This window comes from Taurulus bubalis (assembly GCF_910589615.1).
Source record: "Taurulus bubalis genome assembly, chromosome: 1".
NCBI classification, from domain to species: Eukaryota; Metazoa; Chordata; class Actinopteri; order Perciformes; family Cottidae; genus Taurulus; species Taurulus bubalis.
In genome coordinates, this window is record NC_136589.1 from 22,134,658 (window position 1) to 22,206,746 (window position 72,089).

A 72,089-nucleotide genomic window follows, 5' to 3' on the forward strand; every position below is an offset into this window, starting at 1 on the left:
TATGAATGCCCCGGTGGGTTCCAAAATTGCATTTCAGCCGAAGCGTTCCACCCCTTTCGCTTTACACAAAAAGAGACTTCTTATTTTTCATGAGTTTTTCCGACAAAAAACACTAAAACGTTCAAATTTCACTCATTACAGGAATTCGGTAAAAAATGTACTTCCGTTTTTATAGGAAACTCAGTTTAGGCGACAAAACTACTTGGTTAGGTTTAGGAAAAGACAGTCGTTTATGTTAAGCTAAGCATGGAAGTGCCGTTACTGAAGTATGCATGTTACGGGGCAAAAACATCGACATTGACTTCTCATTTCACACGAGAACCAACAGTCATCTCCGGGCTCAAAGCTTGACTTTTGATGTTTTTCAGTTTCGGGCCCCCAGTGTTTCAGTCTGGACCGACCTGCTGACAGGTCCGTCTCCAGCACAGCTACACGGCTCACAAAGTGTTATTTTTGTTCTAACTATTTCGACAAGATCCGAACCGAGCCAACTGGAGGTAAAGAATACATATTTTTTGAAACTTCAAAGATGTTTGTTTTGCAATTACAGCTCAGCTGCTTTGCATAAATGGAAAGGCCAGGACACAAAGTGCACTGTGTCACAGGAGTAGTAAAGGTTTACATTATGTGTGCCGTTAATTAGAGCTGCTGTCACAAACCGCTTGGAAGTAAACAAAGGAGGAAAAGAGGCAGGTTTTGGAGTAATGACTGCACATCAATGCAGCGCTGACTTTATTCTCAAACACATTATTAGAATCTAAAAATAAGAAAATCTTCATGGTTGTTGTTGCCCAGAGTCCTTTCATCTGCCAAAAAAAACACATTAATACAAAGAGATACAGAGCAGAGAGAGAGAGAGATGTGTCCCTCATCATCATTAACACTAAAACAAAACTTTATTTGATTAAAAAAACAACATTAAAACACAGCCAACCCAGCAACAGTTATAGTTTCTTAAATAGCCTCTGTGCACAGAGAAATAGAGATGACAAAAGAGACCATGCAACCCAATCAACCACTCCGCCTTCTCGTTAACACTTCACACACACACGCGAGCACGCGCACGCATACACACACACACACACACACACACACACGCACAGTTTGGATCCGAATCGATATCATCAACGAACATATGCCAGGAGGAGGAGCTGTCATTGTACAAAGGAGTATTTTTGTTTCTTTTCTTTTTTTCTTCTTCTTTTTTTTCCCCCCAACAAAGAATTGTTTGACATTTCATTACTTCAAGGACTAAAATACATTGAATTTCTACCCTGCAGATGTGAGCGTCGCCGCTAGAGAACAATGAGAGTTCTTTAATCGTACACAATTACTCACAGCCGGCGCCTGGCTAAAGAGGCGGCGGCGGCGGCTTCAGGTGCCGGTCCACCTCTTCTCTTATTCACCGTGAGACGAGGAAAGCTATGCGAGTTCAGTGTCATTATCACTCCTCAGCACTGCGATGCGTGGCTCTGTGTGGGACTTCACAGGCCATATGCATCATATCAAAGGCTTGTATTCATATCATTAAAGAACAAGCGAGGTGGGCGGGGACACAGTTTGTGTAGTATTTGGTGATTGACCCATTGTTTGTGTTCTCTTGACTTTGGTCACAGAAGAAGACTATTCTGCAACTATTAGGTCAAAAAAAGAAAGAAAGAAGAGTCAATTGGCTTTAAAGTGACAGCTCAAACTATTATGTTACAGCAATTTACACTTGGCTCTTTTTGGAACTGACGGTAAACACCATCTTTACAAAATGAGGAACTAGATATGGGGTTGGTTTTTTTTTATTAATTTTTTTAAGGGCAGACAGGAAATTAGACAGATTATCCCTTGCTGAGGGAGGTTGGAGTATATACACCTATCATCATGGTTCACAGCACATCACCTCTCCTCGCTGGTATGCACAATTTAAATTCAGAGCATGACATGTCTTATGCTGTAAATGCTCAGTAAAAAAGAAAAACAGCCAATAACAAGCCGTGGGACATGCTCTCTTCATCCTGTTCTTCACACTGGCCCACCGTCCCTTAGAGGAGACGTGCTGGTTACACACAGGGATGTCCAATTATTCTGCTGCTGGGGCTTTCGTTTGAAGCGTGTAGGTGGTGGAGTCCTCGGTGGGTTACGGCTGGACTAAGCTGGACTAGGCTGGCCTGGGTTTTCGTGCGGAGGTGAGGCCGGAGGTGAGCTTCCTGCGGCGTGGCAGTCGAAGGGCTTGGTTGAAGTTTTGGCGTCACTGTGTCCTCAGACTAGCTCAGATAGAGAGGTTTGTCCCTCTGCAGGCCGCTGCTGGAGGAGAGGAGAAACGTAGTGAGGTTACAGGACCAATGAGCTAGGCTTCAGCTGTATGACTGCAGCGAGGTGTGGAGGAGGAGGTCAGCAAAAACAGGGTTTCACTCCTCAGACACCCTAATACCCTACCCATTGCCATGGTAATCGGTACCCCAGTCCAGAGAGGGGTGGTGGTTGGGCGCGTGTCGACCCATTTGATGGTAGTCCACTGCTGATGACATCACCGCTCCACCATTTAGCATACCTCCTCCTAATTGCTGGTAGTCAGACTGGAGGGAGGGGTGGTAGCCCTGGAAATAAAACAAGGAAATACCTTTTTAAATGACATCATACTTTTACATACAACATGTTTGTTTTGTTTTGGACCAACAGGGTCAGCAGGTAGAGCTCAATATACTCCTGTTCAGCGTTTTTAGAAAATGTTAAAAGGAGGAGGAGGAGGAGGAGGAGGAGGAGGAGGAGGAGGAGGAGGAGGAGCTGCTGGGAGGTTTCTTCCCTTTTTTTCTTTTTTCTTTCCTGATCCGAAGTGAGGTCCCGGGATAGAGGAGTCGTATGTGTACAGATTGTAAAGCTCTCTGAGGATAATTTGTAATTTGTGATTTTGGGCAATACAAAAAGAATTCAATTTAATTGAGCTCTCCTCCTCCCTCCTGAGCTTCAACAGCAGATCTGGGTCTGTCCACGTGGGGACTGGTCTCCGCTGGAGTCTGAGCTGAAGGCGGTTCTGATGAACCTGCTGGATTTCAAGTGATTTCACCAGAATCGATCAGATTAACTATGTAGACATAGACAACATTCTCGCTGAAGGACTTGTGCGGATGTTCTACAAACAAACTCTATTGATTTCAGCCCCTGGAGCCGACATGAAACTATTTTGGTTCAGTAACTCTGGGTCTGTCAGCGTGGATTGGAGGACGGAACACTGGATGACCGCTCACTGGACTATGATGAGGATTCTCTGCTAGCGCCTGATTGGTCAACAATTGCACTCATTCACATATTTTTTTGCTACAGCGTGACATCTTATCTCTAACATTTATCAGGAATAACCCGCTAAGACACTCCTTATAACTGCAGAACTTTCCTGAGAATCATCAAGTTTGGAACCTTTTTTAGCTGTAAAAGTAGTGCTCGTTGCCTGTATCAGTACGCTGCCAAGAGGAAGAGTTACAAGCTCATACTTTTATTTTTCCAAAATGTAAACACAGTGTCAGACTTTAAAAACCCGTTTTAGTTCATGACCCTCCTTTTAATGGACATTTTGTTGACTATATTTCCAACGTGAACGAAGTCTTCATTTTTGGCAAAAGCGGTTCAAAAGTGAAATCCTTTCCATTCATCGCAGGTTTGAATGTGAGATGCCATCACAGTAATAGAAGGTGTGCTTATGTCCTCCTTCAACCTGAAAGAATCCAGAGACGGCTGAGGGGGTTTATCAAACAACCTTTAGCTCCTGGCTAAATGCTTTCTGATTAAAGCAGATACTCTGAATGTAGCAGAAGTGAAAAGGAGTAAGATATCAGTCACGGGTTCATCATCAGTAATTACAGAGTTTTGCTGATTTTATCATCTGCTTGAGGGTGGAAGTAAGGAGGAGAAGAAAAGGTAAGAGGAGAGAAGCAAGCAGTGGAAAAGGAGGAGAGCACGTCTCTAACCATAAGATACTTGAGGGGGGAGAGGGAGATGGAAAGGGAGAAAAACGAGGGAGTGCAGTGACAAAGTGTGTGTGTCTCAAATACACACACACGGAGAGAGAGAGAGACACACACACATACACAGAGAGAGAGACACACACACACACAAACAGGGAGTGAGCGAGGCTGAAAGGGAAGTTAATCTGAGTGTTGTGAGTGAAAGAGGAGAAAGAGGAGGACAGCAGGTGGTTGGGTTCTCCCCCCTCTCCTCCTCTACCTCACCTATTCATCCATTGTCGAGCAAATTCTTCTCCTTCACTCCTTCACAAAGACCCCATCTGCCTCTTTTGTCTCTCTCTCTCTCTCTCTCTCACCCTCTCCCCCCTCTCTCCCGCTCTCTCTCCCTTCCCCCATCATTTCTTAGTCTTCACTCTTGGAAAAAAAAAAGTTTAGGGCCCTGTCACCGTGTCCTCTCCTTTTTTTCTCTCTTCACTTTTTTCACTTTTGTCAGCTCCCCCTTTTTATTGTGTAAAATATGCAAAAAAAAAAACAAGAGAGAGAGAGGGGGGGTGGGGGGGTGGAGATGATGGGAGTGTGGGATTTAAAAGTGCACTATAAAACCAGGGATAAATTGAGACTGAGCGGCAATCCATCACCCCATTTTTATCTATCTGGAAGAGACACGTCAGACTGAACACAAACTCTCCTTCCTCTTCCTCTTCCTCCTGTTTTGATGGAGTGAATATCAACAGGCCAACTCTCTCATTACATGACAGACAGGTAGTAGATAGAAATAGGTCCGGACATAAATTCACCCAAGAACGGATTTCTGTGATTAAATGATTTTATCCTACTGGATGTTATCCCACCTTTTGAGAAACAGAGGTCAGCTAATCCCGCAGCATAGTTGGAGACGACTGGATGATAATTAGGATTAATGGAGTTATGTTCAAGTCTGCTCGGCGCTGCAGTCGTCAAGGAAATGCTGATGCATCCTCTCCCTCTATAGCACCCATCTCATTTCCACTGTGTGTGTGTGTGTGTGTGTGTGTGTGTGTGTGTGTGTGTGTGTGTGTCTCCTTTGCTGATATATTCATATATCTTCATTCACCTCTCTGCAGCTTTTAAATCAGCCAGATGCTGTTACCTGGAGGAAATGGGAAGGCTGACTCGTGTGCGTGTGTGTGATGGTGTGATGGTCCACGGAGGAACGTACAGATGAAGACTACTTGGGAAACGATAGATGTGTCCTGATTCCAGGCTCAAGTCAAATGTAAAATGAGGTCTACTCAAAAGAACGGATGGCAGATTATTTGAGTGAGCTGTTGATGGACATCATGCAATGCAGAAAGGAAAAAGGTAATTCATAATATAAACATCCATAAAGATAGTCACTAATAATTGGTGGCAATAATAATCTTGTGAAACAGATGTCAATTGTAAAAAGTATGAAATCACTAGAAACCCATGTTGTTGTCTCTTTCACTGACACACAGCGAGTATAAAAACAGTATGAAGTATGTGGATTCCTCATAAAGATCAGATTATACTGCATATAATAAATATGTAGAATGGATTTTTACAGAGCAGATAACACAAATATATATGTATTGCTATCTTTCTAATTAAAAATTTCAGAAGAAAAACTAGAAATGGAGGGAAATCCAACACAGTATAAAGTGATGGTCTGCATTACACTTCCTGTCACTTCACTGGTGGAAATCTTAACGCCAGTATTTAAACACCAATGTTGGTGAGTATTCTACATGTTTCATGTTGTCAACAACATCCCATAAAATACTAAAAGCAAAAAGGAATTGTGTGTGTATCAAAGACTGATGTATCTTCTCCCTCTGTGTCGTAGAGCTCCATTGCTGTCCATTAAAAACTCATCATCTGTTGCCCTGGATGACGGGTTCCTATATTACCATGAACACATACACTCTTGTTTATTTTGACCAAATCACTCACACACACACACACACACACACACACACACACACACACACACACACACACACACACACACACACACACACCACACACCACACACACAGACAGACAGACAGACAGACACACACCGTCCTGCTGCCACAGATTCGCACTAGAGCACCAAATGTGGATTAATCCGCAGCAGAAAGTAGTCCCCAATAAATGCGCTGTTTCTTTCTGTTTGCGTGTCCAGCTGTTAAACTAAATGAGTCTGAAAGTATATAGAGGCGGACTAATACATCTTCATGTCCAACTTCCTGACTTCTATCGGTCAACAAACAATAAAGATGTACATCGATGTGTGACTGACCTGTGGGATGCCAGGCGAGTGCGTCATTCCCAGTGCGTGTCCACTGAGCTGCTGCTGGTGCTGGTGGTGCTGGTGGTGCTGGTGGTGTGGACTGTGCAGCCCCCCCAGGTGAGCCTGGCTGTGGAGGGGAGGGCTGACCTGGAGAGGAGGGGGGGACGCCGCCGCCATGCCGCCGAGGGACATGACTCCCTGGTGGGGGACACTGGGCCGTGGGACGGTCCCTCTTGAGGACAGAGCCTGGAGCTGGGGGTGGATCTGGGTGTGGGGAGGGGGCAGGTGTGGGCTGAGGCCGGGGCTCGAGGCGTGGGAAGGGTGCGACGGGTGACCGTACGGCATGTACATGCTCGGGTGCTGATGGGGATGATGAGGGAGAGAGTGAGGGTGGGAGGAATGGTGCTGGCCTGGGTGACCAGGGTAGACCGAGGGTTTGGTTGTATACATTGAGGTAGAGGAAGGAGGTGTGGAGGAAGAGTGGGGCGGCTTCATATCAGATGGATCATTGTAGCTCTGGAGAAGAAAATCAGAAGATCATAAAATCAGCTTGCAGGTTTCACATTGACCCATGTAGTGCTTTAAAGGGATATTTTGGATGGTTTAAGGTGTGGTTTTATGAAGTTCATCTCCAGTCAGTGTATTACTACAGTAGAGTCAAAAGCACCAGCAGAGGAGCAAAGCAATGTGCTGCTGTGGACGTATTTTAGACAACTAAAAATATCTATATAATTTTAAGTTTAGAATATTCTCCCCTCTTCACCTTGGTGTCAGAGAGACCTTTCTGACGGGGAACTGAAGCCGTTATCGGTGCTCTCTTCAAAGCCACCAGCCATTCACAAAAACAGAACTTTTACCTTTGCGGTCCGCCGCCGCCGCCTCGATCGGTTATTTTGTTTGTCCTATCATATGTCTTTGGTGGTCAGTTTGGATTCACCAAAGTCACACATTAACACTAACTAACCGATGGAAGAAGTGGTGGAACAGCAATTGCGGCTTTGAAGAGAGCTTAGATCACAACTTTATTTCCCCAACAGAAAGGGCCGTGTCCTTTTTTGTCTGAAATACATCCACATCAGTACTTTCTGTGCTGGTTCTCCGGTCTGTTTCTCCACACTCCATCTCCTGTGGACAATACAACCCCACTTCAAACAAATCCAAACTATCCCTTTAAGGCACCAGTTAAATGCCAAGAACTAGGATTATCAGTGTGTGTGTGTGTGTGTGTGTGTGTGTGTGTGTGTCAGCACCTGTGAGACCAGACTGGCTCTGTAGGCTGCAAGTTGTTTCAGATACTCCTTCTTGGCCGTCTCTGTCCTCTTCTTGTACAACTGAAACACAAACATGGACGTCACACCTCTGTCTCACTTATACAGCATTCATAAAATTATATTGCATTAAATCATTGTAATAACGTAGCATGCACTCAGGTACAGCCATCATGGGACCTACCTGTTTCTGCTCCTCTCCCAGCCCGTCCCACATGGAGGCCACGATCTTTGACACCTCCCCAAAGGTGGCGTTGGGGTTCTGGGCCTTGATGTTGGCTTGGGTGTCCCTGAAGAACAAGGCGTAGGCGGACACTGGCTTCACTGGCTCATTGGGGTCCTTTCGCTTCTTCTTCTTTGGTGTTTTGGGTTTCTTGGATATGTCCACTGATGCTGGCCTCTTCTCTGCTACGCTGACCTGCTGAGAAGAGAAGAGAAGAAGGACGTTGAGTGTGGCACAGGTAGGTATGGCGAGGGTGAAGACGTGGATGGACAGAGGGGGGGTTTAGTCCTGGAGCACAAAAACTCAAGTGGTGCTATGTGGTATGTGAAGTAACTTACTGATATCTATAACACATCATATTTCCTTCAGCAGTCATTTTCCCCTCTATCATCACTAACCTGACACGTTAACAATGACAGAGAGCGAACAGTTCCCAGCATGACGTTCGCCGGTGTAACAAAAAGTATCGTAGCAAGCAAAGGAGAGCACATTGTAGCAAGAGATGGTGGGCGACCTGTTCCCAGCATGCCGTTCACCGGTGTTACACTTAACATTGCAGCTAATAACGGAAAGCGAGTTGTACCCAGCATGCCGTTCAGCGGTGTAACAGTTAATACTGTAGTGAGCGACAAAGCGCGAGCTGTACCCAGCATGCTATTTACTGGTGTCACAGTAAATAGGGGCCCCCTACCAATAACTACGTCCAGTAGATCTCAAGAGTTCACGCTGCACTTCCTCGGGTCCTCGGTGATACACAAACCAAGCGTGAAATAGACCGGATGAACGTTTGTGAAGGAAACCAAAGGACAAACAAACGTAGACAGAGAGTCCTTCCATGTTCAGTGAGATCCGAACCTCCAGTCGTGTCTTTGGTGACTCTTACGTGACTGACGTGTGAACTCAACCGTCCTGGTTTGATGTCGAGCTGTGACACGACCACAGAGCTCAGAAAGGGGAAAGTCCTCGTCAGATCAAGCCTCAGATGAGTGTTTGCAAACCATCAAGACTCCACACATTCAGGGTCTACATCCTGTCCGTCATCCGCCGCCCGGAGATTCTTTCAGCCAGAGGACTGCTAAGAAATATTATAGGCGTGTGATTAGGCACTAATTACAGATAAAGTAGAGACAATGTTCAACCGCCGCACTTAATTAGCAATTAACAAATTCCAATAAATAAAGAACAATCTTTAAGTACACAGCAGTTCAGCTGACCAGGCAGCAATGAGATATACGCCCCCATACAAGCATACAATTCAATAAATATGAAGAATAATGTTTTATTTGTCTCTATTTCCCCTGAAATGAGTACCAATTGACACCATTCTTAACAGGAGTGATGGGAATTCGAAATAAAATAAAGAGTTGATTCAGCCTCCTTTGACTCACTACAACTAGATACCCATGACCTGGATGACTGCGACACGCATATTCTCCTGATTTTCACCTCTACATGTATTAGTCATGGGGATAGTGTGTCGACGATTCTTACCAGCGCACCGTTCTACATAGCCAGCGACAGCGGCTTAGTTTCCACCCACTCGTGCTTTGGAGCGATGCAATACTTTGTGAAGTACAGCTCAGCCTGCTATGGGAGCTTAAAAAGGTAGGGCAGCCAAATGGACATCCTAGTATGACAGGCATTCTGTATTTCTTGACTTGACTTTTTCTCCACGGCATGTAACATCCATCGGCCGACACTGTGAACCTGATCTGCTTCATCAGGACTGATTGGATGTGGAGCCATCAGACTGGACTGAGAGTAGCCCGGCTGGTAGCCTGTGCTCACATTTAGGTTGAAACAATGGTCAATTATGGTGAAATTATGGGACGTAACCTTTTTCCAACTGGCCCCTCCCACTTCAAAGCAACGAGAAGGCAAGTACAGAAACATGTTTGGTGAGGTCACCAAACATGTTCTAACTCTGGCTACATGCATATGTCCATGTGCCACTGATAGAGGTACACTGATGAAATGGGATTCAATGTGCACCTTTGGATGAGCCCTGTTTGAAAGATGCTACACACAAATATAGATTTTTGTCATGATTACTCAAATCCAGAGGCTAGTATATCAACATGAGTAATACTCTATGTTGTCCAACTTCACAGAAGCAGCCATTGTTTCTGTGTAGGAGTATTTTGTAAAGGCAAAAGCAGCAATGTCCATTTTATTTTCCCTGCCCGAAGCAAACACTACCGGGATACTTGCTTATGATGTTGCCCATACTCAAGTCCTTCCTCTTTATACAACCAATGAGAATGATGGTGGGCAGATATCATCCAGCAGAACAGTAATGGTTCCATTTCCCTGAATATGAACAGTCCCTTTGGTTTTAGTGTGAGGGAGCTGATCTCCATCTCGTTGATATGCAGGGAGAACGACTCTATTATGACACATAACATTATCATAACAGCTATGCACTGTCTACACACACACACACACACACACACACACACACACACACACACTCAGCAGAACACAAATGATTGCTACAGCCCAACCAGATATGACTCATAGAAACATGAGATACAATGTGTGTGTGTGTGTGTGTGTGTGTGTGTGTGTGTGTTTTTTACCCTGAGTCCGTCATCATTGTCGTCCTCATGTGCTGAACTGGAGGGAGATGGCGTGGCAGATTTACTTCCAGGGGGTGAGGGAGAGTGATGGGTAACAGAGTTCCCACTCAGGCCCAGCTGGGATTGGTTGATGGTGGACAACTGGCTCTGCTGGCTCATGCCCGATTGGCTCCGGGGTCCGAGAGCCGCCTCAATTGGCTGCTGGCTGCTGGTGAACCGAGAATCAGAGTTCACCATCTGCTGCATCTGTGCAGAGACGATAATGAGGGTTAGCATATGAAAGCAAAGTATCAGGTGTCATTTGGAGTTTGATGAGTATGTCTTTATCTCCTACAGTCTACGTGGTCCATCGGCTTTCCTTTGTTTCACCAGGCCTTTCATCGGCTCTTTGGTGCCATTATTTCTTGTAGATTATGATAAAATCGCGTACAGAAATTGTATTCAAAACAGGAAGAGATTCACAGTTACAGAAGAAATATCAACTGCAGCAATATGGGTTAACACTTCAAAATAAAACTGCCATTTAAAACCAAAGTCGACCTGTTTTTCTTCTTGGGTCCTTCTTGGTAACACCTTTAACATGCACCTTTATGTCGTGTGACAGCGAGTCCTTTCCCGTTGCTCAGGTTCCGAGTTGAACACATGAGGGGAGTCTGAGCCAACCCATGATCTTCTCCTCAGTAACCCAAACCATCAAACCACCCGGCCCAGGATAAGCGGGAGCCAATTAATGGATCCTCGTTCTCACAGCTGGTACAGCAGTAGCAGGTAAAGAGAGTGAAAACGTGAATGCTGACAGTCTGCTGGATGGTAACTATTTGACTACACTACCAGAACAACGTTATGAACGTAAACTAGCTGGTGGAACAGAGTGGTGTAATTAGCAGCTAAATGTCAGATATTTATCTTGGGAGTTGTTGGAGCAAAACTGCCCTTAGTTTCCATTAGACTTCACATAAAATATAGAATTTTCTGTCAAAACATGAACAAAAGACGGAGTTTGGTGACGTCATGAACTAGCATGGGATCATGGGAGTTGTTGTCGTAACCAATTTTGCCGTCATTGCAGTCTGGGGCTCTGGGGATTGGTGCTCAATAAGGTATCGATCAAAATAAGCCAGGACCAAGTAGCATGGAGACTTCAGTCAAACGATACATGCAGCTTAGTGGAGCCCAGCCGCCGCTACCGTTGGCTCAGTTTGTTTCTCTGATCAACTCAGATCCAGACGGTCGAGGACTACAATCATCCGGGTAAAACGTAGAGTTCAACACCACCAAGATTTTAAAAGTGTACCGTAAAAATGTGGCTCAAAAAAGTTCACAAAGTCAATTTATGACGGCTTCTGGCAGACAACCAGATCACTGACGTTTGTGCAAAGGGGATATGACGACCAAATGAAATGTTGCCTTGATTAAAATCAGGGATTTATAGGGTTCAAAATTGTTGCAACCCAACCCCAGATAGGCAGAAAATAATGTTGGATGGATGAAGGTTGTTGGACATATTTGGGATAATGTTTATAAAGGATAGGTCTGGTCCTTTTTAGACTTTTTAATAAGGAAAAGTGTCACGTCGTACTTTTAAATGTCTGTTTGCCAACACGTTGATACAACATTATGAGATGATGATATCTCCAGCGCTGCTTTAGGAGTCATACTCTGCCCCACATTCAGGCCGATGTCTTAGGTTCCACGTTAGACGGAACAGAAGGTGCTGAAACAGTATCCGAGCTGCATAACGTGTTTATGTAACAGACCCAGCTGGGCTCTGAAACAGTCTGCCTTTGCTTCACAGGTTTGCCACGGTGTGCAGCACCCCGGGATGCACTAATAATGAAATCTGATAGTAACCGTGGCAACAGGCGATACAGGTCAGGGAGAAGACGGGATCAGAAGTCATTTAACATCAATTCCAGCTCGCGTGTAAATACATCATTTGAGACACTAAACTCCATTTGCAGCAGTCTGCAGAAGTTGCTCCATCCTTTTATCTGAGGAGACATTGTGACCGAATAGATAGCAGCTTTATTTCCTCCTGCATCCTCAATAATCTGTCAGAAAGCTGATGTACTGCTGGATATAAAGTGACCGGACGGTTTTATGGTCACGCCTGTGTCATGAATGCACAATGCTTCGTTATGCATCGCCGTCTTTTCAAACAAATGTCTCCCGAGAGACAACGCGGGGAAACCGGGAGTAAAACCAATATGAAATAGAACTTAAAAGTACATGCCTGAATCGGTCTGTACACAATCAAATAAAAGGGAAGGAGGCGTTCCTTAATGTTAACATTTTAATGTTACATCAAAATGTTAATAGAAGCCACAAAGCAACACAGCAGCTGTTTTCTGTTTATATAGCTCAGCTCCGGTTGATATCAAATGTATAAGAAGAGTTTAGCAGTCTGGAGTCTTTTTGTTGATATACGAGCTGCAAGGTTTCAGTCCTGTGTGCATGGCTCCATTTTGTATTTATACAATGGAGATACTAGTGAGCTACTTCTCAATGTAATGTGAGGAGATATTGTCTATCATTTTTCTGATGTACCGTTTGATTTATACTTATATATTTACTTGTATTTTATTATGTGATCTTTTTCAGACGGATTTCGTCTTCATGAGCTTCTTCACAGCTTATTTATTTAAGTTTTTCTCGAGAAGACGAATGTCAAACTGAACTGCATATTCTCCACATGGATCCTGGGATGGCAGATTTACTTTGTTATGTCGATGTGCATTTCAAATTATTTTCAAAGCATTCTTGCTATAAGAAATGATGTAGATGTTTGCATGCTGATATTGTAGGACTTTGGTGCCATGATGTGATGTTTATGATTCTTGATTTATTGAGTGATGTCATTGTAATGAAGGCATGACGTGTAATGACACCCAGTTTGTACTACTGCAAGTATACAGTATAAACACTGCAATACTTTCATCAGTGGGCCCCATCACCTTTGTGTGTCTTCCTTCAGCTAGAGATAGAGACTTGATAGACATTTACTTCATGAGAATCTTTACGATTGCCACTTTAAAGTAGTGTTGAACAGATAGGAGAATGTTTTTTCATGGTGTATTCCTTTCCACTGTGTGGAGCACATCAGTCTGAAGGGGTGCGAGTAGTCTCGTAATGAGTCAGTCAGTCATCAGCCATATTGTGTCCATTTCTAAGGAAAACAAAAGCGACACAAAAGTGATTGGCAACAACCTTAGCATGGGAACTTTGACACCCACCGTCGCAAACACGGAGACGGGCCTCGGTCGATGACGCGTGTTTAGAGTTTCCTCTCAGTAAGCATCGAATAATAGCGGATGTGGTGGGGCTGTGCCCGTCTCGAGAACGCGCTACCTGAATCCGGTTAGCGGCAGCAGCCGGCTGTGGTATTTAGATGGAACACCGAGTGACGGTGGAAATGCTGAAAAATAATAGCTGTAGTATGTTGGGACTTTGATAAATGTCATATTAGTCAGTCCAAATATAATATATATATATAAATAAATTTGAATAATAAAAAGTGTTTACTTGGCAAAGTTAAAATGCGGAGTAAGACGTTTAAAGAATTGAGGTCACAAGGTCACTAAATAACACCTTAGTGCCTTGGGCATTAAGACTTTACAATAAGTCACCTCTTGCCAGATCCTCTGTTGACTGATTAATCACTGTACACGTTTACGTTTATCTACACTTCACACACTTCATATACTTACATACATACTTTGCATTTTTGTACTTCTATTGTTTAAGTTTAATTTAATTCCTAAATTAATACCCTCTGTTTGTTTTTGCTGGACATATCATTCATCCCAGCTATTTTTATTTTTATTATTATTGTATATATCTTTCATCCCTGTTGTTTTTATATTTCATTTTTTGTCTGTAAATTGCTGCTACTTCGACACCAAATTTCCCCTTGGGGATTAATAAAGTATATATTCATTCATTCTAATGGATATAAATATTAATAATCAGCTTTTCCTTTGTGTGTGTGTGTGTGTGTGTGTGTGTGTGTGGGGCATTTATGTCATTGGCCGAAGAGAATACCAAAGGGGAACCCCCTGATGTGATGACTGACTCATGTCACGAGAAGGAAAAAGCTTCTTACACATGGCACAGCTTCACATCGGTGTGGTTGATGACAGGATTTCAATATGAAAGGGACAGCGCTAAAATTCAGAATCTGTTCTTGATTTTAGTCTGGGAAAAACCGTGTCCATAAGATTTATGCTGATCATGACGATGATGCCAGTCGGGTTACTTGTGGTTACTCTCCCTCAGACTCGTTCAGTCAATTGTAATATATTTTTTTTGCCTAAAAATGTTTTACTCAGCTTTCGGTTGTAAAAGATCCTCTAAATAGTTGACTAGCCAAACTTAGTATCTCAATTAATATCACAGTTACGTGAACTGCGGGTCCACCTTGCTAACCAAGCTAGCACTAGCCTTACATTTTTAAATTAGTGATTGCTATGCTAACGGTACCTGGCAGCCCTTCAGACCTCGCTTCTCCACAGTGGCATCCTCTACTTCAAATATGGTCACTTCTGGCTCCAAATAAACCAAGATGGCGACGGCCAAAATGCCAAACTTGAGGGTTTGAAATGGTCGTCCACAAACCAATGGGTGACGCCACAGTGGCTACATTTATTTGCTACAACTAACAATTATTTTCATAATCGATTAATCTGCTGATAATTTTCTCAATTAATCATTTGGTCTGTTAAACATCAGAAAACACTGATAAATACTGGAAACAGTCCAAACACCAAAATGAGCTATTTACTGAAGAACTGACAATGATTCCTTTTGGGTAACATCTGTATCATGGAAGACCCACTCCAGTTAAACATTGACCACCATCATTATGACGTTGAACCAGGTAAGAACGCCATCAGAAAAGCACAAAATGAAGCTCTCGAAGCTCATCATTTCAGACATTAACCTTCATTCAGATGGCAGACAGGAAATAAAAAAGAGCAGTCTCGATATTAACTGCAACTGAGTGGTCTTGCCTCTTCCTGGAATAATACACACACACACACACACACACACACACACACACACACACACACACACACACACACACACACACACACACACACATTCACTTGAATCTTTCGAGCCCCCCCATCCACCCCGATTAGGCCGAGCCAGGCACGGTTGCTAGGCAACCATCATTCATGGACTGGCAGTAAATGAATGTTAGTATGAGAATATAAAAGCGAGGTAGAGAGAAGCAGAGAGAGGAAAAAAAGGTGGGACTGAGAGAGACTAAGATGGAGAATAATATCTTCCCTTCAGGCCATTAAAATCATTATCTCCACTGTTACACAGTTAACAGACAGGTTAGTCTCATTTAAAGACAGAAAAAGAGGATTTAATCCAAAGTTATTAAAAAGTGTCAATGTTGTTTTATGGTCCTTCTGATTCTGATTGGTTGAGAGCTTCATCAAGAGCTTCCAGACACTTCATATTACAGCAGGTAGATTCAATATGGAAAATGGAGACAACAGACAGAACGATTCAAAGATCAAGAGTGGGAGGTGAGAAGTTTCATTCATAATAACATGGGAGACATCTTTATTACAGATACTGACACACATATGCCTTTGTCACCCTACTGAACACTCTGTTTCTATGACAGTTAAAGGAACTACACGTCTGTGAAGGTGCTGTACGACACAGTCAGGCACATCTGAAAGTCACAGCTCAAAGCAGGATTTTCACTTTACTGTGAAATGAAGACTTAAAATATATGAGGAAAATGTCACATTGACTAGCAGCCGTGATTCAAATAACACTGTTGGGCAGTAGCCCACTTCACACGGTTACAAGTGGAAAAAACTACAGAGTAGAGTTAAAATATATCAGCTGGCTGTCAGTTCAAATCTTAAGACTCGCCGAGATCCGCAATTTTTAAGTCATAGTATCTGTGAACCAAATGATAGTCCACCCTGAAATAAACCCAATCCAAGGCCAGTAGTCCCTGTTAGGGAGCAGCAGCTGGTCGGCTCCAATTCAGTTTCTTTTCAATTCTTTCATTAGTGAATTAGGGGTTTCTACAGTATGTAAAGTATCTAAACCTGCATAGAACACAGAGCATAAGTATCCTCTGAAACAAACAGTTTTGATACCATCGTCCTTGAGCTGATCTTTGACCTCTGATGGTGGCGCTGCTGTACTGGGCAACATCCACTGAAAGGAAGGGTTAGTAATCTGGAGAAACTAGCGAGAGTAGGCAAGATTACAAACAATAATCCAAAAGAAACATTGCAAAAAAATTCTAAATCTAACAGGAAAGTCTCTAAATTGGCAAAACAGACTGCCCCGCCCCTTCAGGCCTCCCTCCCAAGCCACTCCCCCAAAATGACTATAGTGAACGTGAGCAAATGGCTGTTGTTAGTACTCACAGCTACTGAGATAGCAGCTTGTGGAAGACTCCGGTGATGAGTGGTGAGTGCATTGGCAGAACGTAGGAAGGCAGACAGGAAGGTCGTCTTATTACAGTCCTGAGACCGCAACAGAGGCCAGATGTCTTTGACTCATTGATTGCTGTCGGAATGTTACGAGATTTCAACAAAAATATAAAAAATGTTTTGAAGTTGTGAAATGTTCTGCCTTTAATGTGTGAACAAGGATGTGGATAGAAAAACAAGTAGCTTAGTTTCCAAGGGCAAATACATAAAACATGACAACCATAAATGACTAGAAGATCCATGAGGGATTTTAAATGACACCAGCCAAATATACTTCCCCTCTCCTGCTCTCCTGCTCTCCTGCTCTCGCGTGCCCTTGATTCATTTTAACCACGTTTATTTCCTTTCTTTAATTTGAGACAACTAATCTCTGCCCTCTAACTGTACTTCTTGTCTATTCTTTTTGTGGAATAGTATCTTGTTCCTATTTAAAGGAATTTTACTGTTCATTGTATTTTTAAATGGTTTCCCAAATGTGTTTCCTTACATTAAGTACTGTAAATCTTGTGAATTGCTTCTTTGAATTTGAAAGGTGACGTGCACATTAACTTCCTTTTCCCACTGACTCACTTCTACTGCTCCTCCTCAGCAAAACATTAATATCACAATGACTCTTCACCTGTCTCTCAACTAAACAAAGATATACTAATAATTAATAACTACTAATTTGTAATTTGTGATTATGGGCTATACAAAATAAACTGAATTGAATTGAATTACTATTTGATGATGGGAAAACATTTTTTGCAGGTATTTGTTTGTTTTGTACGGTGTAGAATGTAAAAGCTTCTACACCCCTATATATGTGTGGATCAACACATATATAGGGGTTTAATTTTTAATAATTCTTTTAATGCCAACCTTCACTCAAATGTTAGTTGTTTTTACTTACCTTCACGGAGCAGAACGCTGCATTGTGCAGAGTCTGCAACCCAACACACAAGTGTGGTGTAGAAACTTTGGTGTATGTATCGAATACACTGGCTCTATCGAGGCGTGCTCTACGTGGGATGTACTAAATGACTATACACGAAGAATCGAGTACAAATTGTACTGTTGTGTTTTTTAAGCCGCCGGCCTGAGACTCGCTTTCGCGTTTCGCTCCAGCCTCGTGTTGTTCTGCGGTTCCTGTTGATGCGAGGCATCGGGGTAAGAGTACGCACTGACTTAAAAATTGAAATAAAATCGACTTGAAATAAAATCGACCTTCCTGTGACCCAGAAAAGCAATTTTACCCTCATTGAATAAGTCAATCAGTCAGTGCCTCAATTATATGAACAAATAAATGAATTAATATACATCAATTAAAATGGTGTGAATAATTAGTCAAACTAACTAATATAGAATTAATCTCACAAGAATGCATGTCAATCTGACATTCAAACCACAGTACATCACCTCAGAGTGACACTGAGAAACTTTCTGATCAACAAAGGGTTACATAAAACAGCTACTTTAGAGAAAATATAAAAAAAATCAAGATATATATATTGTATATCACGGCAAATCTAAAAATATGAAGACATTATTTATAAGCTATATTGCCTCGCTCTACTCCAGTGCATATGCTGCACACTAACAGTCTTTATATACGGGAGCATTGCTCTTTATGTCTCTGGCTTTTATTCTAAAATAGATGAACAGAAGGAGTGGATCTGGTCTGCCTTTGTCCATGTTGAAACCAGAATTGGTTTGGACTACGGAGCCTCTATGTTGTTGTTAAAAAAAAAAGAAGCAAAAGTGCAACTTGTTCTCAACAACGTGATTGGTAAAAAAAAATTGACCTTGTTTCATCGCACAATCTGTGTGAAAACAACGCCCTCGGTGTGTAAAGGCCTTTGGAATGGACTTCTCGGTAAGGTAGGAGTCGGCACTTAAAGTTTGAAATGAACAATAATTGCATCTGCATATGTTCTGGGCCACGTAGCTCTCTTTATGCCATCCTAAAAACAGGGTCTAATCAAAGAGTACTATTGGAAACATCTGTGTGGGCGAGCAGGCCTTTGAACTTCAGGTGCTCTCACTTCTTTCGTGGTTGAGCAGACAGCAGGTCATGTTCCCTCATGTCATGTATATAAATCCATCTTAAGAATTTGACTGCATGCTGTACCACATCGCTTTCACTTCCCTCATTCATTCCCAAAGATAAATAATCATGAATACATGCGACCATTTCTAAGCACTCACCACGGACAGTGTGCTGGTCATTGGGCCGCCATCCGGACTGAAGGTGCGGCCATCTTGGTTCAACATAGAAGCCCCGTCCTGGTTGCCGGGCATGCCAGGCAGATCCATGCCCTGCAGCTGGTAGGGTTGGTGTGGAGCGGAGCTGGACGGGGCGTCCATGGGGTGGTACGGTCCAGAGCGGGAATCGTGTGGGAGGTGGGGGGGGCAGCATGTGGTCTGGCAGGGTGGGGGGGGTGATGGGCGGAATGTTGAAGTCCTCATCCCCCAAACCGCCCACTGAGTAGGACTGAAGAGAGACAGAGAGAGAGAGAGAGAGAGAGAGAGAGAGAGAGAGAGAGAGAGAGAGAGAGAGAGAGAGAGAGAGAGAGAGAGAGAGAGGCGATGCAATTAAAGGAAAAGTATACTTTTTAAAAGTCAACTTCACTGATTGGACAAAGTCAGAGCTCGGGTGGACCGGCGTGAATCAATATAAATGTGAATCAATAAAAATTACATACGGGACTAAAAGAGACCAAAGTGTCGTGAATCATCACTGTCAGAGATGATAGATGGAAGAGATGGAAACACTGCCCCCCCAATACGGAATAGTGTGTTGAGTCTTGATGTCATTCTTCCTCTGCCAAGAGCTCCTGTCACCGACTAATTATCACTAATGATACTCACAGCCGTAAAAGAAAGAAAATCATTCAGCAGCAGAATAACATAGTCGTTTATTTGTACAAGCCCCTTTTTGCCTGAGAGAATACACACACAATGTATAAAAAAAATATATCAACCCTAATCTGACACACAAAAAGAAAAACCAGCGGTACCGCCGTATATGATAATAAATAATTCTGAGAGCGAAGACAAATGCAAAGAGAAATGGAGTGAGAGAAGTACGCAGGAGGAGAAGAGTGAGAGGGTGAAAAGTAAGAGAGAGAGAGAGAGAGAGAGAGAGAGAGAGAGAGAGAGAGAGAGAGAGAGGCCGTGTTAGAGAAGCCCTCTCATACTAATCTGACAGAGGAGATCTTTTATGGAGACTGACAGCCTTTTCTGCTTGGCTAGCCACACCAGTCTCTCCCTTTCCTCTTCGGCTCTACATCTCTCGCCATCCCTCCTCCTTCCACCCCTCTTTTGCCCTCTCACTCTTCTCGGCTCATCCTCAATTTCTCTTTCATCTCTCTCTCTCTCTCTTTTCTCAAACCCAATATGCAGTGTTGGGTTATGAATTGCGTGACTTGTGAGCCGAGTGATGAGTTAGGAGCCGAGCATGTGATGTGAGAGCTCACTGTGTTAGTTTCGCCCTCTTTAATAGAAAATGTAGAAAACAAAAAATACAGGAAATTATCACCCCGACCCCCCCCCCCCCACAAATTGTTGATTCACAAGGATCTATTTCTAATCAGGCAATGTTTCCCCCAGTGCTTCTGTTAGAAGTGTCAGTACACCTGGAACGGTGGAATGCATCTGATGTGTCAGCAGTCTACACAACACATCGCCTCACTTTAGTGCTAATCCTTCAACCAGTACCTACATTTGCATTCACATGCTCTTAATCTGAAGGGCGAGCCTGGTGATGTTCTCTATGTTTCTTACGGGCCGTGGTTACACTTGTCTTTTCAATGTGACTTCTGTGATTGGATTTATTCGGTAATCAAAGGAGCTGCGGTAAAACACTGGAGGAACCATTCGACTGTATGTGAGAAGGTAGTCGGAGCCGTTTTAGAGCCTCGCCATCTTGGATGTTTACAACCAGTGAGCGGAAGTTAACATATTTGGACTACGGAGGAGTGTCGTAGAGTATACGGTTCTTGTAGCGATAGCGACCTGTCAATCACAGGAAGCCCGCCGTAAAGCATCCTCTGCTTTATGGTCTGTTTGACTCTAAATGGACCATAATTTCCTAAATGAACATCATGCTGTATCAAAGAAGACTTGAAACTAGAGATTGAGACCATAAGCTCATGTTTAAATGTTTCCTAATGGCATAAATCAAGAGACAAGTAGAGTTTTTTTCTCAGAGACTTCTATACAACCAGAGGAGTTTCCTGTTAATTCTTCGCAATAAAAGTCCACCTTTATTTTTGCAGCTTACTCTTCTTCCCTGCAGTTTTAGTGGACTTGTTTTTTATTGGAGAACAGCAGCAAATTTGGTTATGAACACGTTTCCCTGGAAATGCTTCACAATAGAAGTGTTAACTGGTCCTTTTGGTAACTTTACTGTCAGCTCACACATCATTTTTCATTTATTTGACAGATAACAGTGTAGAGATGGGAGACATGCAACAAAGGTCCCAAAGCTGGAATAGAACCTGCGATGTTGCGGTTATGTGGCATGTACTGTAGCCCCTCTGCTACCGAGGCGCGCTCACAGTGCAATCTTACATAAGAAGAGATGTTTGAGGTGGCACCAACATATTTGATGATACTGCTGCCGCGCATTTTGAAGACTGCAACTGCAATGATTTGGGGCAAGGTGGTGACATATAGATGTACGGAGAGATAGAACTTTATTAATCCCAAAGGGAAATTGCACTTTTGAGATTTCTTTCAGTGTAGGGGTGTTGGAGATGGCTTGAAGCCGGTATGTGATTTATGTCAATGTAGTCTAATCTTTGCCTGTATTCTGATCTGCAGCAGTTCATCCAGACACTGCAGTTCATTTGGCGCTGCTGTAAATACTAACTGCAGCACAGCATGTACAGTACATTCATCTGCGACTGAAAGTAGCCCCCAACAAATTTTCAGCAATTGTTGCTTGAGCAATATAGCAGCTGAACATATGAGCAATGTTCAGCTGTTTTTTTGTATTTAAAATAAAAAGCCATTTTTAAAAGATGTTTCTTCAGCAGGAACCAATGGGATTGCGGCAGAGTTTGTTAAAAATAAGAAAAATAAAGAACACCAGCCTGATCTTTTGCATATATATAATCCTACAATGAATCACAATCATAAATAAACGTAATAATATATTACAGGAATAGTTCAGCCATTTAGTATCACAAAAGTGACTCAGATATCACAGATAAGTGGATCAAGCTCGAAAAACATTGAATCCGACACTTCCCATAATGCAACTCAAAAGCGACTTTTGTACTCTCTGTGACTACTAAATAGACTTTGACATGTGGATCGGTGGTGTGATTGAAGGAATGTACAACAGACATCAGGATATGTGACTGTAGCTTCTATGTTTGCCTTTTCACAACTAGGACCAGGCTCCTGCAGTGTATGTGTAGCGCTACACATACTGTATGCACTAAGTACTGCTGAAGTTATAGCACTGAAATATGTTACTATAAAACTATCAATCTGAATGTATGTAGTCTGTATTCCTGTCTGCTCAATTCAAAGTACAACTTCAAGTGACCAATATTTAAAAAAGTTATTGCGATTGCTCTAATTCAATACGCAAAAAAACTTCTGTTTGCTCAAATTGGCTTTCTTCCGATTCCGATCCTAAAATTCAACATGCGCAATCTGGGATTTTCTGTCTAGGATAAGCACAATCGGTCGGTTGCGTATAGACCGTTCTCAACAGCATTGCTTTGCTAGGCAACAGTTTGGCTCCATGTTTACTTCCCGTCAGCTGATGTTGTTCACACTGCAGCAGGAAAAGGAACTGGGACACATTGGGGAACGCTTACATTTACAACTGTGAAGTGGTCGAGGTGATTCAAGTCTTTAGGGGCCATGATTTGCTTTACTAGCTGATCACTAAAGGCATATCACCATGTTACTGTTTCATATATCACGAAAGGTCAGGCGTTTATTTCTTTGCATTCTGGTCCGACCGAGTTCTTGAGTCCTGCTGTGTGTGTTGTTTCTGCCATGTCTATCCAACAGTATACGTACTCCACCGTGTTGATCCGGTCCTCACAAACCAACAAGTCCAACAGTTTCTCAGACACGGTGTCCTGTTGGAGCTCACAGCTCTGCATAAATTACACTGTTGTCTGTCTGCCTCTCTCTCTCTCTCTCTCTCTCTCTCTCTCTCTCTCTCTCCCCCCTTGTCTACTCTCTCCATCATTTCTTCAAGTTCCGAATAAATTACTCCTCTCTCTCTCTGCTCTTCCATTCATGTCAGTACAATAGCCTGTTCCCTGTGCTCTGGGAGCTTCTACAGAGACTAATGTAGTCAGGATTAAAGTCCTTTCACGCATGTTGTGTTCACATTACACACTTCTCACAACTCCATGTTCATGACTGTTTCATACAATATGAAAAAACACATTATGTCTGTTGGACACGAGGAACGTGTGACCATGGGTGAATGGTGATTTAATGTACCTAGCAGGGGCGGATATGTGAACACATCTAATAGTTGTTAAATTAGATTAATATTGTCTAAAATGTAAATGTATTTTGACTTATAAATATTTATGGACAAAATGTGCATCACTAAATATGAACTTGTTATGAGGATAGCTAGTATATTTTTGTGATATTGTGTTTCATAAGACTTGAATTTCCTCTTGAAGGGTAACGTCTGTAGACCTGAACAGCTGCAATGATTACTTCACTCTTCAACCTCTCTTTATCAATACGGTCCCCCTTCTGGGAAACAGACATTTGAACTTTGAGCCTTCATTCTGTGGTGATTCTGGCGGTCCCTGTGGACAAAAGTGGTAGTGTTTCTGAGCGTCAGAGTCCCTTTAGAAAATCTCTAATTTTAGTGAAGCGGGCGGATGACAGGTCAGTCGGGTCGCTGCTGGGAACCCCGCTGGAGTCTGAGCTGAAGCAGCTTTCCTATGAGCGTATTCAGAATAACTACATAGAAATATCCAATATTCTCGCTCATGATCTCGTTTAGGGCTGCAACAACGAATCGATGAAATCGCTAAAAATCGATTATCAAAAGTGTTGGCAATGAATTTCATTATCGATTCGTTGTGTCGCGCGATTATTACGGCAGTCAATAGGTCGCGGAGAAGAAAAAAAAGAGCGGAGCAGAGCAACTGGCCTGCCAGCATTTCTGAGATTGGAGTGGGACGAGGAGAAAAGTTGAGGTTGTGATCTTCGCAAAAATAGAACATCTTTGAGTCTTGGCCAATCAGCGTTAAGACGTTGACAGCGTCTTCATTTCCCTCAAACTTGTTTTTAATGGAAGCTAGTCAGCTTGCTATCACGTTAGCTAACGTGTTTGGGTTGTGTATTGTCGTTAAAGTTACTTTATGTTCCGTTACAGTTCAGTCTTGCTTGTAAAAAAACGTAATGTGATGAAACATGCCGTCACCCCCCGGTCTGGTTCAGTTCACGCTGTCACTCGTTAACGTTAAACCGGCTCACCGGCGGATCTGGCTGCAGGTTTGATTTTTAGTCAAAGTAGAATGTATCAAATCGCGTAGTTGGGCTTAGCCAACAACGTGATGTCGTGGTCATAGAAAGGGCTGACATTTGGCAGATGTAAAGCATACATGTGTATGTTTTTTGTGTCAGTCCATTTTTTAATTTTTTTTAATTAACAGCTCAGGGATGTTCAAGGAGCAACCTGTTTGACTTTCTGAAGATGTTTTGCACCGTCAGTTCTGTTTTTGAATAAAGGGTTGGAAATTAATGCTTTTTTGTTTTTTTATCCAATTCATCGATTAATCGAAAAAAATAATCAACCGATTAATCGCTTATTAAAATAATCGTTAGTTGCAGCCCTATCTCGCTTACTTATGGAGGTCATATACAGGCACCAGACTTACATTGAGACTATATCGTAACCAGTTAATGAGTCCCTCATAGTAAATGCTGATCAGCATTACACAGAAGGTACAGTACGAGTTAGATGAATGCCCGAGTGACAGCTTTCTCATTCCATTGTTATCTTCTTAATAAAATAATACTGTCTGTGTGTGTGTGTTTGAGAGACAAGAAAGTGCAGGAGAGACTTTCTTTTATTATTTGTTCGCTCAATTTTGTGAAAAGAATGTGTATGAAACGTGTGTGAGTGTATATAAAGTATGGGGGAGAGCGAAGAGGGTCCACGTACCCCCAATTATGCGTTATGACCACTACTCAAACATTTTAATTATAAAATAGCTATGACTTTGTGATTCTGTTTAGACCAGCAGAGAAGGCTTAGCAGGCCCTGACGGCCCGCCACTGGTGGAACGCGTCCTCTGAGTGAACCCTATGATCATAACTAATACTTGTCCGTGGTGTCCAAAGCTGACAGTGTTCGCCTCCGTTTGAGTAAAACCAAACCAGAAAGACTACACAACAGACTAGAGATACTGTTCAGTCATTATCAAACTAATTCTATAAATGTCAGCTTGCCCTACCGACCGAAAAGGAAGCACATACAGGGCCCTATATAAACTATCTACAGCGCGTGGTGTGAACCTAAGTACATTAAGGGCAGCCAACTCCACTTTTGCTCATTAGACGCATAAGTAAAAAAAGTAAGGCAAAGGGGTTTATTTAGTCTCTTTATTAATAATAGGTATGTTTTGGGCGAGTCATCTCCCATTCCCATATGGATTGAAGTAGAATATTGCGTTGGATAAAAACATGCTGTGAACTTTCCAGTAAATTCTGAGCTTTGGACTTTACAACGCATTGGAAATGTTTGGATTACACAAGTCGGTATAAATCCTACGCGACCACTACTGGGGTTAGTGTGGCTTGAGCTTCATCTGCAACTGTCCAGAAACTCACTGTCGTTAACTGTTTGCTCTCCTTTCTTACAAAGGGGAGCTCACACCTGTATTAACGGGACGGTCTAGCAGCAATCTAACTGCACCATGAATTACATTTATAAATTATTAGGGTGATGACATCAGCTTGTTTATATGTCCCTTACCTATGCAGCAGGTGGTGCAGGTCTAAACTGCTGCTACATATATGTCCCTTACCTGTGCAGCAGGTGGTGCAGGTCGATAAGAACTGCATGTCCCTTTTTGCTATTGAATGAAACTGGCTGAACCTGCTTTATGGCGCATTTAATCAACGTCCTTTTATTGTATTTTATTAACAACACCGTTGGTGTATTTGCCACAGGTGTTTGCCCATTGTTGCCTCAGTGGTTATGTATGAGTTTCAGTTTTATAAAATCATCTGAAAGATTAGAGTGTTGACCGGCCGGTTTTGTGCTTGTGTGTGCTTGAGTGTGTGTGTGTGTGTGTGTGTGTGTGTATGTGTGTGTGTGTGTAAGTGTGTGTGCATTTACCCAGGGCAGACGGTGTGAGTCGGCCATGTGTGTGTCCCTCCTCCAGTGCTGGGAGGGCTGGTTGGGTGGCGTCACCTTGCTGAGAGGGTGAGGGGGCTGTGGCACACGAAACTGTGGGAAGAATAACAAAGGCAAACAACGGTTCAAATGGACGCAGGGGCCAGGGAAGGGGTCAAAGGTCAAATTAAAAGGTCACTAGGCAGAGCAAGGACAAAGCGAGAGCGAGATTCTACACAAGCACACACACACACACACACAGGGTCAAAATTATATTTTATCTTTATGGGTAATACTGCTTTTACTTAAACACCAACTAACAGCAACAACTGAATCGAGTTGACTGAAAGAGAGAGAGAGAGAGAGAAAGAGAGAGAGAGAGAGAGAGAGAGAGAGAGAGAGAGAGAGAGAGAGGCATGGAGCTATTTAGAGAAGGAACGAGATAAGAGGAAGAGGCTGTAAATAAATTGCTTGTTCATTCCCTCCACAGCTAATCCCTGATAAGAAAAGGTTACATTGAGTGCTATACAGCTGCAATGAAGGAAGAAAGACAAACACAGAGAAACATCGGGAGCACACAACAGCACTGGCACAGACAGGAGTTAGTTCATATTGTACTTTAGTGCACACTTTTAGTAGTGATCACTGGACCTGCACATGTATCAACAGCCATACAGTCACACCTGGAAGCATCCCACTGTGACCACACCCACTGAGCAGCTCTGTATTGATTCACACAAACGTTCAATATTTGGGAAATATGTATAGATGAAGAGATCAACTCTCCTATATGCTCATTACACATGCATCTGAAGCCATTTGCTGGTTAGCTCAGCTTAAGTTAGTATAAAGACCGGCAACGCTCCAGGAAGTCACGGCAGCAGGCCGAGAAACGGTTCAGCTCATCACTCCGTATTCATTTCCAACTTAATATCTATCTTAGGGCAGGTGCTGTGCCGTGTGCAAATACTGATACTAAAAGGGGAAAAAATCTGTAAGGAGAACATCTAAGGGGCCGGTGCGCCTGTGGAGCGGGCCTGTGTGCGCAAGCGGGGAACATTGATGAGCTGTGCGACTTCGCGCCTTGCACTTAAAAGTTGAAAATATTTTAACTTTTATGCGCGCCAAAAAAACGCGAGAAAAACGAAGCACGGCATTTAAAAGACGCGCCGTACCATAGAAAAACAATGGTTTTGCTAGTGACGCGTTTTTGAGAGTCGTGTCTGGTGTGATCGGCCCCTAAGAGCGTTTTGTAAGCCATTTAGACCCGAACGCATCCAATATCAGTCAAGGTTTTTATAGTCTTAATGAGATCAAAGGCCCAATAGTGTCTCTAATCCAATCATTAGAATGACTGTCATCATAGAATCATCAAAATGAGATTTTATGATATTCATGTGCTTCTTATCATGCTCCTCACGGTTAAAACTTGCTTCCTTGTCGGACAAACAATTTGTGGACTTTGAAAACAAGATGTTTTTTTTTCTTATGTAACAGTGCTCTCATAAAATGTTTGTTACCTAAGAGAAGAGCACAACTAAGAAAACACTGGTGAGTCCAAGACATGAGTGGGTACTAACGAGATAAGAACAAGTTGTGGATACAATTTCAAAACAAGAGGGACTTGGTTCTCCTGCATGAGGCCCGGGACTTCTTTCTGGCTCCTCCTCCACTGCTTCAGCCACACTGCTGCTCCATTAACAATGTTTTTTAAACGACAAGAGTGAACGGGTCAGACTGGACTAAAATTGGCCACATTCATCACAACAAACTGACTTTATGGAAGCAACGGCACTTCAATACGACAGCCATGAATTCTTATTCCACACACCGCTCCCCTTCTTCTTATGGCACAGGGGTATGAATAAAACATAAAATCGTGGATGCCTATACCGCACAATATTCTCTACACTGTACTCTATGAATAATGCATTTCTGCTGGTCTTTCTTATTAATATGGGCTTTGCTGGGCGGTGAGGTAATTCTGTACCAACAAACATGTCTCTAGAGGCTCCACGAGGCCTCTGGGAACTCCTCAGTGAGAGCAGTTACACCCACAGCCATAAAAAAAAAAACTGTGTTTGCTGCATAGCGCTGTTCCGGGACTGTTGCTTAGGAATCTGAAAACAGCTGATCTTTAATACCTTGGCCATCGCGCCGAGGTGACGTAACGCGACAGCTGTACATACACCATAAACCTTGATCGCTCACTCAATGCAGTGGACGCAATGTTCCCTGGTGGAAATTTCCACCCGTGTGTCCATCCTCTGCACCTCCAGGGGCTGGAGCCTTAATCAGCACTCATTTGGGATGCTCCGAACAGTTTCATGGAAAGAAAACATTTATCATTCAGTACGAAATTGGAGCTACGATTGGAAATTATTTTAATTATAAATGAATTCATGAATCCTAAAATTACCTATTTAATTTAGAATATCTCTTTACATATATACCAGAAGTCATCTGTTCACCTTAGCAGCTTCAGTACATTTCCTATGAGTCTCACTGTGTAGATAATACGACTGCCCTATCCAGTACTCTGTGCGTGCGTGCGTGTGTGTGTTAGAGAGAGGGAGGGAGATACTGGTGGAGAGAGATATTGTGTTATTGGTTACTGTTAAGGCCACTTGTTATGGTTCTGTGCATTGATGCATAAAAATAGATTGTTTTTTTTTTACGACAAACATCAAGGGATGCAGGAATGAGTCAGCATTTTTTGCACTTCCTGTCTTGAAGTCGATGAGTTGTGAATGAGTTTTCGGTCTGTGGTGAACACAAACTGAAAAGACTTGAACGTTTTGTTCTACGATATATAACATACTGCGTTCCTCTCTGGTGAACTTTTAAGCTTTTCACGCTCGTTAAAAAAAGGTGGCCGCTAACAAGTGGCTTTATTTCTGCTTTATTCACGCTTCAAAAATCATAAAAGTGGTGTTTATTGTTGAAGATTATCTTGTATGAGTATAATATACCGCCACAGAGTTTATTTTACGCCATAATCTAAAGGAAAAATTCCACTGTCTTTTTGTAGATGGAACCAGTACGATGCTAACTTCCTTCGTCATCGCTGCTGCGCTCTATTGGTTAAGCTTCTGTGCATTGAAAGCTACTTTTTATCCTGGGTTAGAAATGTGACCATAAAGGTGTATATTTTTTTTTTATTTCAAAACAGTAAAAGTACAATTTGCATTTCTTTAAAATATGTCATGACCAAAAGCTTTTTTTTAGAGGGCCTTTTATTGGCTGCTGAAATGTCTGGCCCATCTTCATTTCCTGGTTTTAAAATCGGGCCCAACTTAATCTGTAAATTAAGAGCCCAGTTTTATGAGTTTGGGACCTAAACAGTGAAAGAGAAGTGTTTTTTTTTCTTTGAACTTTGCTGTCGTTTACATCCAGGAGACAGAATTAAAGCCGTAGTGTAACTTAAGCTGTCGTGAACATGAAGACTTGAGGAGCCAGACTGTGGACCAGAAGACTTTTCCTATGAGAGCCTCAGCGTCGTGGAGGAGAGACGGATGCATTTACACTTTTTCAACATCTGGCTGGAAAGCGTCTCGGATTTCAATCCGTCTTGAACACTTCTCGGTCGGTTCACTCTGAGCTTTGTTCAGAGACAGATACGCATTAGGATGAGTGTTCAGAACATAATCAAATACTAAATAATAATACAAAAACAGAAATAAAGTTGTTTATCAAATCCAGATGAAATAAAAATACATTTAAAAAATAGTTTTTCCTTATTTTTAATAGTTTGTCAAACCTTTATAAAAGGAAACGAAATTATATAATACGGGACTTGATTATTGCTATTTTTCAGGGCAAATAAAGCAAGATTTCATGGAAACATATTATCAGGTTTTAAGCTAACAAATTCTAATTCAAACATCCCGAATAAAAGAACTACTTTTAAATTAAAGGTTTAATCCACACAGTAAATATCCAGTATGTGTGTCAGAAAAGAGGAAGTGCAGAGATAGAAACTCACTGCAATGCATTGTGGGCCTCAGGTCGAGTGCAGTAAGTGATATTGCACCCGGTTGGAAGGAAAAGTTGGTTTGAAGCAACTTGAATTAACTGAGAAGACTAAAATAGCTAAAGGTGAACTCAAAGATCCGGTGATCATGAAGACAGCGTCCATAAACACCGTCTGTAAAATGAAATCATTAATGCACGACACTGGAAGTTACTCTCTCCTTTTCTCTCCTGCCCACTAATACTCTGCCGGTGGGGTTTCAAAGATGCTCTCTTAAAAAAAAAATTGGCAAAATGGCATCATTTATCATTCAGAAACTGTAAAAACAGAAATGATCGTCTTTTTTTTTTAACGGTCCTTGAACAAATCGTGAGACGAATTCTTCCCTCAGGAAGATTAACCAAATCTAATTTTAAAATAGTTATATTTCATCAAAATCACTGTACTGTCTCATTTAAATTTGTGCCAAAAAATAAAATGTTTGGTCTCACCAGACTGTAAAAAAGCATTACATTCTGTGCTCCTCAGCACTGGAAGCCGTGATTAACTTGGCTGAGAGCAACAGTCACGTGACCAAAACTGAAATCTCACTGCTGAACACAGAGCGGAGAGGAGAAGACGAGAGGTTGTAAAAATGTAAACGGTTCCATATGTATAGCACGTGGAGCCTCCATTTTGTTTCAGATATTGGTACAAATTTAGTATGTACCAGATTCTTCTTTTCTTTTATGATTTATGGTATTATAACTGTGATATATTGCACAAATGACTTCTCTCTACTTCCTATAGAAGTAAATACACTTCAGGGGAAAACTAGGGCATTAGTAAAATAGGACAGGAGCAAAGAAAAAAATGTGCTCTGAGTTCAGAGGGGTGTTTAAGAAGGACTCTCCACCAGAATTGGTGTTTGATTGGCACGCTCAACTGTCAAGTAGAATAAAGCCCATGATAGTAGAATGGTGAATGGAAGGAAGTTTATTGAGGACTCAGAGATGCCATAGCTAAATTAATAGCTAAATCATAACAGATATTGGGAAACCATTAACCCCCTATGGACTCACCCTGCAGGTACTAAACAGCAACACATCCATTCGCTCTCCCTTCAGACTTCTTTGAACCATATTAGCAAAGGGACAACATTAAAGCCATTTCCTGCTGAAATCATTGCAAGCGAGAAGAATCGATTTGACATGCATGTAACCATGTGACGATTGTTTGCAAATTAAATGAATATTCACTTAATTGCACACCTACCGCACACATGTTTACATTTGGAACTGATTGTTTCACTGAAACACGTCCGTCATTCTACTTATTGAAAAGTGTTTTATCCAGCGTCATACGACCCTCATACACATAAACACTAACCTGATTGGTTGAGGCATAGTCAAGGCCTTGCTCTGGCATACCCAGGAACATGGTGTCCCCGTCCAGCTGGAGAGAGCAAAACAAACACAAGAGCAACAATGTCAATAAACCATAATCAAACACAGCGAGCGGAGAACCAGCCAGCAGGAGACAATACGTGGAGATGGAGGTAACAGATTACGAACGAGAAGTCCACTGTCTGTATGCCATCTCCTTCAGACGTTGACAACCCTGTGTGTGGTGTTTTCCAGTGACAATCAGTCTTGTGCACAGATATATTGATGAAATACATACTCTATAGAAGCTCAGATGTCAGGATACACACTTGCTTACAGCCAGGTATTGGTGTGTGTCCCCCCTTGCCCCCCTCTTTCACACTTTTAAGTAGAACAAAGAGGATGACATCACTGACATGTTTATTGAAGGATATTGCGCGTCAAAATAATCAAGCCCCCTATCAAGAGTACTAAAATGATCAGTATGAATACTACAGCTTTGGTTTTGATTGTGCTGTTGGGAACATTCACTGCATGAAATCCGTCCGTGTACGTGTTACAAGATTTCCTGTCCAAAACAGGAAATTATATTGCTGTCTCGTAAACTACCAGAATAAACGGTATATTTTACATAGCATACAATGAATCCTATTAGCATGCAGCCTGGACTCTTATTTCCTCATTTCCCTCTCTTATCTGCCCTACTCTTCCTCCTGTGGGCTCCCTTATCTCCCTCTTCATCCACTAGCTTGCGTTTGTCCTCCACTACAGTCAGCAGTGCATGTCAGGAACCCATAGAACGCTACTGATATCACTACTTTAGGGGACTAACAGCAGTCAGTGTTGTGTCCTTCTGATATGATAAAGAATACTTTTTGTCCCCTGTTACATTGCCATCAACATCATTAAAGTTTGTATTTTTTTGCGATATACAGTTTCATTTTTAAGATGATGTATAACTACACAGTATCTTAATTTCACACAATATTAGTGGACAGAGATTACCTTGTTTGCTAACTTGCCCTGGCTGTAAAAATAATAAGAGCATTCGTCAAATCAAGTGGGAACGGGGCTGTTAGCAGGAGTAGAAGTCAAAAACGAACTACACAAGGGTCACATAACCATTACTAAGATAAAGGTGGACTAAAGTTCTAGTAATTATGTTTTGTAGTTTCACTTCACCACTTGTTAGCAACTGCCTTTTTTCAGACACTTAAAAGTTAGGAAATTTACCCAAAATACCTGTTTTATATCGCAGTACAAAACGTTAAAATCTCTTCAGCTTGTTTTAACCACAGACCTTATTTCAGACATCTGACCAAAAACCCATTGACTTCAAGACGAGGGAACCGGAAGTGCAAAAAGACAAAAAACGCAGACTCATTTTAGAGTTTTAGTACTTCCCTGCATGTGAGCTAAACAAAATAACAACCATATTCAAATAATTCATAGGTACATAATCATTGTCTTGGTTGACAGAAGAACGTTTGAACAGGTGGGTGGAAGCAAAACACACACACACACACACACACACTAAAACAAACACAGGTGGACAGACAGGTGTAACGCCCTATCCGTTTGCCAGCTGTTTGGTATTATGCAAATTAGGTATAGGTTTACAGAGTCAACAGAACGCTAAAACAGTGTTGTGACGGTCATAACACACGCACACACACACACACACGCACACACACAACGTGGCTTACCAGTTATTAATGCTTTGCATACACACATAAAACAATTAGAACAGGAACAGGAAGGGTGAGATTTACTCCTCTCTGTCTCGTCTATCGGCCTGAGCTTCATTCCTCTTATGGAGCGATCAAAGTTTGTCTGACCAATCAGAGGAGAGGAAGAGAACAGCAGACATGCTGACCTGACCTCACGGTCAAAGTGGATTTTTCCATTTACCTTTTAGACAAGACCTGTTATCCCACATGGAACACACACACACGCATGCACGCACGCACGCACACACACACACACACACACACACACACACACTTTATACATGCAGGCACAGGAAAACAGACGCACACAATGAGCTGAATGTAACGATGTCATGGAGCCTTTATACAAAGAATAGGACACATAATCTACAAAAATAATAATACAATACCCATCAAATATAAAAAAAGCCGATGTGTAAAATTTGTACTGACAGGTGTGTTTCTCAACATCATGCAATGGAGGCAGGACCTTTTAACATCTTTCTCATGGCTTCTTATTATAAATGTATTGAACCAGCTCTGCCAACTAATATTTTCAGTGAATCAAAGCCCGTCTTTGATGTTATTTATGGTCCATATTTTACATTCTGCACTGCTGCTTCACATTACGTTTTTCATTCAACAGGCGAACCTTTGACCTCCGCAGCAAGCTGACCGACATCACTACTGGCGCCGTGTGCGGCATGAAATCACACTGCCGTTGCTCATGGCGTGATGGAAAAATGCCAGGAGGAAAAAAATATAGCAAAAAAAAGACAGCAAAACAGCCAATCGTGCACCCCAAAATAAATATTTGGCGCATTAGTGATATTTAAACGCTTCACGATTGTTTGTGCATTGACTCACGTCCATGCAGGCCTCGGTTTTAGGGACAATGGTGAAGCAGATTCAGTTGTTTGACGGGTGAAACGGTCAACAGCACAGACGAATGTGCTTATGACAAAGAACGAGATGAACAAGTATCCTTATTACTCAAAATATAAGGCGACTAAAAATGGCCACCATATTTTCAGTTTCGGCAACCAAAAGCTGGTGCCACTATTAAAAGTGAGTGTTGATCCCTATAACAGACTGCTTGTAATACCTAACACACCTCACCGCGACCAATCAGCAAGTTCTAGCCCAGCTTCACGCCTGCTACACTACTTGCCACTGTTTGGAGATCAGCTGATAGATTTGGACATCATACCTGCCTGCTGCTATGTCACACCACCCCAGCACAACCTAATGCAGCACAGCCAGTGTGACCACCGTCCCCTACCCTTATATAGACCACCATGACCTGCTTCAGTCTACGGTCCATCGTTAGCCTGATGTTGATGCCCCAAGACTGCAGATGAGAGATCAAGTCCAGTTCTGAGGTTTTAATTCTCAACAACGAGCACAGGGTGACACACTAACCACTTTGGCATTGATACATATTGCCAAATACGCAGGGCTCCTGAAAAACTACATTGTCAATAATGTTTCGAGGGGAAAAATATTTTCGAACCATTTGTCAGTATAAGTCGGTGTATGGAGCAAACACAGGACTTTCACCCTTGAGACCGCTGTTTGTGTCCCGTGCAACACACAAACATATTTACCTGAGCAAAACGTACTTCACTTGCATCACACAGATTTTAAACCAAACAATTACCTTTTCCTAAACCTGAAAATTTGCAGTTTGGTTGTATGGGAACACAACTTTTAGTAGACGGGGGTTGATGCTGACTAATGTCACTGTAAACTGAATCAGGGACTAAATAGAGTCATTTTGTAGGTGGTAATGCTAAATGGCTAATGTGTTCCTGCTATCCCCGGGAAAAAATACAGCTCTCAAGCGACAGACAGACAGACAGACAGACAGACAGACAGACAGACAGACAGGCTCTATGGACGGGTCTCAGTGGCTGTTAATGGCAAAAGCTTTGTGTATTGCTGATTGTTCAAAACTCGACAGTCATGATGCAGTTGGGATGAAATGTTCCAGTTTCAACAAGTGATGCACCGATACTGGGATCAGGCCGATACTGACTCAAATAGCTGGATCGGGTATCTCTGACAACGAGGTTGAGCGATACAGTCTATATTTATATGCTTTATTATAGTCTGGAATTTAAATTCCTGATTAAGTTTTGACTAATTTGTTGTTCCATTAAAACGGGTTTACACATAAAAGAATGATCCCAGGTACTTCCACACAGTGAAGAATACAGCTTATTACCATCTGTTGTGTTGTTCATTTTGTACATGTGACATCTATTGTACTTCTGTCCATCCTGATAGAGGGATCCTCCTCTGTTGCTCTCCTGAAGGTTTCTTCCCTTTTTCTCCCCGTTAAAGATTTTTTTGTGGGGGAGTTCTTCTTGAACCGATGTGAGGGTCAAAGGTCAGATGATGTCGTATGTGTACAGATTGTAAAGCCCTCTGAGGCAAATTTTTAATTTGTGATTTTAATCCAATTCATACACTCACATATGTTGTTATGTTGTTAAATAGTAAAACAAGACCACCACAGCTATCTGTATGATACATACAGTATACTGCACACAAATAACCTCTAAACCATGAACATGTGTACTGCAGAGTTGGCTCCGGTGTGTTGTCTCTCGCCTGTTTTATGTCCTGTGATCTTCTTCGAGTGGCATTTGATGACGTAGTTTGTGTAAAAAAGTGTCTAAAAAAGTGTCTTTGTAATATTTACTATTTTACAACCTTGTAAATTTGCAAACAAAAATGTTTTGTCATAATGTCCATCATAGAGTTATAAGATCGTTTAAGTCCCAGATGGTGCTTTGGCAATGTGTCCACTTAAGTTCATTTTACCCTTTAAAAATAAATCGGGGTTCAGTAGGTCACAGCTGTGGTAGCACCTCAGTCTGAGGTCATCATTATGTTGGGGCTCTTCCTTGAAAAGGTGTTGATTTGGCTGTTTTTTTCTTTCCCTTCAAATAAAAGTTCTAAAACATTTATCTCGGTTTTTAAAGATACAACTATTAGAGCTGCAACAAGTCAATTAATCCAGTGTTTTTCAACCTTTTTTGAGCCACGGCACATTTTCTCTGATAAAAAAATCCTGCGGCACACCAACAACCAAAAAAGTTACAAAATGTCACATTGTAGCATAATACAGCATATATGGTAGGCAATTATTGCGCTACCTACTGACATGGAAGAGTATTTAATTACTAAACCAGCCACTATATTGCAGGCTCAGATGCTCAATAATGGGAAATTATTTGCGGCAACTAAATAATATATCATTAATTTTTTTTAAGTGAAATTGGGCATTTTCCCATGGCACACCTGACGATTTCTCACGGCAAATCACTGGCAATAGGTCGATGAATGAATCGACGAAAAACAATATATCTACCTACCTACCTACCTACCTACCTATCTATCTATCAATCAGTAATTTTTCAAGCGAAACTGACAAACATTCAGCTTATTCAAAATATTCTTTTCAACATTTCATTGACTCAGTAGTAAAAAATTGATTACTTCAAGGAAATAAGAAGCAGATGTATCAACGATGGAAATTATCGTTAGTTCCAGAAAAAATCAAATCCAGAGTACTGTTGCCTCTAGGTAGCTAGGTTTGTAGTCAAACTAAATTACCCCTCTCCCTCTCTCTCCCCTTCATGCCTCTGTCTCTCACATCTCTGCTGCCTGTGTGTGTGTGTGTGTGTGTGTGTGTGTGTGTGTGTGTGTGTGTGTGTGTGTGTGTGTGTGTGTGTGTGTGTGTGTGTTTGTGTGGGTAAAGCTATGGTTTGAATAACAAGCAGCCAGCTAAGTGGGTCAGGGTCGGAGGAAGGGGGGAGGAAGGGGGGGAGAGAGAGACTATTAGGATGACAGACAAGGACAAAGGAAAAGGGAGAAATACAGTGTATGGGGGGAAAAGGAGCAGCGTGAGGAGGAGAAAGAAGGAGAGGTTGGGAGAAATGAAATGTAATGGATAAGATAAGGAGATGGAGAAAGTGGTAAAGAGAGACGCAGGGGGTAAGATGTAAAATGGATGAGTGTGATTCTACACACTTTCATTCAGACCTCAAATTCAGCTAATATCCTGTTTAAGCTAATCGTAGGTATTCATTCAGGCTTTTAAAAGTAATCATACACAAAGTAAAGTAAATCAGTCCTCAATCGGTGCACTGGTCAGCTTTGAGATTTTGGTCTAGTTTGCATCCAAAACATGTCTTCTAGTGTCAAGAAAACATCCAAAATACACAATCAGGTACTTATTTTATTGCTTTTTCTATTCATGTCTGTAAATTTCTCCTAAAGTTACCAAAGGTTACAATTAGATAACGCATAAATTGCATATTTAAACTTAACGAAACGTTCATGGAGATATTATCTCCATTTATGTTTCCTCCTATTGACACGGGCTGAGAACTTATCTGACCTCACTGTTGAAGAAAATAGATTTTAAAGCGCTAAATAATGAATCTGATTCAACTTCACCTTCAGACAGAATAAAGCGTTCTTTACAGATGCTTGTCGGACAGTTAGAAATCGGCTTGCAATGCTATCTGTGTGTACATGTGTCAAAAAGAGCCTTTTTAATCACTCTTGGGTTTGGGCGGCGTGTGAAACTATCTGGCTGGACGAGACTGAATGGATTTCAGTTGACTCTAAACTCCATCAGGGGACATAAATCAAGTCTACAGTGAGAGATGGATGGAGAACGAGGAAGGGAGACTAATGGGTGACTGTGTGTGCATGTGTGTGTGTGTGTGTGTGTGTGTGTGTGTGTGTGTGTGTGTGTGTGTGTTTGTGAGAGAGAGACAGAGATTCACACAGCTGTGGTAGTTCAGCTCAGCAATTGTTTATCTGTCTTATCTCTGTCACCATGACAGCATGTGCAACACAAAAGATGTCGCTCTGATGTCTTTCGAGGACAAAAATAAAACTGACATAAAGTTATATATTAAAATTACTTTCCACTTTCACAGAGTTACGATTTTAACCCGTTGAATGTTTGTTTACTTAATGCCACTGTTGCTTTTTGTGGAAGGAAAACGCAATAAAATGCAAACTAATAGGGTAGAACAATCTAGGATATCTCAATGAAAAGCAAACCACAGATTTTGCTGCATTTGTGGTGTCCGATTTAAAAAGAAACTGAAATACTGTACTACATATTAAGGTTTTTTTGCTGTTGTATCAATCCTGAACATAACTACTAAATATTCTTTCTTTTTTAGAATTTTAACCATTTAAATAAATGTATTTTCTGTATATTAAATAGTTTTTTTCCCCACAGTCTGAGATATATAAATGTTGAGGAAAAATGTAGATTTTGATGCATTGGATCAAACACATAATACAGCAGCCATGCCTCTAGTGGAAACCAGTAAAACTGCATTTATTTGTGGTTTTAATGGGTTTCAATGGGGACATGTTTGTCCTTCAGGGTCTGAGTGTCTGCATTTTGGCCACACAGTTTATTATGCGTATTAGAGGAGCTGAGGTTCATCTTCCAAAATTCCCAAAACACGTCACAACCATGGCAAAATGTATTCCATATGCATCAACACAATCAATATGATAAAATAAAAGGCTAATAATGGCCCAAGTGAAGGATAATGGTTAAATACTTCCTGAATAAATGATATAACTAAATGGATATTTTTGTACAAAACTGTCTTCGGAGTCAGTGGAATATTCTTTTTTTCCTAATCAAAAAAGTTTCTATTTTTCTGGAGAATAAATCTGTCTGTCGGAATAACTGGTAATTATGGGGATAAATGCACATTTTCAGAGAGTCCCTGCTGGAAAACATTAATAGTGCGCCCAATTGTGACATCTGAAGGTGTGAGGGTTCACAAAGTTAAAGACTGGACTACGCTGCAATTAAAGCAAGATGTTTTTTAACTTGTAACTAGGGCTGTGCGGTATGGGCAAAAATTCATATCATGGTATTTTGTAAGATTCTGGCAGCTTCACAGTTTGTTTTAAACAAGTAAACACATTGATTCCATTAACAGCAACAGTCAACTAGACAGCAGTATTGTCAGCAAGCCGTCCATAGCCGCAACAACAGCAGGCAGCAACACTGACTTTTTACAGTTTAATACTGGGAGCGCAGTGGAGCTACTTAGCTGTCAGTGTAACTGGGCTCAGTCATGGTTCACACTTGTTATAAAATTACAGCGCCGAATTGCATGCTGGGTAGAGTTTGCGCACAAAAAATACAGGAAGAGACAGACCAGAAGATACGCCACACAAACAGCTGTTTGCGCCCAACTTCGCATCATTCAATTTGGCCGTTTAATTTTGAACCATAAGTGAACCAAGTTACCCTGACAGCTAAGTAGCTCCACTGCGCTCCCAGTATTAACTTGTAAAAAATAAATGTTTCTGCCTGCTGTTCTTGCGGCTATGCACGGCTTGTTGACAGCGCTGGTTGCTGACGGCACCGCTATCTAGTTGACCGCCGTAGCGCAACAACAGTTGTTATGTGTAATCACCGGTATGACGGTATATGAAAAATTCATACCATCTGAAATCGGTATACGGTTTGAACCGGTATACCGCACAGCCCTACTTGTAACTTCATGACGCATCATTTTGTCTTTGTTTCTCTCACATTAGCTTGTGCAAAGTTTTTCTTATTACTCTTGAGTAAAAACTGAAACTTGCTACAGAGAAAAAAACATGTAGGATTCATGCTAATGCTCAAATATCACAAAAGGGCTTCTCCTCGTGATCAGGTGATTCATCCAGTTAAGACGAGCAATTTACGGGGAAAGGTTGAAGATAGGAATACCAAAGTGTTCTTACATGAGGTCAATTGTCTTTCTAAGCAAAGTTAACAACTCTTACTGTATGCACTGAAGAGAAGCAGCAGACACATCACATATTAGCAGAAAGCTTTGATTGGCATCAAGTTCACGAAAGTACAGGGACACGGGGTCAGAACAGACATGGGTTTACACATTTCAAATGTGACTTCCTCATTTCGATCTATCCACCATAATTAGCACTACACCGCCACAGTTATAGTTGTATGATCGGGAACAAAAGATGAAGAAAAATCCTCAGGAACTGATCCAATCTCTTCCACCATAACTTAATTCATCCAAGTTATTGTCACTAATACAGCGCACGCACACACACACACACACACACACACACACACACACACACACACACACAATTGAGAACAATGCAGCAATGATTGCAGTATGTGATTTGATTGCAATATGTTTGTTTTGGAAACTAAATCCTGATAATTAGTCTCTTCTGGCAGTGCTCTATCTCCGCCCATCTGTTCCATTTGGCATCCCTCCACCAACCAGGAGTCCCTCATCGCTCCGTCCCCATGATCTGACCAACTGAGACGCTTTCAGACACACCAAAAACACAAGCAACAGGGCTGAAAGTCACCCAATCATCAGCGGGCTCAGGGGGGAGGGGGTCTGGCGAGGCATTCAGTAGCGGGAGTGACGGCCAACGGGGACAGACGGACAGACAGATTGACTGGTTGTGTTCCGATAGATAATTAGATGAGATGCCGACACTGTGGTTAGTTAGAAAGCTGTAGGAGGGGAAAATGGGAGTATGTGATACAGAAAAGAATACCAGGAAGGGGCCATAAGATAAGGTACAGTGTGATAAGGTACGATACGATATGGTATGATACAATAAGGTACGATAAAGTATGGTACGATAAGGTACAATAAAGTAAGGTACGATATGATCAATACGATATGGTACGATACGGTACGATAAGGAACTATACAATGTGATAAAATAGGATCTGATTTGGGTTGCAAAGGGGTGGAACATTTCCTTTATATATTTCTAAGAAAAGTTGAGTTAAACAAATGGAAGAATCTTCACAATTTAAACATACAAAATCTCCCTTTATAGTATTTGAATTGTAGCATGCTGTGCATTCAGCAGAACATTCTTCCATCATGTCCAGATAATCTGCCAGCATCCCATTAAACAGGAATTCAGTTAAATTACAACCCTCTGCATGCACGTGCATTCTCCCATCACGTGTACAGCCAACACTGTCTGAGCCAAAGCACTGCATGCTTTCATGTACATTTAGATCATATTAGTGGAGTGGATATATTTGACATTTTTTATAATATTTTAGTCAACCAGCAGTTAGTAGCCTAAAGCAAAGTGCACGGTTCATAAAACACCATCTGCTGGTTTTTGTTAGATGGATGTTACCATGTGGGATGTACCTTAACTGAGCTGAGGAGTTTTAATTTGAACCATTTCCATTCAGTCTGTATTGTAAAACATTTATTTTATAAATCAGCTGTCAAATAACCCCTATATTTCCATTTTATCTGTTATTGCCTGTTTACTTCCGCCTTGAATATTCCTGGAATTTTGGAACCGCCTTGCTGAAATATCACAAGCAGCGTTCAAGCAGAAAAGCTGATTGTGTCCCTGTTGATATATGAAAGACCATTTTAAAATGACTGGCAAATCCATCCTAATTAATCTTTGTAATCCTGACTGACAAAAATTGTTCTTTAAAAACGGCGGTATTGCCATGAGGGGTTTGTTGTTTGTGGAGTGGATGATCCTGTTTATGCCACGGCTACTTGCCAGTGATCATAATGTACATTAAGTGGAGTCAGCCAACTGGCAGTGTGGAACAAATGTATTATTATATGAACACTGAGTGTACCCCGCAGGTGAAACTAAGCCCCGAGTGAGATGGCAATATATTGTCACCCAAAGGTGACTTAGAATCAGAGCCTACGGGTGCTGGACGCTGGGATGGAGGAGGCGGGGTTTATGAAATGTTATATGAGCAGCAGTACAGAGGGCAAAGGAATGAATGGGCAGAGGCTTCAATAGAACGTCTTCTTGTGAAGGACGTTTTTGCTACTAGCTGCATGTGCAGTGAGTGAACAACATTAGGACTCGGAAACTGAAGCAGCTCAATAATTCAGCCACCATTTTATTATTTACACCTGTGATTTTCCGACCATGTCTAAATGTCTTCCGTGACAAGGGCGTACAGCAATCTCCTAGCAACGTAGACCAGACTTCCTGTCCCACCAACACCTTTCCAGTTTTTGGCAAATAACTATGGAGCTTGCAGGTGAATACCCAACTTTCAAGGTGAAACAGCAGCACCCCATGCCCCAACCCTAGAAAATGACCTTTAAGACTACAGAGCATTGTTTAAAACAATGATGATGACACTACACTGCAGAGCCATGAATGTACATCTGAGTGCAGTTCAAACGCCACACCTGCCGAACAAGTTCAACCATTTGCACAATTTGAAGACAATGCATGACTTGAGATGTGTGACCTCATAGGGTACATCCAGTATTACAGCTCTTATTGCTCTTGATGACTCTCTCACTCTGTCTTCTGTTTCATAAGATCACGATGCATTTCTATCCCTTCTGTGCTTCTCTGCATTATTGTTGCAACGCTCTCCTTCGGTCTATATTCTCCTGTTCTTTACTGAGGCCTTCTTTGTTCCTCCCTGTTCTCTCTTCCTCTCTATTTGCTTTAGAAATACCTCACCCAGCTTTCACAATCATCATGTTTACATTAGTCTCTCTCTCTCTCTCTCTCTCTCTCTCTCTCTCTCTCTCTCTCTACCCCTTCCTCTACGACACATCCAGTGTCTCCTCTTCTCGCCTTCTTTCACTAGTTTTAATAGTTACTTAAAGTCTTGCCACGACGAAAACACTTGTGTAGTTTCACAGACGCTATCGCTATCGCCATTGCAACATTTTCGATTAATTAACCCCTGTAGACTCCTGTTCACATCCGACTCATTGTGAGTTCCGTCGTCCAATCAGAGGGTGGCTACACTGTGCGACACCGAGGCGGGCGTTTTTGTTTAATGATTTCAAGATTGCATACTGAGCGATTCACGAGGCCAAAAGAAAAATGTTTATAGAAATGAATACATACCATGAATGTTTTGGATAACCAACCGCTTCTATTGAACAACTGTGATAATAAAATGTAGGTGCACGCAGCTATTTTATATAAACTCCCTCTGACGTCAATAAAGTTTCAGAAATTGTGATGCCTTCTTCTGTCCAACAGTCTATATTTAATGGCATGTAATATAAGATTGGTACAAGTGGTATAGGATGCTTCTGAGGTAAGAGAGGAAACTATACTCATGTTTTCAGGCCATCTCTGGTTATAATGGTTGTTATGATGCATTTGATCGTCACCCACCATCTTTCTCTTAAACCTCAATACAATCATAGCACCCATTTCACTGAGGCAAAGAACAGCTTTACTTCTTTTGTAAATGTACAGAGAAAGGATGAATAAAGTATCTCCCTTCTCTTAAAGGCTCCTCAAGATGCGGTGAAATACCAGAGAGCTTAAGTATAATGCAGTACAGCAATGACATATTGAGAGTGTGGAGGAACGCTGCCTTCTCTGGTTTTGGAAATTGACACTAATTTCTGATTCAAAACCTCCTGAGAAACTAATGTATGTATCTACATTGGCCAACTTACCATAGTTCCTAATGAAGGGCACACACCATGTTGTAAAATACTGTATAGCCTTTTCAGTCGGGGTGGACGGGGGATCGATTCTTGGACGCATCGCGATTCACTCTTGACAGGTTATGTCTCGGTGCAGAAAGGTCATAAATCGTAGCGTAGCTCATCTGTAGCCTAGCAGAGCGAGTACGTGACTAGAGAGAGCCATTGGAGAAGAGGGGACTTTTAGTTAAGAGGAAGATATCAAGAGACCGTAGAATGGAGTTTGCAGTTTGTGCGCAAATAACTGTTCCTGCGCTTTCTTGCAATCGGACCAATCCGGATGGTGAAGCGTAACGGACGTGAAACACGTGTGTTGTGTTCACGTTCGAAGCTCGGCTAATTCATCCGCTTATCTCAAATTATGGATCATTACAAATATGCTGCGTTCAAAACAGACAGTAATTTTTTAAAATAAAAAAACGTGTGTAGAAATCCAAAATGTTGATGCCACACACGTCGTTAACCTCAGCTTAGACCTCCACTTCTCAGAGGTAATCGTGAAGAGACTTTGCTCCATGTAATTAAAATGGAAAACATATAGACCACCCTGAGTATTACGTCTTTACATGAACACGTCTGTAGGTGGCGCCTCTACTTTCTCTCTCCTACACACACACACACACACACACACACACAGTCTCTCCGTTCCTTTTCACTACAACCTCTCTCTGCTTGGTTCCTTCTTGGCTCATTTTATTTCTTCTTTGCTTCCTTCTTTCCTCTCCGACTTCCTGTCTCTCTCCCTCTTTCCTCTGCTGTGCCTTTCTCTCTCTCTCTCTCTCTCTCTCTCTCTTTCTCTCTTTCTCTCTCACTCTTTTTATATACTCTCTGTCTCTGTTCCCCCCCACACACACACAGTAATATGATCTCTTCTATCAGGCCGACACAGCCGTGAATCAAAAGAGAGAAATATAGTACAAACCTTAGTGGCCCCACCCCCACTACTCTCTCTCTCTCTCTCTCTCTCTTTCTCTCTCTCTCTCTCTCTCTCTCTCTCATCTACAACATCCCTACCCCCAACAACCCTCTCCTCTCTCCTTCTCTCTTCAGTCCCTACCCCCAACCACACCACACAGTTCTCTCTCCACATCCCTCTTTCTGAAGCAAATATACTCACTGACGAAGAAAAAAGAAAAAGAAAAAAAGGCCACAATGCGATGCTGCATGAGTCTGTGTGCAAAACACTTCTACACAATGATGTTGGATTCAGAGATTAAAGCAGCAGATTGGCTTCCAGCATAACAAGTGTAGTCATTAAATACTGAGGGTGAAATGAAACCTGGTATATTTAGAACTACAATCTCATAAAGACATAGACGGGATATTCCATTCATGCCCGAGCTGCAGGTCAGAGGTCACAGGCGGCTACAAAACTGGTAGAGAATCAGATGTGGTGCTCTAATTCCAAACTACATAATGAATGTGTAAAGTATCTACTATGTAATAACAGTCATGTTGTACTATTTTGGTGTACAACATAAAGCCTACAAGATAAACATTTGTACTCTGTTGGACATCACCGGCAATTACACATCACAACTAGACAGCAAAATGTTTTTCTTTCGTTTCCCCGAGATCTTTTTCTTGTGTTTACCACAGCTGTCGGTAGTGTCTCTTTTTTTTTAGTGCGTCGCATTGTGGAACTTTTTCTTTATTCTGCATTCCTGCAGTGACCACTCAAGGAGGTATATAGGGTTAGTTGCACGTGTAGAGAAGCAATAGTGAACTTTAACACCCCCCCCGAAACACACCACCGACCCAAAACCTGCTTCAAATTAGTACTCGAGGCGAGACACCCCGAGCAAAAACGTTGGAGATTTTGCTTCTGTAACGTGTCTTATTTTTGGACTAAATACACGTTCAGAAGGTCTGGAGGTTTTCAGCAAAAGTTACCGTTAAGTAATGCCTCATTTGCATATTAAAACTGAAGATTTAAAAAAAAAAAACAATATGTTGTCAATATGTCTTTATGTATGTATATATGTATTTGCCTGTAGTGTCTTCAAAATGTTTTTCATTTAACAAAAAACATCTCTCTAAAGGTCGTTTGACTGATCCAGAAATCTCCACTTCGGCAGCTCTTACATCCACCAAACACTCCACTTTCATTCCTCTCTATATTCTGAAGGTTTTTACAGAGGCGTTTGTTCAGATATCATTCAGAGCCTAATTTATACACATGTTATTACTAAAAACATGGAGAAATTTTTTTATGGCTGTTGACAATTCTAATTTATGGAGTGATACAAAAAGATATCTAAAATTGCCTCTGTAAAAAAGCTTCGACTCTGATATCTGATAAACCATACATTTTTAACCTGGCTTCATCCAATGTTCTTAAAATGTATGCAAATTGGAAAATATTTAATCAGATAATGCCTGTTTGCATATTTTAACATGAACATAAAACTTGTTGTACAAAAAAAACCATTGTCTCTATACCAGTAATAAATTGGGGAAGTTTCACGTTGTCTATTTGTTAACATTTGTACCCTATTGAGCTTCACATGGAGTCAAGAGTGGTGGCACTTCTAGGCGGGTGGCCCGCTAGCAGAGAGTTGGAACCCAGTGTTTCTGTTCAAAGCTATTGTAAGTACAAGTCGACACCACGCTGCTGTTGCTGAGGGCCGAGCAGTAGGAGACGCAGCCTCTCAGAGATGCTGCGGGGGAGCAGTTAATAAATGTCTGCAGGGAGGGCAGGATCAGACAACCGGCCTGTGAATAATCCCATCAATCATTAAACAGTACAGCAGCCACTCAGGGATGACAGCAGACTCTGACATCACGCAGTCCACTGTGCTCCATGGCATAGGTAGATCAGAAGTTTTTTTCTTAAAGCACTAGTCGAGTCAGTTTGGGTCCCACGGTGCTAAAATGATGATAAAGTACGAGCGTGAGTTGTATACAGCAAAGCTTTTTTACTCGGATACCACATGATGCCGTTTCGGTTTACCTCCCTGCTGCTTCTCAGCGTGTGACACACGTATTCAGATCAGTTTGCTAATTGAAATATATTTAGAAATTGAATAGAGACAGAGGACTCCATACAGTAGGTGAATATGATTATCAAATAAAGGGGGGGAAAGTATATTTCAGAATATAAGTACACAATAGTGTTGTGTACATGTGATATATAATGTATTTATTCATCTTAATGCTACGAAACCAAACAACAAAGTGAATGTGTTTAAAAAATGTGTGTGCAAAGATTTAAGAGTGGTTACTAATCTGTCACTTGCTCTAATAGCTGCGCTCATCAGCTGCAACTAGTTAAATAATTAAGCAATTAATCACTGTCAAAGTGCACAGTCCCACTGCCTCTAGTGTCTGTTCCAAAGTACCCAGACACCTTACTCTGAGAGAAACATCCCTTTGCACATATAGATAGATAGATAGATAGATAGATAGATAGATAGATAGATGAAAAGACAGGTCTATACTGATCAAATACAATTATATATAATCATCCTGTTTAAGAGGGGTCTCTCACGGTGGCAACACACTGGATCCCTACAAGCTCCACGTCTCTGTCGAGAATCTGACCCTGACCTTTGACCTTGCTCTGGAGGGAGAAAGACAACAGAGCTTCCCTGGACACCAATTAACTCCAGCATCATCAAACTGAAATGATTGAACTTCAGTTTGAACTATTTAAAGCATATACCCCAGACAAAAAAAAGGTAACAATACGTGTTTCCCTCCCTGATCCATGTCATTTAATTCTCACCACAATTCCTCTGTTTGTACTTGTGATTCGGTGCATATCTAAACTTAATTAGCTTTCAATTACAGCTGCTGAGGTTTTAATTAAGGGTGTCATTACATCATTGGCAACAAACTGAACTGAGAGGATGTGCTCAGAAGAAATGGGTAACACTGGTGTAGTTACCTTCGATGGCTGTTTAAAGTGTAAATGGAGCCTAATAAAGCAATTAATTACCGCTTAATTGGCGGGGCGAGAGAGATGAATACACGGTAGCTGAGGTAATCAAAGTCAATAGGACACGACAAATGTGTCTTTTATCTCTCAGACAATGGGAAGCAGAAGGGGTCTACTGAGGGTCCCTCGCTCCTTGCTTACCTTGTTGGTCCCGAAGGCCGGGTCAGGATAGGAGTGTTGGCCCAGCCTGGTGTGGTCTGAGGCGGACAGAGGCTGAGGAGGAGGCGGGTAAACTGTTACATCCATGGCTGCAGATACATCCACTTCTCCGCCCGTCCTTCCTTTCGCTGTTCTTCCCTCTCGTATATCTGTGAATCTCTGGAAACCTGGATGTTTTTACAAAGTTGGAGGCTTCTCGGCGATTGCGCGAGTGGCCAAAAAGAGAAACAACCCGGGCCCGATAAAACGAGCTTTTAATGGAAAATAAACGCAGATTTCAAGCAGATACGTGGGCAAAATTAACCTGGACTGAGCGCATGGAGTCGGTGAAGTTTAGACAGATGCTCTCCTCCCCGCACCGGTTTTCATGTTCCAGTCACCGCTGCCGTGGGTAGAAAAACTTCCCGGTAAACCCACTTCTTCAATACCTGGCGTTTAAAAAACAAACAGCTATGGTGCACTTTGAAAAGGCGTCGTTTTCCCTGCTTTGTACCGTTGTAGGCTCTGCATCCACGTTCGGACAGGTTGTAGGACCCGGTCTGTCCCTGGTTGGGACTGTGTGTCAATGTCCTCCGCCGCTGCTGCTGCTGCTGCTGCCGCGCGTGTGCTCGGTGCCGAGGTGCCTCGCGGACCAGTCATACAAAGAGCTCCGGCATCAAGCTGGCAAGAGTAAGCCGTAACAAACCCGGATGTGATATTGTTCACAAAATAAAAGCGCAGATTTTATTTTCCCCCGTGGACAACAACAAAATAACAGGATTTGAATGGACAAAGAATACTTATTTTTCAACTAACTTATTCAAACTGTCCTCGACTTACTACACTAACTACAATACAAATCTCAGCCGCGTGTTGTTTACAAAATGCTGTTGCAGGACCCTGAGATTTTATTTTGAGAGTAGTCGACATCCGTTTGCGTACACCTTGATAAACATGATCTGAAGAAGCTGAGCTGCAGAATGTGCTCCATCTAGAGGGGAAGAGTGAGTCTCAAGGTCCAGCCAGGCGTTTCTTTGGGCTAAATAAACGTACTTAAGTGACTGAACTGTTTTAAAATGATAGGGATGCGTGGTTCTTTATTAGTGAACAGTCAAAATTCAACAGCAGGCAAACAATTCAAAGATTGTAGAAAAACAAGTATGTTGATTACTGATGTGTCTGCTGTCCATGGTGCTAACACTACACGGAGCCCACTCCTTAAAACCCAGGTCCACTGTGCGCCGATCGGCCCTTGGTAATTTGGTTACATTATCACAGTGTCCACACAACCAGAGCACATGTATCAGCACATCACATGTAGTTTCAAGGTTGTAGTTTGAGTTGGCATGGTGCTTGCATTCTGCAATAACTAAAATAAAGTTTTGTTCTACGATATGGCCGCTGTAGCTCACGGGGATGAGTGGTCGCAACCACAAGGTAGCCGGTTTGATCCCTAGTTCCCCCATAGCTCACATGTCGAAGTGTCTCTGAGCAAGACACCCAACCCCGGGCGCTTCACAGGGCTGCCCACTGCTCCCTATCCAGGGATGGGTCAAATGCAGAGAAGAATTTCCCCAAGGGGATTAATAAAGGATACTTTCTTCTTCTTCTAAACAATGACTACAGTGAACCCAAAGAGTGCAGAGACTGCTTTGCTCGCCTTATTTGAGATGAATCTTTGGAAGTAACAGGCCACATACACCTTACACAACTGGTTGTGGTGGAACTAACAAGTTAACCCAGCTGGGACACATACTATCCTGTTTCTTGTACGTGGTTCGGATTTGAATTCCACCAGCAGTCTTGTTGTGTCACTGGTGGTGGTGGTGGTGGAGTGTGGTGCCCATTCTCTTCAGTCCTCCACCATTAAGGTGCATTTTAATGCCACACTGGGTTGCAACAGCTGCTGCTCCATCAAAAAGTGCCTGCTCTGGGAGTGCCGGCACTAAAGAGATAAGGATGCTTTTTTTGTCACCATGTCTCCTCACAAGGAAAAGCTGTAGGTTCCTTTCTTGTGATGTGGGATATTTTTAAGATGATTAAACAATGCAGGGTCTTGCATTCACTCGTGTAGAGGTGCTCACAAACTGTCTCCTGTTTCTTCACCTCCTCCATTATCTGATAGGTGGACCGTCTCCCTTAAAGGGATTACCGGCTAAAGCGGAGTCCCCTCTGCGCCAGCGGTGGACACTCTTGTTCAGTACTTCATGGTTCAGGCCGTCAACGCGTTGGCTGTTCTGCCCTTAAACTGCCTGTTTGCTTCATCAGGACTTGAGTAGCTGCTTTTTTCGTCTCCTCAACGCCTTTCCCATGTGGGATTATGGGTCGAATCTCTGTCCCACTTTACGGTGTGATTGGCCCTCCTTCTCTCTCTCTCTCTCTCTCTCTCTCTCTCTCTCTCGATATACAGAATATTTAAATTATATATATATATATATATATATATATACTATACTGCATCTAGAGTCCGTTTAAAGCAACACTTTCGCCTTTCAAAGAGGCATGTGGTACGAACTACAGTGTAAACTGCTCATAGCGACCACAGGTCACGTGGAGAAAATCATTCCTACAAATGCTGTTTGAATCATTCGCCATGTGTCATTTTGAGTCTTTTCACACGCGACAACATTGGGAAACATTTTCAAACATCGCTTACATTTTTGTCTTCTACCTACTACCTGTCTTCTACTCCCTTAATACCTGATATTGGTGGGGCGTGCAGCTTAAAAATCATGACGGGAAAACGAAAGTGGCTTTTTGTTCTCACTGAGAAATTAATGTGGACTGATTCTGTTCGTTAATGCCCACAAAGTAAAGTCAGACTCATGCTCACACCCAGCTCGTCCAATCCGGATGCCTGGTCCGTGGCCCTGCTCTTTAACTGCGACGCACTCGGTTCCCCCTCTGGCGTCAGTTATTACTGGACGTGTAACGTGCACATTTCTTTTAAAAATTAATCACTTGGTTAGGTCTGGAAAAAAAGGTTGGTTGACTAACGAGTCACCACTTACACTGATCAATGACCTGACTGACGTGATCACTACAAGCGATTTCTACTGTACTTGCTGTCAATAATGCCTGAGAAAGGAACTCCACACACATCGTTTTTTTGTGCTCTGCAAAAACAGCTCCCCCTCCCCCTCCAGATGAAACAGTGAAACAGATTGTGTGTGTTTGACAAACAGACACTGTTCAATACTCAACAAACAAAGATTTGCAATGACAGAACAACACATTTCCATTACCCGGAAGTAAATACTTACACACAGATGCACATAAACAAAGAGATTCTGTCCCCCCCACACACACACACACACACACACACACACACACACACACACACACACACACACACGCACAGATGCACATCTCACTGATTCACACACATTCAGTACACTTCAACAGATGCTCACACATGCATATTAAATGTAGAAATCCACTCACACACATGAAGTACCTGCAGACACACATATAATTATACTTTATATAGTAGCAAAACACACCCACACATATACACACCTACACATTATGTATATGATCCAAACACACACACACACACACACACACTTTCGTTTTGGAAACATAACCTTGGACACACAAGTACATAAAAAAATGCACATACACACTGAGTTTATACGTACACAAATAGGCGGCGTAAAATGTATGTTCTCTTTCATTCTCTCCCTAACACACACACACACACACACACACACACACACACACACACACACACACGCACATGCCAGAAGCCAGCCAACACACACTTTGTGAACATACATACAGTGGGTGTTCTGCCCATCCCCCACATACATATATGCACCCCTCCCCACTGAAAAAGACATAATTCACTTGCACATTCTCCTCCCCCACACACAGTTTCTCTCTATAAAACTCCACACACACACACACACACACACACACACACACAGTGTACACATGCTGAACCACATGCGCACACACACACACTCTCACACACACACACACACACACGCACACACAGATATAAAACCAGATGCAAGCACACAACGGCAACATAAAAACATCATGCCAGTGCTGCACCATATGCATGTCAACATATATATATATATATATATATATATATATATATATATATATATATATAAACCACATACACACACATGCACATAAAGACAAAGACACACATACACGTCTCAAACAATTTTCATATTTCCATGCATGAGCTTTCCCACATATCTGATGGGTTGAAACATTAATGTACTGTAGCATTTGAATGATGTGTGTCTCATCATGTCGGGGGATTACATTATAGATTCATAGCGCGGCAATCCACTCCGGGCTAAAAACCGCCAGCCCTTTAGGTACAGCTCTCCAGTATGAGAGAGGAGGAGGTGCAAAATGCCAAGGGAGAAAAACACGAAATATTAGTAGATATTGTGAGAATGTTTTTGTTGTCATGTTTCCTTTCCGTGACAAAAAGCAACACGTCATATCAAAAAGGGTTTCTGAGATGTTCTATCTCTATGCAAGCAGGAATACAACGGGTATTCTAAATGTGGACGTTTTGTCACCGTTTATGCACACGCCTCCAACATCAACCTGAGACAAGTGGCTCTGTTTCACCTCTGGGATCTCCAGTTCTTATAAAGTGAACAACAGTTGAACAGAGTTTGGATGCATGGCGCTGTAATGACAGTGGAGTGGAACAGAACAGAGCTTTTATGCCTCATCCAGAGCAAAAAAACACCGTTGGCATGACTTTTTAGTTGTGACTAGTGTGTGAAGTTTGAGTTATGACCATCAGAAGTTATCATAACATTAAGATGCAGGATCCTGAATCCAATCCACACCGCAGAGCTAGATCACAGGTTCTCAACCTTTCCTCAACCGAATTGTTAACGAATGGCTCACCGTCCAAATAATTGGAAAAAGGGCATTGTGAGAAGAAAAAAGGAGATCCAATAGACTGGGTTGTAAATGTAAAATGCACAGCCGATGTTTCCATGTGCGGAACTGTTCAACTATCGAAAGAACTATATGAATGAAAGTTGCTGCAACTTTATTCATTCTTCTTATGACTATGTTTTGTAGCGGTAGAGAGAGGACAAGGAATGAGGGGAGAGAGTGAGGGGGAATGTGGGGGAGGTTTAAGAGTCAAAGGGCATCTGGTGGACAGGTAGAGGATGGTGATGAGGGGGCCTGAGGAAGAGGGGTTGGGGCTGGAGAGAGTCAGAATTTGACAGGTGTTTTTTTCTTCTTCTCTAAACTGCCCGATACACCTACAGTCTGATCTGCTACAATGAGCAGCTCCACTGGAGCGGTTGGAGTTAAGGGCCTTGCTCAAGGGCACCTCACTGGTGGTAATGAGGGAGGCCCCCGCTCACCCAGATTTATCCTGCCGGTCACAAGCTCCCCTCTCTCACCTTTAGGCCACCACTGCCTTAATAGTTGAATATCTTTCATGAAAGAGAAACAAGTCAAATGGTCGATTTCTGCTGAAAAGCTCAAATATTCGATCTCCCTATACGTCCATGAATCGCTCTGAACCCACTTTCTCTTGACGCTCCACTGCAACTCTTGCTTTTGCTGACAGTCAGAAACCTAAAGAGAAGAGAGTTGAACTACAGGGTGTGAATGAGCTCATGTTTCAGGTTGGTTCCAGTGATCCTTTTTAATGAGCGTCAATTAACGTTGACGTGTACCCACTGCTGCCACTCGTCCTGTATCTGTCATGGCCGCCCTCCCCCACCACTGGAGGTCTATCAAAAAAGCTGAGAGACCTCCTGGTCCATACGTTTAATATTTGAGGCTTTTTGTTTAGACCGTCAGCTTGGAGACCAGAGGAAATGAGGTGCTGTCGGGAGCTGCCAGGCTCAGATCAGCATGTCAGCTGGGGCCGAGGCCCCTGCGGACTCATCTACGGCTCTGCTCTGATGTAAACACCATGGAGCATGACCTTCTGCACCGTACTGCAGTTAAGCTCTCCTTTTAGCCTCCTGACCACAAGAGGCCACGAATAAGACCTCCTTGCTAAAGTCATACTGAATGTGTGGGGAGGCGGGGTTTATTGTTTAAGTTCCAGAGTCCCAAACATACGAGATGAAACCAATAAATAATAAATATAAAAGAAAAACACCAAAACTCATATTCTCAAACTGGTGCCTCGGCACTATCAGATGATCTCAAGGGTGTTTCCAGTTTGGCCTGGTTTCATTTTGTCATGATTTGATTATGAAATGATCAACATCTCAGAAACATAAAATGTGTGTGTGTGTGTGTGTGTGTGTGTGTGTGTGTGTGTGTGTGTGTGTGTGTGTGTGTGTGTGTGTGTTAAGTGTGTGTGTTTGTGCATGTGTGCATGTGTGTGTTTGTGTGTGTGTGTGTGTGTGTGTGTGTGTGTGTGTGTGTGTGTGTGTGTGTGTGTGTGTGTGTGAGTGTGTGTGTGTGTGTGTGTGTGTTTCTTAGCTAATCTTGCACATGTTCTACATGGTCAAGCTTTATCCTATGACTTAATGAGAATAATAGGTAACAGCAGGTCACAATGTATTTTAGCATTTAGCATGTATGAATAGCAAACATTTAGTAAATGGTTTAGGAAACGCTGTAATGGGTTGTTATGCAACTTTTTATATTTGTTTTAGGGCTTTTATTGCTTTTATCAGTGCAGCTGGAGAATGACATGAAGGCTGGAGGGCGAGAGATGACATGCAGCAAAGGGCGGCAGGTCGGAATTGAACCCGCGCCTCTGCCCGGGCCTCAGCCCACACGGGCCGCATGAGCTACAGGTGTTCTTCACTGTGGTGATCCTGTGTGGTCCACTATACTGTCCTCCAGTATCTGTTGACCCAACAGCCTCTACTTATGGGCGTCCATAAAAGGAGTTATAGTCGTAAACCTCTCTCTGCTTACAACTACACTGTAGTGGGTTATAAGCCAGTTACTAAGTGTTTATGTACTGCTTATGAATGCTTAATAGGTAAATATGTTCCTGGATGCAGTTGCTTGAGTGCTTAGATATTCTACTTGATACTGTGTTCAGATTTATAATTAATCACAAGGATTGTTTGACTTTAACCCTAACCCTGAATAGATCAGCACCTATATCTGTTCTCTGCACTTCAAGGAGCATTCTGCTTTAGTGAAACTTGGGTTTCATTTCTGTAGATTTGGCCATCCTCTCTATCCATTTTATCAACACTGTACTCATTAAGAAGATCTGGAAATATGGTGACATCGCTACATTCATTTTTGACACGGCAAGCAGCGCCAGCTGTCGGAACTAAGAAATTAAGTAATTAAATCAGATATTAAATAAAATAAAAGAATATACATTATAATATACTATAATACGGGTAGATGAAATCAAGCATTCTGATTGGTTGAGAGTGAGTCACGGGGTGTACTGTATTGAGCCATAATGTACGCCTGTTTACATTTACCAGAGCGTTCCATATCAGTGCGCACTCAAAATAGATAATAGGTAGATTTTGCGCGACCGTTAGTTGTCATTTCAAACAAACATGTTTCGTGTAAACTTTGATATTTTGGGGGGAATGACTTTTGATGAGAATGGCAGCGGTGAATAATGGGGGCAAGGGAGAGAAGAGCAGATAATGCTCTGAGCGAGCAGACTAATTAGCAGGGAGCGAGTGCGTAAAACCGGAAACTAAGATGAGGAATGAAAATGGTTTGATCACAAAATTGTGATGATTTCCAGTGAGAGATAATTACCGTCAGTAATTTCCTGACATGAGGCAAGTTCTCTAAACATCATGGGGGAGAAAAATGACGGAGAAAAGACGGACAGAGAAGCAGCAAGAGCACTTCTTTACATCGGTGGCTGAGTGGCGGTGGAGCATGAATGCCACTCAGCCATTCTTCCCACAGCAATGTGAATGAATGAGATGGTGTGAAATCTACCTAGGGTGCTAGGCTAAACATGCTAAACATGATGTTCCCAATGCCGTTTGTATGTTGCATAGCAACAGCCACACATATGGGGTCTATTTTTTATTTTCTCTATCGCTGAAATGCGATACACAAAGGTTTGGTGGCTACAACTATTTTGTGCTGAAAGGCAACCGTATTATAAAATCAATAAGGTACACAAGGTAGTACTGTATCTACAATAATGTACTGTTCAAGAGTTTGCCAGCCCTCCGCTAACATTCGAAACTGGACTTGTGTTTTTACACACCTCACGTCCAGTTCCGACAGTACTCGTGTATTTGACTGCTGATATCGTGATCTACATCTACAGTCAGCAATTCAATTTCAGAAAGGAAAGGAAAGGACAACAGGTAGAAGGCTTTGAACAGGAAGAGAAAAAGGAGAAGTCCTATTGAAACAACAGCTAGACAAACATATTTAATATTAACTTTTATGACCCTTGTACAAACCAATATATTATTTCTGTCTCTCAACTCTGCTTGTTTAAAATCTAACACACACACACACACACACACACACACACACACACACACACACACACACACACACACACACACATACACAAACACACACACACATACACAGATCTTCTGATCTGACAGTCTCATATTCGATGAATGTCAAGTCCGCTGAATTCATTTGCACATTTTTAGCAGCAGGTTGATGCATCATTCAGGCCTATTTTTCCATGCTGTCACTGTTTTACACCCAATCTCATCATTATTTCATACTGGGCTATTTATTTATTATGCTGCTGTACACACACACACACACACACACACACACACACACACACACACACACACACACACACACACACACGCGCACACACACATACAAAATAAATCGATGCACATAGAGTATTCACAACATAGAAATTGTAGTCGTTTTTGCTCTCACTGGGTGAAAAATACTTAATTTGCTCTCCGACTATTTACACTTACAGTGTAAGTATTGCATGCACCGATACATTATTCTTCCTATTCTTGGTTAAATCTTCTGTATATTGCTCCATTCATACGTACACAAATACATGAGTCGAAATTGACCCGTAACACCATAGATGTTGCTATAGTTAATAATATTAAAATGAAAAAAAATAAATCAAACAAATTTATTTAACCTCTTAATGTTCTGCCTTCCCATGTCCTTTACTGTATTCTATTGTACACTGTGCATCTATTTATAGTTCTATTTATAGTTCGGCACGAGTGCCATATGTTTCTGGAAACCTACGATTCTCGTGATTCCAGCTGTGCACTCCGTTTAAAGATCAGACCACCACAGCAGCTACACATAAGACTTTTGTCAGACAACAGCAAACAAAGAAACGATAGCAAAAGCCAGGCAACAACGGCGTTGTTATGTCGTAAAGGTCCAATAAAAAAAACACGTGATTACATCCATAAATATCCACAAACTGGCGTTGCATCATTTCATATCAGCTGGAAGATATGAAACAATAACTTTTTGTTTTTAGAAGAAAAGCAAGTTTGCATGAGAACACAGATACAAACTCGGCACCAACATATGCGCCGGAATCTAACCTTTCCAATGAAACGTCACTTGAACCAATAGGAGCTTCATGTCCTGACTGACAGGCTACATTACCCAACTAGAAGCTACATTGAAGTACAGGCTCAGCCTCTCTTTTCTTACATGGATCAAGCCTGTCACATCATACGGCTGATGACAGGCGTTTCGTATAGCCAATGAAATTGCCTAAAAAACAGGTCCAAACAAAAGGGGGTGGAGATAATCCCAACAGCCTTCAGCTTGATGAGAAGAGACAGCTGCAGACTGAGCCTCAGTTTGGCCTTAAATTAGCACGAAAATGCATTTATACTTAATTGTCTCTGTGTCAGCAATACTGATAGTAAATAGGAATAGTACCTCTATAAGTTTGCAAGACTATAAGCCTTTTTAATAGGTATATAGTATATGTATCATGAATATTTTCAGTCTCAAAATGGAAAAATGCCTAGACATTTCATTAGAAAACATGTGTAAAATATTCATTTTCTGTGATATTGTTATCTGCTTTTTACTTAGACTAGATAAGGCTTCAGGCTATTGTCCCATTGTGTTTTCCAGTTCATACGTCCCATTTATAGTCATCTACAGGCATCTATTTGCAAAGAAATGTTCAGGCGGAAATAAAAACCTGATACGTTAGTGTGTTCAAACTTATATAACTCAGTGTCAGCAGCACTTAAAGTGATTAAAAAAAAAAAGCTTCAGAGTGTTACCTTTCAAAAGAGACCAAGACCATTTATTCCAAATAGTTCAAGTACAGCTTGCAATTTACTTTGGGTATACCTGGATAAGCGTTTTTCGTCAAATTTTACAGGAACGCTAAGAGATTAAGAGATGTGTTCTAATACCCCTCAGTAATAGCCAGGTAACACAACAACCTTTTATTTATATATATGATTCTCTTGAGGTTTATTTGACTATTTTTTTATTGAAATCAAGGGGTATACTGATAAAGAAAAGGCCCAGAGGCCCACACCAGAAATATTAAAACATACAACAATATTTTCATGGATAAGGAAGCCTAATAAGGTAACCAAGAGATGAGAAACAAACTGGATGATAGATAATTGTTTTTAGTGTATTTTACAGCTGATTTAAGACTTTAACACAAGAGATGGTAACAGAAAGCTAACACAAGAGGAAGGTTAAAAAAAATCTACCGTCATCATCAGATTTAGCTCTTTACTTTTATAAATGAATTGTAAGCAATTGCAATATGTCTAAAGTGTAGTTTTGAGTCAACATAAAAAATAGATTTTTATAGTAGGCTTATTATGAGGGTGTCTCCAAAGTGGAAAATTGCAGATACTGTATTCATTACAGGTTATAGAAAATGTTAAGCAATCACCAGTTCATAAGCACTGCCTTTTGAAATGAGCTGAGTTTATTAAAGACTAACTTATATATTGCTCTTCTGCTTTTTATAAATATATCCACAGAAGCGTAATGTTCTTCTTTGTACATAATATTTATCTTACTCCATTCCTGTGTTGGTCGGTCCAAACGCTCAGCAGCTTGTTCCTAATTATATGACTGCATTTGACAGGATTTGAGCGGCCTTCATAAGTCAATTGCAAAACGGCATCCCTTAAATTTCCTTACCCCAGAGTATTCACTGTAAATCATATAATGTACAGGCTGTCATTTGGCATTTTCATCTTAACCCAAATAGCTGACAGGGAAGTCTTGTATGACAGGAAGTGAGTTGCAGTTTGCACTGGAGCTTTTTGAAGTGATCTGAATGGGAAATGACGTGACTCCGGCTCTGAACTGTGCTCCTCTAAAGGTTCTGTAAAGCTCAGTGAATATGTCGGGTTAGGCACTGACACTGCCATCTTAAATTGCATGTGCATCATATAGAGCAGCATCTTACTTATTCACTCAGCAGATATGTACTTTTATTGTGTTTAAAAGTCAGCACACCCACGCTTCAATCAGATCAACAACACTCGTCAGTTAGTATTGAGGTCACCAATTACTCTCTGCCTTTGTGTCCATTTGCCTTTCTGGTTATCAAGTTCAAAGAAATCTATAACTTTTCACATGTTGTCGTCCGCACTGTTGAATGGACTGTTTCATCCACAAAAAAAGATGACAGAAGATCTAGTCCGTGCTGTAACGCTGTTCTGAAAAATGCTCACGCAAATAACCTAAAGACTAGAGCTGACAGGAGTGTGTGAGTATGTGGGTATGTACATATTTCATGCTTCACTTTTGTTGTGTTCCAAGATGTCACCCCTTTTTGCTTCTACTATTGCTAGGGAAGCTAAAAGTGCTTCCACGTTTTTTGGGGGGGGTTTGACCTTCTCACTCTCATGCATTTGCATTAGTTTTAAATAGTAAAAGTCTTGTCGAAGATGTGTGTGCTCGGGAAGTAGTGAGCTGACGACTGAAGAAACTAGATTTAGATTGTACTGCACGAGTTGTGAGAGAGTTTCTAAACAGAAGTTTTGCTAAAGTGTTGCTGTTGGCTTTCATTTTGTCCATTTCATCAAGGACTTTTCATCTCCTGGGGGCATGACCAAGTTTTCTTCAAGAATTCGAGGTAATTCAGGGTGAGTAATTGATATATAAATGGTCATTTTGTGAGTTCCGTGTTCCTTTAATCCAGCCCCCTACACAGCTACCAGTCCAAAGCCCACCAAACCCAAGAGCTGAGCCCATAAAGAGACCCCTATCTCAGTTGGTACTGAATCTCACTGCCCTCTCTCTGACACACTGTGACCAGTCTCACAACAACACGGCTCTCCGAGCACCAACCAGAGGAAACAAAATGATAACACAATGTCAAGAAACCTGTTTGTAACGTTGGAAAGAAGAAACTAGAAGCCAAAGAGTATCTCTCTACTGTCAGAGATACAACACAGAGACATATCCTAATAAGGTACAGGCTCAGTGAGCATCCAAATAGGAAGAAGAATCATGGCAACCAACAGGTGAGGCTGAGACAGAAATGTAACAAAGTCAATTAAAGAAGGAACATATCCTATGAGTTCAACTCAACTCTGTAATTTCATATTACAAATGAGTTTAATGTGTATCAACATGCCACAACCTGAGGAACAGTGAAGGATACACACACACACACACACACACACACACACACACACGCACACACACACACACACACACGCATATATATCCATATATGTATATAAGTTTAAAAAAACTAACACATTATGGCTATAGAGTGATATTAAACCAATAATACATTCAAATTGATTATAAAACAAAATAATTCTTCATCTTTTAATGAATGCTGCTAAATCTTTAAATACTTTGTTGTCAATGTACTGTGTAAAGTACTGAATTGGACTCCAGTCTGCACGGGTTGTAGAGTCATCTTGACAGTATAGAAGCCCAGGTAGCACAGGTGTGAATCTATTATGATGGAAAAAACACCATTAAATGAAAGCTAATAACAGGAATAATAATTAAACCTCAGACAAATCTATTTGGATTAAATGCAGTCAGGTCGTAGTGCATCATAGGGATCAAACATCGGCCTACGTGCTGCTCCTGCATGGCCCACAGAGGACGACGGCGTTCCTGTTCATCCCTGTCTGTCTGCTCATCTGAGCCTCCTGTATCTTCTTCTTCTTCTTCCTCACAAGGCTGAAACTCATCCTCATCTCTCTCATCGTCTGAAAGCTCCCAATCTGATTCTCCCTCAACTATCTGGTACAGCATCTTTTATGCTTGAGATCTGTCTCCGACAACAATGTTGAGTCATTAAATGCATTCATTTTGTCCTGGTGTCCACTATAATTGACATTCATAAAAAGGAGTATTATTTAAATAAACAAATAACTGAAATGCTTCAGAACTAAATATATTGTTTCCGACATGTTAATAAACAAGAAAATATATGAATATCATAGTTGACAATAATTTAGCAATATTCAACTTACCCTTTGACTTAATATATTGATAAAATGTGCTGGCTGATCTTGTGTCGAAAGAAAGAGGAAGTTGTCATGCTCTACTCCTCTCTACCTCTACTCATGTGGTATCAATGGAAAGCCCAGGATGTCCTCTTTAGAGTACAGCAGGAGTGTATAGGGTAACTCAAATGAGTAAAAGGAGAGATGCAAAACCAAAGTGTCCACCACAGAGGACACAAATTAATGGTATGGGTCTCAGGAGGATAAATACTGTATATATAAATGTTGATATTTACATTACTGTGATTGTGTTGTTTTGTATTTTGATGCTTTGGTAACATTGTTAAACTTCCATGCCACTAAAGCCCGTTTGGATTTGAATCCTAGAGAGAGAGACAGACAGAGAGAGAGAGAGAGAGAGAGTTAAGGAGAGGAAGAGATAGTGTTGCTGACAGCCTGTCAGTTTGCATCGACAACAATGTGGCGATGGGTTTTACTCCGTTTTGACAGGTGCCCCCCCCCCCCTCCATGTCCCTCTGATGTTGGGTTGCAACTAACGATGAGTTTCAATATCATTTAATCCGATTTTCTTTTTTAGCAATTGATTAATCTTTTACTGAAAAATGCCCAACAGAATTGTCCAAAGCATGGGGAGATGTCTTGTGCCAAGGGTTCAAGAAAGTAGTGAGTAAACCAGAGCTCTGTGGCCACTAATCATCTCTACTTGAGACTATTAGCTCAAGGCTACACTAGCCACTACTAGCCTATACTAAAATTGTATTGTTGTGAAAAAAAAGCCTACTCTTTTATTGAATATCAATCTATTTTGGATGATGAATTTACACAATTACAGAGCAGAAAAGCATTGTATGTTATTTTTTATAAACCTTTTGCTGTGTGGCCAGCCCTGACATTTTATAAATAGTGTTCTTTCAGCTTTGTGTCAACAGTTTGGGAATAGTTTGACCTTTTAGGAAATATGCTTAGTTACGATAAGAGAAGAGCGTACGCCAATAGTATTACTTTGTCACCTGACTTCCTCCTTTACTCCCGCCATAACTACAACCATGTGGAACATTGTTGTTTGAAGCATATAGGCCATATAGGGCTGCGCACTTTATCATTCTCCTATCGGGGTCAAAAACGCTCTGGCTTGTTTGCATTTCTCGAAGCCAACCACAATTATCTTGGGCGGCATTATGCACATGATACAGCGATGGGGGGGTTGCAAAATACAGTAGAGAGCACAGATGGCAGAAAGGGAGGAGAATACAGTCCACATACTGTGAGTCAGACCAGATTTCGCTGGTTACCTGACAACTTCACAGTGACAACAACACTTTCCAGAAGTCACCACAACCAGCCAAGAAAGAGTGACAGCACATTTTAACTTTGGATAGAGCCAGGCTAGCAATTCCCCCAGTCTCCAGTATTTATGCTAAGCTAATCACCTGCTGGCTGTAGCTACAGACAGACATGAACATGGATTTGATCTTCTCACATAACTCTGGGTAAGCAAGCAAATTAGTACATTTCCCAAGAGTTTGGACTATTCATTAAAGCCTTATTTAGAAAGGATCTTTGTCAACAAAGTCACAAATCGATGACTTGCTAGGTAACTATCCAACCATTAAATAAAAATAAAAAAAGGTATAGAAGAGGAAAGAAGCTATAGACTTTGCAGGATTTAAAAATGTTAAATAATGTAACTCTTTAACTGATTTGAGAATGTGAGAATAGCATAGGCAGATGTTTTGGGATTAGGAAGAGGTTAAATAGCTTTATGCTGAGGAAAGGTCTTTAGTGTGACCTTTGTACTGTGTGTGTCCCAATAATATATTGTATAAGGTTATGGATGTTATAAGATTCCATATGATGGAAGTGAGTGCAGAGGGTGTTGTGCTAAAATGAAATTAGCGCTTGTATTGTAGGCATGCACATAAAGATGTGTGAATATTCGGTAATGTGGTTGTAATCTGTTATCTGTTCATTGTGATATATGGTAAAGGAGATGATCCAGTAATTAAAGACCTAAAATGTCCCATTTATTAATTAGCAAATTCAATTTAAGGCACATTCAAAACACTTTTTATGATGAAAATGTTGTGCCACCATCTCTGCCAGGGAGCTGAGGCGTGTCTTCGATACCTTCAAAAAAGATTTACAATGTTATCACCTATCAAAGACTTCACAACTTACTTCTGCAGATGCAATACACATGCCATTCTTTGATGCAGACAGATTTTGTGTTAGAGTTCATTCCAGTTTGTCCTCAGTCATGTGGCTGCTAATACTGACCTGGACTGGCCAGTAAAGTAATCCATTTCAACATTTATAGAGCAATTTGTTCGTTGTATATTACAAGGCTATCTATTATGACACTGTACACACACACACACACACACACACACACACACACACACACACACAGAGAGGGAGAGAGACACACACACATAGTTGAACACAGTTGTATGGCTTTTTGGGACATTAAATTGACTTGCATTCATTTCTTAGAGACTTACCCTAACCATAACCGCTACCAGACTAAACCTAACCTTACCATAACCTTAAAACCAAGTCTTTGGGGACATGTAATGGTCCCCCCTCACAATGGGACTGTAAAGACCAGTAAAACACAATATCATACATCATATCATACACAATATCATACACATGCACACATACACACACACACACACACACACACACACACACACACACACACACACACACACACACACACACACACACACATCTGAATGGTCTAATGCAATGACACAGAAAGATTGATTCAAGCTCCTAAACAGGCCACATCCCTTCATATTTAATAATCTCCTCTCCTCTCCATGACTGTGTCTTCTGTCCTTCTCTCCCCTCTCATCTCCTCCTCTAGTTGCTGCCAATCTGGGCACCAGGGATTGATGGTCTCTCCTGTGACAATAATAAGCGGTTCTTGAATACCGTTGGAACTAATTTCCATGATGTTCTGTTGGAATGCTTCAGAACAGAATCTCTTCCCGTCTCGTGTCGGCGAGCAGTGCTTTCTAAGTTTCCCAAGAAAGGAGATCTGGCTTTAGAACTGCTTTAGTTTCCAGAGCCTCATCAAACTGACTCCAGGACATCCAAGAAGTAAATGTACATACGGACTAAGCCTATTATGTGTACCTGACAGAACAAACATGGACAACATTTTCCTTATATGAGATGTTTTTGATGTGTGCAGATCTGATGATGTTAATGTTGGTGTTGTCTCTCTGGATCAGGAGAAAGCCTTTGACAGGGTGGATCACTCTTATTTGTTTTCTGCACTTAGGGCTTTTGCTAGTGGCAATGTTTTTTTGGCTTTGGGTTGGTTTACTGTACAGTGGTGCAGGTTAGTTAAAGATGGGAGCAGGACTGAGTCGACCAATCATTGTACAGCTAGGGCTAAGACAGGATTGCCCCTTCCCCATTCAACTATAGCTAGCTATCGAGCCCTTGCTGTGCGGGTTGAGATGTCGGATCAGCGGTATCTCACTGCCGGGGTACCCTCGGCTTGATGGTCCTCCTGCTGTGTCTGCTTATGCAGATGATGTTTCAAACTTTGTCTCCAGACAGATGTTTGCAGGATAGTCTGTCCCTGTATGAAAAGGCCTCATTTGCCTGGATGAACTAGCCTAAGAGTGAAGCCTTGATAGTGGGACAATGGAGGGATCAGGCAGTGCCCAGACTTATGCGGGGGAAAGAGGGGTTCAAAGTGCTGAACGCGGTTTTGCTCACTGAGGGCTTCAAAGAAAACTCAGAGGGAGTGAAGGAGAAAGTGTGCGCTCAGTTGTCGTAATGGAAATGGTTGCTACCCGAGTTGTCATATAGGGGAAAAGTTCTGGTTGGCAATAACTTGTCTAACTGACTTTTTGGCAGGGGTTCATTGTGGTAATGCCACCAATGGGCCTGATAGAGGACATTCAGAGAGCCATCCTGAACTTGTTCTGGTCTTACCGGCAATGGTCCGGGTACTGATTGACATCCAGTCCAAAGTCCACCTAATTTAGACTTTGGACAGCACGATTGCTGCTAAGCAGAGATGGGCGATTGGGCTATGATAAACTGTTTGTCCTCTTGCGACCTGAAACCTTTATGGACTGACACCTTTCTACAGCTCTGTACTGCAGGTATTGCAGATTTTCAGGATCACACCAAATGAGATTCTAAGAGAGGCTGGTTGCACCAAACGGGGTCATCGGATGAAGACGATGGCAACATTTACGGACACCCTGGGAGAGAATAGCAACAACTCCTCTATCAGGCTGATCAGCATAGTGGTGGAGGAAGTATTTGTTACCCTGCCGCAATCCCGGATACTCTGTGTGACCGGTGGAGGGACAGTTTAAGTACTGTTTCCCCTTTCTGTCCATAAGCCCTGCATTAGGAGTGGCAGGAAGGAGAAATATTCTGTCTTTCACATCCCCACACCTAGACAAGTTTCAGACTGCAGGTAAAAAAGCCGTCCACCAAATCTGCATCGAGGTTTTGAACTTGCGCTCTTTGGCAGAAATGAAGGAGTCGAGGAGTTCTTTGGTCCAGATATTTCCCTGAACGATAGCTGGATGTCTTTGTACAAGCTGGCCATTGAAAAGTGGACAGCAGACCTCCAGTGGGGGGGTTGTACAAGGGGCAATAGCTATAAACAGATACAGAGTGCACCTGAATCTGGGGAATGAATGTATTTTCTTTTCCCAGATTTAAACCCTTGAATATGTATTTGTTCAGATTCCTTGGCTGTTAGCACTGTTCAAGCTTTTAAAAAGGTGGTTTCAGAGTCTCGAGGAAGTTTTTCCGTCCGCTCTGTTTATTTTTGGTCCGAAATACTATGCTAAGAAAAAATCTGCACATACATTGTCTCCAACTTTTTGTCTGGTTCTGCTACGTTTCCCATTGCTGTTCTGAAACGCAGGAACCAGTGGAACTGGTACCGGTTCTGGAGGGACTGCTGAAGTAATTTGACTATTATCAGATGATGGACAATGTGAAGGCCTACAGCCGCATATGAGCTTTTTAGCTCAAGTAAACACGTCTCTGTGTTTGGACGACTGGTTTAATTCCTTTTTTAGGCTGGAGTGATGATGTGACAGTGATCTGGTGTCTCCCTGCACTGGCTTAATAAAGGAACTTTGAAAACCAAAACCTCTCCTCTTCTGCCCTCATCTTCTCAATTTATGGTTATCAATTCCAAAAGAAAATCTGTGAGAAGACAATCATGAATTAAAAAGAACAACCTTTCCTTGTCCCACCAATATTGTAATGGAGAGTTTTGTGTTTGTGTGGAGTATCCCCTGTTGTAATGGCACGCACATAGAAAAACAAGGAACACACAGGACAGACGGAGCGACAGACAGGCAGACTGGGAAAAAAAGAGAGAAACAGAGAGAGACTCCAAACGGGGAGAAATGGAGCGCAGCACATCAATCATTAGGATGATTATTATGGCAGTTGTCATGGCAACAATCTCCCATCCCCCTCTCCCTCCTCTCCTCTCCCCTCCCTCCCTCTCTCAAATCAATTCAAATGCACTTAAATGGCACAGTAAAGATACTGTGTGCAGATGAATATGAGAAAAACAGAAAATGAGAGAAGAACATATTGTACATAAAGGATTAAACAAGGTTTTTTAAAAGCCATTTCATGTTTTTGTAAGGTGCCATATGTTGCAGTCCTATTTCAAATCATGTAATGTGGTTCCCATGAAGTGATAAGGCAACTGTAAGTCTCTGCTGGACATAACATTGTATAGACTTTATCTTCCCCCTGCAAAACACAGCTGAATCCTACACTGTTTCTGGTGATGGCAGATGGTGAAAGGACTGAAGGTTTCTGGGATATATGCACCTAGAACTAAGAAGTCCCAGTAGTTGACAAAGTACATAAAATGTACATCCATTCAGCGAGCATTGGGGGTCTGTAGATGGCACCATGTCCTTAAAGAGGTACTTCAGACTTAAACATGTTTTTTTTTTCTCACTGTACTGTGAGGAAAAAACATCAATGCTGTTGTTAATATTTGTTAACAAATTCATTGATTTATGTCGGCAATTTATGGTTGAAAATACAATACTATCTGGGCGTGGCTTCGTCTCTCTGCTCAAAATGCCCCACTAACTGCATTTTTTCTGATTATGCAGCGGGTGGACAGAGTTTCAGACCTGGAGGTTTAAAGTTACACTTTAAAGATCCCACTCTGTAGATTTAGCCATCCAGAGTGGGAGCTATGAAAAGAATGAACTTCAGACAGGTTCCCAACAAACCCCCAGACCAGTCAACATCCAACCCAGTTTACATACAACCTTCTAGTTCAATTTGGGCCTACTTTACTTACTTTTTTCTCCTTCTCGAGGTTGACATCATGAATCACTTTGCTCATCAGTGAGTGAAATACACTTTCGACAATAACACCATTATTTCATATTATTAATTTTAATGATGAATAAGCGCACGGAGAAAAACAGATTCCGGACTGAAAAGCGTCCTCTACAGGAATGAGACAAGGACTTATTGTGAAAAACCAAAAGCGGACCTCCACCATTTATGGAACATTATTTATGGACATTTGATTAACAATAGTTTGTATCTATCAGACCATTTAAAAAAAATACGCTTAATAACGCAATTACAAATGGTAGAGATTTACACCATTTCTACAATAATATGAACGATCCTGAATAGAAAATACCTGTTAAATATAAATTTTCAAGAATAAAAAAAACAAATCAAACGTGTTCAACTCTGTGAATAAAACCACTTAAACCTTTTCAGTCCTGGACTGCCTCCCAGCACTGACAGCGGTTGAACCATCACAGCTCTCTCAGACTGCTTTCGTATCTGAATTATTTAAATGTAGAAAGACAACACACAGTCACCCTAAAGAAGCATATTTATGCTCTGTGTTGGTGGGAAGGTGTTGCCATGTCATGCTGACATGACTGTCACTGGTGCTCAAATCAGAAGCAGTGCAAGTAGCAAAGCCAGCATTTTCTTATGCGGGGAGTGGGACTTTTTGTGCAATAGGATACTCACTGATAGTACTATGGATTCATGGATTATTGCTCCAGCTTGGGGTTCTGTGTTCACACATTTCCAGCCAGCTGGCCACAAGTCAGACCAGACTGAACCACAGCACGCAGAGTCTGACAGTAAAACAAAAACATTTCAAATTGCAACATAACGTGAAAACAAGAAACCATCTACAACACTGTACAACAAACTCAATATACTCTCTGAGTGTATGTTTATTCTCAGTAGGTTGGAGCGACTTAGTTGTAAGCCAGTGTATTACCACTATTACACCCAGGAGTTTGAGGGCAAATGTAGATAAGCTTCAGTGCCGGGCTTAAGTGGATATTAAGTGGCTTTTGTGTTGGTCAGATGTTTTTACAGACAGAAATGGATATTTGCCCTGCTGTAAAAATAAAGTGAGCTGGAAGACTGGAACTGTGTTGCTATAGTGCCTTGCAGTCTATTTCTTGATGATTAACGATTCATTGATGATTCAATGTCTGTATTTTCAGTCCCATTCTGTCTGATTATGGAATTACTACTGAGAAGAAAAAAAAGAAAAAAGAAGAAGAAAAGTGCTAAATATCAAATAAAAAAGACATTATAAAATAAATAAGTAGACCTTCTTGTAAAATAAATTGCTATAGTTGCTGAATTTGAAATTCAGAGGATATCAATGTTTGAGGGATTGCCTCCAATCGGCTCTCAACATCGGCAGCTAACAGTGCTAACAGCAGTAACAATGCAAACCACCACAACATTGCTGACACAATGATGCTGTGGTTTGGTGAAATCTCAGTTCATCCTTCTTATCTCACTCCGTGGCATTTTTCCATAGTAATGCTTTTATTTCAATATTCCTTCATTTAGCCAGTGAGCTAGCATGTGCAGCCTTGGAAAGCTAAATGGATCAAAGGAGTTTCTGTGACTGTGTACTGTGTTTATTTACAGCCTGTAGTTGGTTTATTCAGAATAATTTACTGTCGCTCGTTCTAGCTAACAGGTGCTAACTGGCTAAATCTGGGAGCAGGGGTGGAACTTGCTAGTTTAAGAGGCACAGGGGCCTGTGATTGGTTGTTGCTGACTGTCATGAAAAGTGACATTATGAAATAAAACTTCAAAAAATAAAAACATAATCCTACTTATGAAAAAGGACACTATGAAATAAAAATAGCAGATCAAAATAATTATATAGTGGAAATGGTAACGATGAAATAACATTTAATGCTAATGAGTTGAGTTTTTAGCCTTCTAAAATTATTTCACAAGCTGTTTTGTTATTTCTTAATGTTTTTGTTGTTATTTGCTTTTGAGCTCTTCTGGGCTCCTTAAAACAGCTGTTCACATGATTCTCTGGCACCTCTGCAATGTCTCGGGTTGGATGTTAGTCGCCGTGTAGGCTGGAGGCCTCGTTCTACATTTCACATTTGCTAACCGCGACGCCTTACTAAATTTGTTTGAATTAAAAGCAATTAAATCCCATTTTATGGTGTCTTGTTATTATATTGAGTTGTTAAAATCATTATTATTACAGTCACTGTGGAGAAGATGACCATCTTTAAGCTGTTTTTGTCAGTAGGTCTCCTAATTTGATCTGTTTCAAATCATCAATTTATAAAAACACCTGTGCTATAGTCTCTGTCATTCCATGCAATTCTTTATTGTCACAACCGATATGTTTTTGCTATATTTGCTATCAAACACTGTTCTTTCTTTTGTTGAAATAGACAGAGAGACTACATTTGTGATTAGAATCTCGTCACTGCACATCTGCAGAGAGAAATACAGGGAAAAAGATGGTGATTCTTTCTCTTTGCACCCTCCCGCCCCTCCCTCTTTCCATAGTGTTTTCAATTTTCTCAAAGGTGAGGAGATCGATGCAGGCTGATGGGATTATGCAATGAGCCTATAGCCAGCACGTGTGTTTGTGTGCGGTATTTATAATAAGGACATTCTCATGCAGCTTAAAGAAAAACCCTGCAAGGTTTTCCAAGTCTGGGCTGAGGGCGGTAGATCAGATTTACAGTTTGTAAATATGAATCAATGAGGATGAAGCTTGCTGCTGTTCTCTCCTCTGACATGATCGCCATTGTACTAGATATCATACGTGAGGATTGGTTCACCTAAATTATAATTAAAATATATTTGCTCATATGGTAATATGTAGCCATGCAGATAGTTTGCTTTTTCCAGGTTTTGAAAATGAAATAAAAGTGCCAACATTGTTTTTTTATCAACATATCCAATCAGTGTCCCCATTAATCTGGATAAAGTGAACACCCTGCTACCATTTTTTTATTGGGACTATTTTTTTTCGGTTGAAAGTATTTAAGACAGTTGACAAAGACGTGTGTGGTTTACCCAGAGTAACCGTTTGACTCCATTGTATGGGAATGGCAAAACCTGAGCAAATAAAACCATTACTATCTGCCTGGCTAGATACCAGCAAGGGGAAAGTGGGTGAAACCACCCATTAACACAGCACTAAATGCAATAAACATTAATTTACACCTGCAGGGTGCCCCTGTTTTGGCTATACCCACGATACACAGTTTCCTATTTACACATCCAGCAGACACATTAGCAACATTAGAATTTGTTTGGAGTCGTGTTTTGTCCACCTAATAAATGTAAGTCCAATATTCCACCATCACGTCAATGTGAGGAGTTGTCAAGCTGTCAAGGCTACCATAAAGCCACTGTCACAAATTGCACTACCTGGATACATATACAGTATGTCTAGTTTTTGGAAAAAGTGATTTCAGAGAGAAGCAGACAGAAGGGTGTACAGTATGTGTTTTGAATGATATATCCAGGATGTTTCAGCAGTGTTAATATGTTAAAAAGTTAAAGATAGAAGCTAAAGCAGCATGTGTATACATTCAGAAGCTAGCATAGCATATGCGTAATAACACTCAAACATTTTTGTTCTCATTAGTCAATTAGACACAAAAACGTGGGAAGATAGAGGTGAAACTCCTGTAGCACCAAGTCACTGTGGCTAAGCAAAACAACAGCGCTTGCCCCTCCCTTACATTACCACTGCTGAGTTGCCCTCGAGCAAGACTCTAATCTCAGATGCACAGTCGACCACAACATACCATGGTTGTGATCGACTGCTTTCATGTGTGAATATGTATGATTAAAGAAAAAGAAAAAGAAACAATCACACAGCTTCTGTTGCAGTTGTATATTTTTTTATTTCATTAATCTTTTAATCAAACAAATGTATGACTGGTAATGAGTACGTGCTATGAGTCTCCGCTCGACAGCAGGTGCAGCCTTGATAATGGAACATGTGAAGCAGGTGGGCGGCTGGTGAGTCAAGCAGAAATATTCTGCAGCATTCTGTGCAGCAGACTGAACTAGAAAATAGTAAAATGCCTTGATGGATGACATTTAGCTAAGTTCAGGATGATGGGGGGGAACTCTCTCTCTCTCGTTCTCCCTCTCTCTCTCTCTCTCTCTTCCTGTCTCTATCTATCTGTCTGTCTCTCTGTATTTTCTGGGTCTTTGCTCTGACACAATTACACTTCAGCTCCTATCAGCTCCCAGGATGCTCCACTGCACCCTAGGAATGGATGGACACACACGCACACTACAGAGTCACTCTCTGTTCGCTAGACCTACTAGGGTATAATTTATATTTGATGTTTTTTTCATTTGATGCTTCTTTTATTTTCAAGCAAGCTGTAATTGCTTTATGAATAAAAAACAAACAAAAACTGCGATCCACCAATAACCTTTGCACAAGGTTCAACTGAATAAAGAGTAAGATGAAATGAAATGTTAATGATCCCTATACTGGGACATTAGAAATAACTTAATGGAGATGAATTAAAACGCTGTCATGATAAAAAATAAATTAAAAATAGAGAATTTTCTACCAGTGCAGCTCCAAAAACAATTTGCAATTCAGTATAACACTTACATAGACCACTAATTAACTTGCGTCCAAAACTCTGAGCCCGAAAGAG

General features: G+C 41.5%; 1 protein-coding gene across 1 annotated transcript; it reads right to left on the reverse strand.

The window, feature by feature from the left end:
* Window positions 1–2,177: 2,177 nt before the first annotated feature.
* On the reverse strand, window positions 2,178–47,842 carry tox (thymocyte selection-associated high mobility group box; the record flags this gene model as incomplete). Its single annotated transcript, XM_079219732.1, is given in 11 exon segments — window positions 2,178–2,295; window positions 2,428–2,588; window positions 6,235–6,741; window positions 7,476–7,556; window positions 7,678–7,911; window positions 10,296–10,541; window positions 18,956–19,159; window positions 19,161–19,241; window positions 26,097–26,207; window positions 31,435–31,500; window positions 47,738–47,842. Coding segments are annotated over 11 exon segments (1,836 nt in total). The 3' UTR covers window positions 2,178–2,255.
* Window positions 47,843–72,089: the final 24,247 nt, after the last annotated feature.